The following is a 59561-nucleotide window of genomic DNA, read 5'->3' as shown; positions in this document are numbered from 1 at the left end:
CATAATCTAGATCCAGAAAACTGTTTTTACAGGACTTTAAAGCTGGTATATTGAAAGCCCGGTGCATGTCAAGATTAGCGGGCAAGCAGTGGATTAGAAATTGATGTTAAAATGTTCTGTTTCAACACTTTTGATTAAAAACAATGGTGAACTCTAACTCAAACTGTCCAGTGCATTTGATATGTAAAATAGTATCCCAAACAGTGTCAGTTTTGTTTTCTTATCAAAGAAATTCCTTATTGTGTGGATCAGGTGTTGTGCAGAATTTAGATGTTGATATACTGTATTTAGCAATAAATTCAAAATTTTATTAACATTTAAATCTGTGCAATATTTTCAGGTAAAAAAGCTATTTGGGTAAACAATTTTATAAGTGATTCAGTGGTACACAGCTGGAGACATTATGCTCATTTGACCTGTGTCTAAGGAATTTTAGAATCTGTCAATTCCTTGGTCATCTACAGTAACAACATCATAGAATAAACTTGGATGGAGCCGAGCCAGGTCCTGTCATCTCTGCTGTTTCTAAATGCCGCAGTGACCATTTCACTGATAGCTCTGTGTCTATTTATCTATTTTGCCTTAAGATGGAAAAAAGGCATGCTAGCATTCAAGAACAATGTCGAGAACATCTCAACATATAGATCTCACAATTAACACCGTACGGTATTAAGAGCATACAGTCGCTATAATTATATACTTAAATATACTGCTGTGGTTTCGGCTAGAGACTTGTAAACTTGTCTTTAAAATCTATAAGAAGTGTTGCAGACCAATGTAGCAGGCCCTGCTATTTAATCTCTGAAGATCCTCTCCCTTGTTACCAACCAAGGTGAGTTTGAAAGAAAAAAACTATTTTTTCTACATACATGCAATCTATACTTACTTTACCAATAACCAACCCCCCAGAATGCATCTATACACTTTTTCAGTGTGTTTTTTTTTAATATCCAGGCTAAGTAGGATAAATGGTTTGACAGTGTTGTATTCAAATAAAAAGGAAGACCAGATCCCCTCCAGACCACAAGAGGGCACTATAGAATCAGACTGGCGCTTGTCAGGCTACTGTTCTTCAAACTACAAACTTAATCCTGAGCCTGAATGTGCTGTTGGTCTGTAGAATATATGACTGAGAGCGTTACTGTAAACTTAAAAAACAAACAGATGGCTATTAGCCATTAAAAAATGTATTTCCATGTCTCTTAGGTTATGGAGGCTATTTCACAAACTAAATTAGGATTTTCTCAAGTCATCTGTATACATGTAACCCGATAACTAAATTCAGGTTAATTCTGTTTAAAAAAGGCTAACTCAGATTCAAGTTATCTGGTTAAAGTAATTCTTCATCCGTCCTATCAAAACCACGGCGGAAGAACGTGCGTCTTAACCCAGTGATCGTGAATTATGACTCTTAAAGGAAAACTACGAGGATACAATTTGTTGTAATAGCCAGAAGACGTACTGTAGCTGCTGCAAAAGCCAGAGCAGATGCCTGGCAAAGATTCACGATAAATTGAATGTAGAAGTTAATTACGAAATCCAATTAAATATCTGAAGATAAAACAAACTACAAAAACTGTAAGAGCACATGTGTTGGCATTAATCTACTATACATTATCAGGATTTTGAGGTGGAGCTCCTCTTTAAGCTATTGTTAAATTGTATAATAGTGATTTTATGTAGCAGTAATGTATGCATTTACAGTAGCTGGACCACATGGGAGTACCTGGCCACAGGTCAAGACACAATCCAGGATTATCACCCACAGTGGTCCTGTGCAATACAGTATAGTGCAATCTCTGATTGAAAATGTTCCCGGATTTTAGCCAAGAAGAAGTGTGAGCAGAGTAAGACTAGAGGAGGTGGTATCATCATTAACACAATAAAGAATGTATTCCTTTATTCGGATATTGTATTTTTCCCAGTGTTTTTGTGGTGTGAATCATGCAATATAAGTGAGGTGCTTCCCACCTCAGGTTGCAGAAAGTCTTGAGTTTGGTACAAAGTCAATGTTTTTTAGGCAAGTGTTTTATATTTTAAATTTAAGTAGATGCTGTATATTGGTTTTCTGGTTAAAAAATCAGCCTTGTTTTGCCCTGTGTGAGCTTTAATGTCTGTCCTGTCCAGAGAATATATTATATTAGAAAATGTTGCAAGAAATGTTTAGGTCACAGGATAGCTACAGGGAACAGAAGACACAATTACAGTGGATAGAATGAAATATGAGAATATTACTATTTATTTCATGAAATTCCTTCTTCACTTCTGTATGGCCTAAAAACATTTTGAATGCAAACAAAATCTGTTTTAGTGCAAACATCACTTTTCTTATTGCACAATACACTCTGAGTACCAACACAATGAAAAAAAAAACCTGCACCAGTCACAGGGAATCTTAGCCCTGTGAACAGAGTTTGGGTTTCTTTTAAAGCTTAGCTTTGACGAGTAGTATTAACGTTGTACAGTATGGGCTTTAGAGATCGTAAATGTAAAGTACAGTGTGTCTACTGAAACAGTATCTTTCAAATAAAAAGTATCAGCAAATTGTAAAGTGCAATTTCTAAACTTTCGATCTCTCTGCAAAGTTCTAAAGTCAACTGAATCCCTAAAAGAAGGTGACAACCTTTCTTTGACAACGTTTTTTGACATTTTTGATTGGTCTGTGAATCGAGCTCTTAACCTCAAAATCAGGTTGGATGTAATTTAACCTGCCCTGGATCAATATCCATACTGATGATATATTTCTGGATTTATTTCGGTTCATTGATCATGCATGGCATATGATTACATGTCCACTCACAATAGATACAAATCCAGGTGGCCAAGCAGATTTACTAAAGCTCATTATCCAAATGGACCAAGATCCATTCAGGTGGACCTGGACAGGTCCTGGACTTTCTACCTTCTTCTGACATAACCTTGCTGTACCTATGGGGATCAAACTTTTCCCAGGCCCACAGGACCGAAACAGCATTCTCTGGATTTTTTCAAACTTTTTCTTTCAAGGACAATATGATTCGAAACCTTGTCAATCAAATCTTGAACTATCACTTTACAACAGATTTCCGAACACAAAATCCTGTTGAGCGGTTACGATCGGGGGCACCAGGGTAGTAGACTGTGAAATTGGCAGCCAGTGGCATGGCACAGCTTCACTGCCAAGGACAGAGATGGCCTGTGGACCACCTTGCAGCCCTGTTCTGGACTTTACTCCCAATACATTCTGCCTATGGCTAAAGATAGTGAAAGAATCACATTACTTGTTTGTCTCTGGAAAGAAAAAATAACTTTAGACTGTAGAAAATAGCTCATACTGCAGGACATCACTTTAGATCTACAGATAGAAAATTATTTTCTTTTACAGCATTAGTGACATTCTAGCACACAGTGTGCCTATAGCCTTTTTTGGTAAGCCTTAAGCCAATCACAACTATTGAATGCTGGAAAATAAAAACAGTGCACTGCAAGATTGTTTGCTTTCATTCGGCTAATGTTGAATAAACCATATAAGTGCATGGATATTGCTGAATTTGCAAGTATTTTCTGCTTTAAATTGATTTAAAACTAATACTATACAAGGTGGAAGATAACATCATTGAGGGCAGATATATACTGTACATACTAGTGTCCAGCACAGGCATCTTGAATGCTTTCATTTCCACTGTTGTACTGCTCCCATCTTTAGGTGCCCACTAGTTAAAAAAAAAGACAATCAGCATTTATCTCTTGGTAAAAAGATTTAAAACACTAAATGAAAACCACAGTTTTCATCTCAGGCTGGTAGTCCTCTCACCACATTTCTTGAAATTATTAAAAGGTACTTACTCAGGCTTTACAGGAGTCTTTAAATCATCAGCTCTTTACAGCTGTGGAGAAATTTAATTCTTAGTGTTAAGGAAATTATTTGCTCAATTACTTAAATAAGTGGTAGAATTGAACAAAAAGCTGGGAGATATTGTGGAGCTTGAAGGTACGAGGATTTCCACAGACGTACAGTCCTAGTTTCAAGATATACATGCATAGTCTGACAGCAGTATAGCACTGAAATGTCTACTCATGAGAGCTTTATTAGTACGTGTAGGTAACAGAATGTTTGCACTTCATATTTGTTGTGTGGAATTTTCCAGCTTCAGCAAGAATGCATGCTCTTTTATTGACTTGAGTAAATTCACAGGGCTGTTCTCGGGAAAATGAGTCTTCTTCATAGCAAGTGCACTGTTTTAATGAACAATCAAGACATAGGTAAACTCATTATGCCCATTAACATTTTTGTATTGGTTCTCTGGTAAAAAATCAGCCTTGTTTGGCCCCATGTGAGCTTTGATTATGCCGATTAACATTTGACATCAACAAGAGTGATCAATGGTGGCTGTACTGTGAAAGTCAAAGGCTAATAGTGTGTGTGTCCACTGCTGGAAGCAATGCAAACTAAGACTCATGCTTTGCACCAGGAGGCAGTGGATGTCTTGTGGGATTCTGTCCCTTCCATCTCATGGAGCCTGGACAGGCCTGTGCTTAATCACTGCCCTTTGAGCCACAGATGTCACATGTCACCCTACAGGTGCTCAATGGAATTTCAGGGCTTCCCTGGTGTCATCTCATTCTTCTTGTAATAAAGTCACAGTACAGACAAAATGCAGATGTGTGTTGTCCTGCTGGAACCTTAGTACATGAAGAGAGCCAGCAGGCAGGGCAGCAAGTGGAGCAAGTGGGACCGAAGCTCCATGTGGTCAGGTTGCCATCAATCTCAAGTGGAGTTCTTCAGTGACTAGACACTCAAATCATCATACTTGGAAATCCCTATTGAATTGTGTGTTCTGCACTGCAATTAACATTTCATTATCAATGGTCTTGTACACATGCTGAGATCCACAGGGCCCTTTACACAAATTCTAGGTTTATTGCTGAAGAGGACTCGGCTCCAAAGTATTGTTTAATTAGAATTTTCACAAGGCTTGAAATTCGACTGGTTACATCAGGTACACCTATGCCTAAACAATGGTTTCATAAATCACAGTCATGAATGATCAGTAACTGAAAACAATGCCTGTTTGTACTGTTTTACTAATTTATTTTTGATCCAAAACAACTTTCTAGTGGTCCCATTTATACAACCAGGCATTTTACTGGAGCAGTTTGGATGAAGTACCTTTCTCAACTATAATTTGAACCCACAACCTTCCAGTTACAAGTCCAGAACCCTGAAAATCTGTCCAAATACAGTACTAAATTCTATTAACTTTTTCTAACATACATGCAAAGAAATATCCTTGTTTTGATGCTCAGTATAGAAATGTATTGGAAAAAAATAAAAGAATGCCTTTCCCCTAGTTTTTGACATTCCATTTATAAAGTACAGAACCAAGGCAAGAAATCAAACTGTCTTTGATCTGCGGTTAACCATCATGATAGGTAGCCATGGAAACCAACATCCGTATCTTTTTTTTATCATCTTCCCTATGTTAGTTCATGAAAGCATCCCCTGGCGAAGACCTGTCAGGATTAATAAACCTGCCAGATGTTAAGCTGCGTGGACACAAGACCCAGTAAGTTGAGAGTGTTTTACTAACAGTTTATAGGGCCTTAGCCCAGAATAAAAGTAGTAGAGTTGACAACTGTAAGACCCAATAAAAATCAAACCAAATATGACCTCAGGACGCGTTATTAAACACAGTTGAAATATAATATTCAAACAGATGAGACATGTTTGATAGAATTTAGAATTGAAGCTTTGTCAATAAACAGTCCATTAGCTGAATTTCTAATAAGGGTAATAATGGGGTCAGTGAATACTTATTTGTGGATCCCCTTCGAAGACTTAAATTTCTACCCACATTTACAGTTCAGATTCTTTAGGATGTCTGAAAAGTTGACAACACAGGTATTTTGCAATTCAGCAGGAAATCCCATTCTCACAGTTTTCAAGTAAAAATAATGAGATGATTATGCCAACCAAAACAACCACTAATGCTATTTAGTCTTTATTTAGTCAGAGGAAAGGGACATCTTTAGTTCCTGGAGTAGTTCAAATGGTATCTCCCACCATGTATTTTAAACTAGGATGAATGCACTGGCAGTTTGCAGCTAAATGCACGTTGGGTTGCCTCAGTGTAATTGCTACCTCATATTAAGATGATTATATGAAAATGATGCCCAGACCTGAGCCCTCTGATAAAGGTTGTAATTACAGTATAAATGGGGTAATCTGAAAGAAGCATAATCTGATGAGGAAGGGACTGCTGGCATGCTAATGACTTTGACTTTTATCATTAAGCACCAACAAACAAGTCTGAAAAATGTGTCTTGTTTTAGTGATGTCAATGCAGACACTATTATTAATTCTACCTATATCAGTGTGTATTAGAACCCTAGAATTTGCCAGACATAAATTCTGACTGTAATCAAAACTAAGAGAAGGTGATACCTAGATTATTGTTAGCTGTTATATATGCAAATCAAAGTATTAATGAACAACACACTACAATTACTCTTCATGTGATCAGTTTAAAAAACACTGAACTATGATTTCAATCTCAGCTAGGCCTCCCTTACTCATTTCTTAGGCATGAAACTGACCTGAAGAAGAAGACTATTATTTTCATTACTGTTTTCTTGTATTGGAGGTCTATTTTTTTCTGGTTTTCTTTCGATCACCAAAGAATAAAAACTCTGAACCCTTAAAGAATAGAAAATATGATTATGGTTATATTGTCCAGTGGCATAAAATCCCTAAAGCCTTCAATTTAGGAGAGCAATATTTTACACATATGATAAAAATGGAGGATAAATAGAAATTGAACTGGCTTTCAACTGGAGCCAGAGGAATGTTATTCCTCCCAGTGCCTTTGCTGGCTTGTGCTGTAACATTCCATCCATCCTGCATGAGGAGCACGTCTGTGTCATGACAAGTGTCAAATGTGACCACTTAATGCCAGTCAGTAGAAAACCATAACAATGCCAACAGATGGCAGTTTAGAGGAGGCTGGAATCGATTCCCCAGACAGTTAAAATGCATGCTACGTTTCTGAAAAGACACAGTTTGAAATCCTAATTAGTTCAAGAAACTGGGACAAGAGGCTTGTTTGTTAAAAAGTTAAAGAGACACAAACATTTGCTTCTGACATTTTCCCTTTTGAAATTCATGTTCTGCTTTTCATGAACTTGTGGCTTTGTTAATTATGAATGAGGACTTTTGTTATACTGGAAGAAAAAAAAAACAGTTTAATGGAAATTTCAAGAAAGCATTACAGACCAGCAGCAGCAAGACTCTGACAATAAGATACTGTGTTACAGAAAAAGAAAAGAACATACCTTAAAAAAAGTCATTTCAACTGAGAACTTGGTCACCACATACCTCTGTAGTGAGTGCTTGTGACAGTATGTAGAACAGTAAGAGCGACTGATAAAAAGATATCTTTGGGCAAATTAAATAAGAAAGCTGTTTCATCGAAAACTAATGTCTCATATTTATTCTTACCTGAGGTATTCATTCTGGCTCTGATTGTCATTACCAGTATTTCAGATAAAAACTTTTAGTTCCACACTAGGCCATATGTAACCATAGATGGGAAAATAGGAGCACTGTGATTCTTAGATGTCACAGTGTTAGGACATAGTCCTGGGTTTCACAAAAGTTGACTAATAAGGAAAATTAAGATTTTTTTCTCATTAAGAAGGCAAGCTATTAATAAAGGCACATCCTTAAAACACGAAAAGCAAAACAAAACTTACAAATGGCAATGAATAACAAGGTGCACATTCTGCAATTTAATTTTATTTCAAATTGTGAAATGTTTTTTTTTCCATAGTGTCCTTCATTTTTGCATTACAGTCAAGAAATTTGTATTTGTGAAAGCTCATTGAAAGTTTGAATTGCTTGAATAATGCAATACAAGATATGTCTGAAGCAAACTGAATTAAAGTTCTATGCATTTTAAAGTAAATCACACAATGTAAGGGTTTAGAGAGATGCTCTTCCATCAAAAGTTCACTGTTCATTTGTTACATTCACACAATATGGCACTATAAATAAGTGTCGGGTGGAGTGGTGGCACTGTTGCTAAGGATCTGTGCCTGTGGCTGGAAGGTTGCTGGTTCAAATCCTGTGGCCAGCAGAGAAATCCTACTCTGTTGGGCCCCTGAGCAAGGCCCTTAACCCCAACTGCTCCAGCGGTGCTGTACAATGGCTGACCCTGCGCTCTGACCCCAAGCTTCTCTCCCTGTCTGTGTCTCATTGAGAGCAGGCTGGGGTATGTGAAAAGATGAATTCCTAATGTAAGAAATTGTATATGGTTAATAAAGTGATCTTATCCTATTCTCATTTGTAATCTTTATACAAAAAAACTGAAGGTCAGCCTTTTTTTTTACACTTATATTTACTTCGAATTCATGGTAAGAGGTTTGGAGGTCAGTTTTGTTTTCTTGCATTTTGAAGTGCATGTTTGAATTAATAAAATTGGATCCTATTTATGTTTATTATGTACCATAAATACACATATTATAAATAATGCAGATTTTGATATACAGTATCATCTTAGTTTGGATTCAAATTGGAATGCACGCACAGAATTCCAGTAATTTTACCTTACTTTAATATTACTTTAAAATTCACGCTTCATTTACAGTCCCAACACAGAGCTGTACTTTGCAATACTTAAGTTTTTTATCTGAAATTGTACACTTATGTTTCCAGAGTATTTTTATTTTACTGATGTAATAGTAATTTTTATTTGTTTTACATTTATTTCTGTGGTCTTTTGCTTGCAGAAAAAAAAATGTCTTCTCAAATCTGCAGGGATTAAAAGGCATGAAAAATGGAATCACTGTACTGGCAGAATTATCTTACATACTTCAGTGACTTGTGGCTTTACTACATGAGCAGTGTAGAGATATAGACAATGTCTTGATCTCTAAAACTTTGTGCCCCAGTTGGGTAAAACTTTAAATCCTCATGCATATTTATCCTTTGTCAGAAGAGCCACTTGGTTACAGACCACTAAAGTTTGGACAGTGATTTTGTTTTTACCATATGATTAATATTTTTTCAAGAAGTGGATGCCTTGATTAATTTAAATTACAGTACATAAGAGAAAGAAGCCTAGAATGAACCATATCCTGCTCATTCACAGCCTCAGAGAGGTGTTAAAAGAGAGGGACAAAAGCAATCCTAACTTTATTGGTACCAACACCCTGACACTGCCTCCTGTTAAAACCCTCTCTTACAGAAAAGCAAGTTACAGGAGCCACTTTCTACAGGAGTAACCCATCACTGAACAACACAGCTGACCAATTCATCCCTGACATCCACAGTGCTGTCTATAACTTAACATCTGAGTGCTTGCTAAAGAACACACTTGGGTGAGCTCTGTTATACACAGTCTGCAAGAAGGTTAAGAACTTCACAAACACAAAATTATAGTTTGTACTAGAGATGTTGATCTAAAGATCCTTCACATGTCTTGCTTACAGAATGGCGACTTCCTGGTTCCTAACTGAACAGTTTTCTCAGGAATCAATATTACCCAAAATCAGAATCAGTCATTAAGACAGTTTTGAGTTGCATAACCAGATTAACATTTTACAAGGAACACATTTCAGGGTTATGGAGTGCCTTAAGAGCGTGTTGTCACTATGCATTATGTGAACTAATATTAGCTCACTGTTTCCCAACGTTCAGCTGTCAAAATACACTTTTCAATTTCCATTTTGCCTCATCTTTCAAATACTATTTATTCTTACCAGATCTGTGAGCCTCCAAATATCTCAATATGTGTTTATTCATTGCACTGTGTGACAAGAACAAAACAAGCATTCTTCCTCTCATAACCTTTCCACATGCTCACTGGGTGAAGTTCTATATGAATTCTAAGTGTTCTTCTTTAAGTAAGTAAGTTTATCATTACTTTTAACACCCATTAGTTCACTATTGATTTTACCTTCCAATCTGCATGATGTATTAAACTGGTGTCCATTTCTAACAGGTTCGTTTTTACGGGCTTCATCTCCTGCTCTGCATCTGGTCCTCCTTGCCTTATGTAATGCTAAATCAGTGTTCCTTCAGGGTGTTTACCTTGCTCACTGAGAGCTGTGTGGGTACTGTAGATGCACTTTTCCTAAGCAGGTACACCCCTCCTTGCCTTTGCATAGTTATCCTGAAAAGAGTATCTGATAAAGGAATGTTATCTAACTCTTAGAAATAATGCATGTGAGTTAGGCTTAATGAAATGTCAATATAATCAGTCTTGTGGAAGGTGTTACATTTATTTCATTCAAAGAATTGTATTTTATCAGTATGCACGGTACTTGTACCTTGTAAAACTGAACAACATTTCCTAGTAGTTTTGTGGTCAGATTTTATAATAATAATAATAATAATAATAATAATAATAATAATAATAATAATAATAATAATAATAATAATAATAATAATAATAATTGCTTACACTTATATAGCACTTTTCTGGACACTCCACTCAAAGTGCTTTACAGGTAATGGGTACTCCCCTCCACCACCACCAATGTGCAGCATCCACCTCAATGATGGGACGGCAGCCATAGTGCGCCAGAACGCTCACCACACATCAGCTATCAGTTGGTAGGAGAGCAAAGTAATGAAGCCAATTCATGGATGGGGATTATTAGGAGGCCATGATTGGTACTGTAAGGGCCAATGGGGAATTTGGCCGGGACGCCGGGGTTACACCCCTACTCTTTTCGAGAAACACCATGGGATTTTTAATGACCACAGAGAGTCAGGACCTCAGTTTTACGTCTCATCCGAAGGACGGCGCCTGTTTACGGTATAGTGTCCCCATCACATTACTGGGGCATTAGGACCCACATGGACCGCAGGGTGAGATTTAACTAAGCTGTATGACACTTGTGGATGCTTTTAAAATACAAGGCACTTGAAGGCAACCTGACTGGTATTTTTTCCAATTGCTCCATGGTAGATTTTAATTGAAACATCCAATGTCTGGGAAATTTTAACAAAACATACTATGTGAAAGTGCACAAAATGGCATAAAGATAAAGTGACGCTTTATGTGTGCTTTATAATCTTACTCAAAGTTGTATTAAAAGTAGGTCCAGCCGATAATCATCCAGTCTGTGAAATGACATATTATGATTTAGGAATCTTTTTTTAAATGTAATTGTTATCGATCGGAAATTATTATTTGCCCCCCGTTTTTACACACAACATATTTCCATAAGAGTAGCTGATTTGTCAGTGTTACAAGACACTGAGCCCAAGGCCTTGTCAGGCTGACAGCTTTGATTTTTATGTTTTGCCCAGTCATCCACAAAAACAGTACAACTGTGGTGTCAAGTAGAAGGCAGGCATGGCTACCTCTGACATTGCCCAGTCACTCAGACCTCTGAACAGGAATCCCAGCAGGGCAACCCAGACCTCCAGCAGCCCACTGCCTGCTGAGCTTCAGAGCACTGCAAGCAGAGACTTTTACACTGGATCCCCTCAATATCCTGTGATGCTGAACACTTCAGAATCCAACAGGCAGTAAGAGTAAAAAAAAATTCTTGTCAAGTTCTTAACACGCCCAGGTAAACAAGAAAGATGTAAGCACAAGGGAAAAAAGAAAGTTTGATTAGCTGCTCTTTATTTCCTAAAGACCAATAAAAACCAAAGTCAACATTTAGGTTCTCACAGACGGCTCATACCACCTGCAAAATGAGTCTGTGTTCTCACCGGTTAAAGCAAGACCTCAATTGTGTAAATAACTGGAATGAAAAAAAAACAGTCAAAGATCTCCAGTGATATTTCAGGACTAGCAGATAAAAGATGCGTTGCTTTTTTGGACAGTGCTGGTTTGTAAATAACACATACTGTATATATGTAACGTGTATACAGTATATCAATCTTATAGCTTCCACCCATAAATAAACAAAGGCACCTGAAAATGTTGATGTAAAAAAATGAAAAAAAGGTTCCCCAATCATTTCAATAATGCCTAAACATACAGGTGGATTAAACATGATTATATTATTATATTTGATTATATAATTGTATTATTAAATAAATATAAACACAATATATTAACAGACAAAAACTCTTTTTCATTCTTGCAATTTCAGTTTTTCTGATGAGGGTACTGCTTTATTTAAGCACAAATGTTGTTTCTTTGTAGACAAACTACATAAAGTAGGGAATCTAAAAAAAAACATACAGTACATATATGTTATACTGAAAAATAACAAGACTGCCATTATTCAGTCCAAGAGTTGTAGAACTACTGTTAGATTCACTGTAATTTTTTCCATTTCTAAAGCACTTTTCACACCAAAGCATTCTCCATACAGGAGGGGACACACTCCACTCAGCACTCAAGTGTAGCTTCCACCTGGGTGACACACAGCAGCCCCTCTGCGCGACAGGTCAGGTAGAGGCAAGAGAAACTGAGTCATTAAACAGAACAAGCTATCAAGCACAGCAAACACCAGAATTCCTCTTCAATTAAACAGAAGGGCCAAAAGGGACAATCCAAGCAAAGCAATGAAAATGTTAGGTTTTATGTGGATTCAGACAGTAGAAACCTGGAAGACTCATCAATCACTCGCCACTGATCAAGTTTTAATGGTACTTACTGTAGGTGGCAGTTTCTGCTTACCCATTTATAGGGGAATGAATAAATAATTAAAAAAAAATAAACCATGAGGAACAAGGAGCTTTTGAAATAAGTCAGGGAAAAAGTGGTAAAGAGGCACAAATCAGCTTTAAGTTACTTACCTCCTTTAAGCATTGTCAAGACGATCATTAAGAAGAACTTGATTTATACCATTTAGACACTACCTACATCAGACTGCCCATTCACATTGTGCAACCAGGAAAGAGCAGGAATCTGGTTTGTTACTACTGTGAAGCCAACAGCCTCTTTGAAAGATTTGCAAAGTTCTTGTCTCAGGAGTTACTGTACACACATCAATGATATCCCTACAGAAACCATGCCTGTATGGTTGAGTGGAAAGCTTTAGTGAAAAAGACTCATCTCAAATCTGTCAAGCACAGCAGTGGCAGTATCGTGACACAGGGCGGCTTCTCATCAGCAGGGACTGAGTGATGCTGGAGAAACCTACAGGCAAATCACAAAAACCCAAGAATCTAAGAGTAAAAATGTTTAGAAATGACATTTCAGCAGGGGCAACGATCCAAAGCACAAGGCCAAAACCACACTGAGTAGTCTGACAGGAAGAGAGTGGAGGTCCTCAAGTAGCGCAGTTAAATGTCTTTGGGTTCCCTGTTGTGTCTTAATTGAAATGTTATTAAGTAATGTATATGCAGTAAGAAAAAGTGGGAAGAGAAAAAAAGTCTGAAATACTGCATTTATGTTTATTGAGATTATACCAAATACGATTTCTATTAAAATAATATAAATGTATCTTTTAATGCTAGACAAAAAAAGTAAAAAAAAAAAATCAGCAGTCATTAAAAATATGCCTGTTCCACCAAAACAAGTCTAGAAAAAACAAGCTTAACGAAACTGTGCAATTTTACAGTGTTACACACATCAATTTAAAGCAAGAACTGTACATAAATTCTGGAAACCACCGTACCAAGATAATAAATAATTCTATCTTCATATTAAGGAAATCCATAACAAAAACAAAACTGGCTGGTCATTTGTATCCTCTGTTGTAACTGAACTTGTACACAAATCCATATAGGAAACGCAGTGATTCACGAAATACCTTGTGGAGACACTGCACTGCCTCAGCTTGCCTTCTACCAGATTTAAGAGTAACAAACATAATGGCTCAGTTCAGGTCTCAACCTAGATATCTATAATTGGCTTCATTATTTTGGTGTCTGCATCAGATTAAGCATCTTTAATATCAGCTTATTAGCAAACAGAGCAGCTGTTAACGCTGAGTCTAAATGTAGACAGCATGGCATCCTTGATTGAAAAAACAACCCTCTTACAATCGACTACTGCCCGTGTACAGGAGATGCAGGATGAAGCACGTTGCGGCCATTAAGAGGGATACTAGACCTATCAACATTTTCTGAAGCCACAGGCAGTGATCGATCTGCTCTTCAAGCCTTTTACTGCTGGCCATGACTCTGATGAGCTGCAGGGATGAAGAGAAAACAGAAGAGAGCGATTCAGTTGAAAGGGTATCATGACAAATATGGGTCATGCCAATTTCATTCATTATCGAAAAGCCACAATTGTCGCAGTGAGTCAAACTTTTTTTCTTCTTCTAATTCGATTACCTTATCATCGTTTGCAAAATTTGCTAAATTTACAAAAGTCTATTGTTACTTTGTATCTCAAGGATGAGAACAAGAGGCTTCTCTGTGTATAGTCCAATTTCTTTTACTCTACAAGAGAGGAACTGCTTTGTTCATCATCACCAACTTCACACAAATGCTGCATAAGTAACTTTAAGAATTCCATGTTATCCTAGCTGTTATTTCCTTAATTCTTTCATCCTAAACAAACACTGTATACGTGTACCCCTCGATGAAAGTATACAGTTACACAAATTCTATTCTGGTGACTAAAAAATGAGCGATTTCTTGTATTCTTGCAAATAATAATCATGCCAATGAAATGTCTAATTGCCTCAGATTTTTACATATTCTGGAACTTGGTTTGGAATGACTTGAAAATAAGCAAATGTGTCTGCTTCTTCAGACTAGTTCTCTATTTACTGCAGGCATCCCATGAGTGGGATGTGAGGCTTCAAAGCCAGTCCGTGCGTCAGTGGTCTAATGCAAAGTGTGCACCTGAAAATAGGCACATCTGCATGTTTACAAAGCACTCCAATCGGCCAGAAGAATGTCAAACATTGCATGAGTTTCATGAGATAATAAATACATGCGGAAAAAAGAAAAAGTAATGACATTTCTGTCCAGCTTTTACTTTAATTATTTAATGTCTGAGAAACAACACCTACTTTAGAATGCAGATCTTCAGGGCTGGTTTTCCCATTGCTGAGTGGGATGTCTTTGGATAAACTGGTGGGGATACTTCTTTCAATAATGTGACACCTTAATCTATTGGTATACGGTAAGAAAAATAAGAAATAAGAGCACTTAGGAGAGGAGTCCACAGTGGAGTACAATACTCTCACTTCATGATCTCCAGCTGCCATGCTGCGTTTTCTGTTTTACAATTATGAAAAGAGATTGTGAAAACATCACTGCTTTTCTGCACTGTTTAATGCTGGATCACACTGCCATCTCACTGAGTCTCCCGACCTCTGCCCCTTCCCAACACCCTCTCCAAAGAAAACCAGAAGATCCTGTTGGCTCACTTAAATATAACACAGGTGCTTCATTTAAAAGCTGTGCTACAATGTATGATTTGTATTGCCTTTCCTCACGTCTGCCTGCTGAAGTTTCTGTCTAAACGTTTGAATGCCTAATTGACTTACATTACTAACATAATCGACTGATGCCTTGAAGCACCGGGATCCAGTGTACATTGTAATGTACAATATTTTCACAAACCTAAGCTGCCTTTCCAAGGTATTGGAACAAATGTGCAAACTACTAATACTTTAATGTCTATGGAGCTGTACTGTAGTGTCATAAAAAAGTGGACTGATAAACCAAGGAATAGTATTCCTGAACATGGCCAGTCCTTAGCTGCTTCATCCATTAACGTCTGACAATTAAATGTTGCCTGGCATGGTGACACACAGGCAACCACCCTGTCATCACAGCCATTGATTTCCTGACTCCTGATCCCTGCTGACATTTGCTTTATTTTCTAGTTGTCAGTCTCCATGATCAGTTTCCTGAACTGACAGAATCTTAAGCAGGATATCCTAGAGGCACAGTGACTTCAGTCTGAATGCAGGTGAAGTCTATTGATGAAGCGTTTTAGATCATCTGTAAAATTAACAGGCAGGATGAAATGCCAGACTACTGGTCAAGATTTTAATGCTGAAAGGCTGATATCTGTCACTGAGCCTAAATACCAACATTGTGCCTCTGATCTTGAGGCATGAAGCCTGGCCACAAAGACTTAAGCCATAATATAATCTTTAGAGACATTCTGTGTGGTAAACAACAGAACACACACTTTATTAAATCAGAAGATCTGAAAGTACTGATCTTTATTAAATCTATCAATTTAAGGCCCCAAGTGGAATATTGTCTTTATGTTTGCTCAAAGTCAGCTTAAATTACCAAGATCTTTGTTAAAAGCTTTAACCTTTAACAGACAGGAGACTAAGCTGTCCCACTCTGACTATTTACCTGTGTTCCATTATTTTGCTTTTTGGCACTTCTTTCCAGAACTGGGCAAGCTCTTGAGAACCTGTTCCAGGACCCTGGTCCATTTCAGCTGCCATTATCAAGAATCGATCCTGGGGAGAGGCCTGGAACCCTGAAAACAAATTCCCCCCCCCGCCCCACGATCAGTTATAGATCAGATCGAAGACACTATTGCAGACACGACTTTGAAACATTATCTCGTTCTGTTTCCTGTTTCACATGTAAAAGATCTAGCAGTCTCAGCAGCATCACATGTGACTCTGATTAAGATTACCAAGGCTTAATAAATAAGTGGAAGAGAAACAATTAGAAATGGAAAAATGCTGTATATAAAATATAGAAAATGCTGCAGCCCATTGCAATGTGAAGAGTACAATGCAGTGTATTGCAGACAGCGTGAGGTGTACAATGCAGTGTATTGCAGACAGCTTGAGGAGTACAACAAGCAATACCTCCATGAAGAGACACGATGATGTCTACAGAAACACCAGGCTCACAGCTGGTGTTACTTGGCTTAACTCTGTATTTTTCAGGTGCAGTTGTTCGAACCTAAATAGCAAGAGCAAAATAACTATATTATTAGTTATGGTTATAACTATGACCATATATTATATTGAATAACTATAACTCCATCTAGTTAAAAAAATATAACAAATATTAATTGCCGTAATGCATTATCAACACCTTAGCAGTTTTAACACGTTCATGTGGACATATAAATAATTATACATTTAATACTTAAAGTGCCCTTCACTGAATACTAAACCCAAGATAACAAGGCAAAAGAGATGGACGCACCTTAAAGGCTACGTGATTTTTGGTCACATTGTTCAAGATAATCAGACATTTCCTTTCACAGTCTTTTGATCCAAAGCAAATTTCCTCTGCCGGGCTAAAAACACAAAGCAATAATTATTTGAAGTAGTTTTTTCTCATTAGGATTTTTAATTTAAATTATTTTCCTAATAATTCTGATCTGTTTTTCTCTTGAATTTTGTTGGTTGCAAGGTCACATTAAAGATGGAAAAATGTCTGACATGATTTATCTTATTTCTGGATTAACATCACAAAAAATTGCAATTTCAATAAGGGCGTGTAGACTTTGTATATCCACTGTACATATAAAATAATTATAACAAATAATTTACAAATGTTACAATGAATTGCTATAATTAAGTTCTTAAAAAAAACATGTTTGATGAGAAAGTAATCCAAAAATGTCTCTAGGCATATTTCTAAGACTCAAGTTATGTCCTACATTCTTCTTGGCATCAAAAACATTTTCTTCTTATGTTTTAGGAATCCAGGTTTTAGGCTAAATAGCAACACTACCTTATCTGGGACCTTTTCTAGATTTGAACCTGTATCTTCAGTACTTCATTATGTTAACCATGCTGCACTAAACTGATAATATACACCTGGGGCTGAGATATTACCCTGGCCTGAGGCCTATGACCAAGTTGTTGGTAAATGTAATAACTCATTGGAGACTCAGTGGCAATTCTGAAACAACGTGAAAATCACGTAGGTTATGTCACAGGTACAGCACACTCTAAGCAGTCCCAGACTAAGCACTGACTGTGCAGTCTGAACAATTTTTACAATAAATTCTAACATTAAATAATAGTCCCATAATAAACCACAACTGTATCAATAACGTTTGATAGAAAAACGTTGTATAGAAAAAAAGAAATGTGTGACAGTTAGATCTGCAGATTTCAAAAGTGAAAAAAAACACAACATGTGATACCTTTCTTATAATATTGCAGAAAAAAAGCTAATCAATACCAAAAACTACTAGCTGTAGTTTTGATCCTAAAGTGTATTAAAACAATTTTATTTTATTTTTTTCATTTTAATTCCAAATAATCTCATAATATGAACAGTTCAAATTCATATTTGCTTCCAGTTTATTGTAATTACAGGCCAATTATGTTCAATTGTTTTTGAGCCTTTTGTAAAATTACATCTTTAAACGATACAATAAGCAATACTACGTTTATATTTGCAAATCATTCCAAATAATCATCTCATTACTTTGTTATAAGCTACGGAATAAAAATTCAATAAAATTGATTTCTGAGAGAAAAGTAATTTCCCAGATGTTTTTAAAATAGTTTATGCTGTTCGGAAACTAGAATGGTATTTTTACAGATACTTCTGAACAGACACATATAAAAGTACAACATTTAATCTGCATAAAGGAAGAATATACAGTATGTAAAAAACATTGAATACCTTATGTGAAGCAATGCCCCTTTGAATGTCGACATGGGTTTTCTGGCTGTTTTGGTCTTACTTACTGCATCCCCTTTGTCATATTCGTCTTGTCTTAAACTTTCTTCCAGAAAAGTCACCTATAAACAACAGTAAAGTCCTGTTAAATCAATTTTGTTCTTGTATGACCATTTGCACCAAGTAAAATCAATTCAATGTAATTGATGGCATTCATCAATTTTGCCACTTTGTCTTCTAGATATCATTAACCATTAAATAGTGACACAGTCTCAGAGCATAATGATCTTAAGTTCCTCATACTAATTGACCCCAAAATACTGTATAAACAACTTGCAGCAGTTGTTTTAGTGTCACTGCTTGTGTCATAAGTATAAATAACATGCATCTAATCTTTTTAGCTTTGATTAATGATAAAGACACAGTAGACTTGTACTGTAACATATTTCATCCCCCCCAACCATGTTGTTAAATTGGTGAATCTATCCCTTAAATTCTGAGAAGCTTAACATGGTTTTCAAAATCTAAAAAGCTCAGTGAGCACTTACGAAAAATGCTTATTGAAACATACAGTAAATATCATGAATAACCTTCACTTTAAAAGTTGCATTAGAATAAAAGGACAAACATCTTATTTGGGAGAAAAGTCTAAGTGTTTTTGGCAAAGTCACTTCATGGAACTGATTTGGAACACATCATGAAGAGTCCCCTCTGACCCTTTTCAAACAGAACTGAACGACGGTGATTGCTAAGGAAAACAGAGGGGAGGAATACAAGAGTGCTTTCAGAATAAATAGTACTTGGGAAAATGCTTATGAAACTGACATTGACAGGATCAAAACTTTTTACTAAGTAACTTCAGGCCAATACTCTTTGTTCTAAATAGTCTTCAGTTCCCTTTTAGCAGTATTAGTGAAATAAATAGCCATCACATGACTTTGTCTGGTGTTTTCCTGATAGAAACATGCTGCATTCAGCTCTTTAACAACATTGTACGGCTCACAAATGCAACAGAATAAAATAACTAACAAGTTATTTAGTATTTGAACTACTGTTTAAGATATTTTGAAGAAGTGCATTAACGACAGCAATGACAGGTCCTACACAATGCTGCTGCAAAGGCGTACAAAATTAAATGTGGCAAAGCAAAGGCGAAGATCATTTTAAGATGAAAATTAAGGCAAAGCGATAAACTGAAATTCATGATGAACAGTGCTTTTATGCCATTTTAAATGCCAGATTCTGACTGAATTAAAAAGGATGATCTCGCCTTCTGCTACTCTGTTAAACGTGTGTGAATTAGAAGTCATGTTCAATAAGGGGCTAGAGGCTGTGGATAAAAATATTATTCTACCAGACTCTATAATCCACAAGGGGAACAGAACTGGTGATGAGCCTGTTTTCAAAAGCACCTTTGCACACTCAGAATAATAACACACCACCGTTTATTCAAGTGGCATTAAGGGTTGAAAATAGTACAATTTCGTGGTAGAAGCTTTGGAATAAAGGCTCTTCCAGATCATGAAATACTGGGCTATAAAAATCCAAGAAAGCATATCATACCTAAGAAAGTCATGACTTGAACCCACCCAAAACAAGAGAAAGTTGACCTGGATAAAAAAAGCTTCTTCAAGCCTCTGCCTTGAATGTTCAATGACACAAACTCTGGCTGAAGAAAATGAAACTTTGTGTCATCTTCAAAAAGCATAATCTGCCTGACTAATACTAATTATTAGTCTAGACTAGTTATAATTTTCAAGAGAAAAACGATTCCTTTTTATTGGAAAAAAAGGTACTTTCTTAACTTAAAATAAATGTGTTTGATACTATACAACTGTTTATTTGGAAAATATGCCATTTAAGAACAGTTGTATTCATGAAAATGATCTTTTGTATAATGGATTTAGGGGGAACTGAAGGAACAAGTTTAATAACATAGATTTCTACTTCTTGAATACTTACTGGGCTTGTTTTCAGCAAATTGTTCGGACCAATAGAGAACAAATTCAGTGAAGCTATTCAAGATTAATTCACCATATACTGGGATGGCCTTTAAGGACCTCACCAATCAGACTAGAAGAACGGACAATACTCAAAACTGTTGAGGTAACAATCATATTTACTACAAAGAAAGAAAAACTTCTGACAACCAGATTAGCTTTTTCTTGAGCAACAACATTTGATAAAACATTTAACAAAATAAACAGAATTCGAGAGCGAGTTTCATTTTGAAAATTTTATTTTTTTTCATTCTTTGAAATTCTCGTGTCAGAATAAATGATTTTTTGCATTGATTGTGCGTTAAGTGGTAGTTAAGTTACAGTACTTCTGAAACAATCTTTATAAGACCATTCTGAAATCTGACATCCAGCAGCTTTGATAAAATATTAGTACAATTGTAAAGAAATCATCAAAATATGAATATATTAATGAAATGTACTGGTTATAGAGTTAAAACATTCAATAATCAAGAAATATTAGGGACCTCTGTTAACATCAAAGTTTTACATAAACACCTAGATCTGGATTCTTTGCACACTTGGACTCTTGTCCAACTATTAATCAATATTATTGCTATAGATCATTTTGATAACATGACACACTGTAATCAGTCTTACTCATACAAAAATAGAACAATCAAATATGTTAGTTAACAACAAGCAAAAATTCAAAAAAGCATTCCAGTATAATCACAATTTAATAAAACACGTCTTTGCCTTGCACTGCCACGGCAATAGAGCAGATTTTTTCCATTTTCAATTTGAGCTCATCTTAAAAACCCTTTCTGGTCTGGGAGGTTATTGATTGAAATGTATCATTTTACATTTTTCTGTTTTTCCCCAAATCGAAAATTGGACATTGGCACAAAGCTCTTTGTTTTTAAAAAGTAAAAAAAAAAAATACACTTCACAAGTCTGATTTTTCTTTTACGTTTCTTCCACCATTGAATTATAAAGAATTATAAAGAATCAATACATATGGTAATCAAATTAATCAAAAGACTGCAATGAAATGTGTGCAAAGTCTGAAAATAAGAGGCATTACACAACAGGGACCTCCATAACACCTGAAATTCAAGATTTCATCTGCGTCACAAATTAACCAGGCAAAATAAAGGGGAGATATGCTTACTGTTGATTGTTTCATTAACTTAGTGTTCCGGCTACACTTGGCCCTTAGCTGTAATTAATATTCATGTACGTGATGTTGAAATTTTAGAAGACTGTGAAAAATGATAAATGGCGCTCTTTCTTTTTTCATATCATCAAAAGCCAGTATTGTTTATTTTGCAGATAACATTCCAGAACATAAACTGAGCAGCAAAATAAAGGCAGTTTGAGCAATCGGAGCTCACGGGTTCAACCAAGAGCAGTATGCCACATGAAAGATAATTTTTCACCAAAACATTCAGCTAAAACATTGCTTTTCTCAAATAATCACATATGCAAATGTTTAGCTATCACTTTTGTACAGGAAGGCCATTTTTCAGGTCTCCATTAGATCAGTTACTGTATTTTCTTGGAAAAGACAAAGTCAGAATCATGGGGATCCAAACTACAAACTGACATCAGTACTCCTTGTAAATAAAACACTATATTATTATTATTTTAAGTTTTGAACTTGCATCATAATCTTGGTGATAATTATTACTAATTATCAAGACATTGGTGTTTCTACATTAATGTGGCCAAATCATATGGCTGGGACCGATTACGTAATTAGAAATTAATTAATTGTGGCAATAGAAATCCTAAATACACATAACACAAATAAAACATCTTGAAATAATGGACAAAGTGCACAAGATTTATAAAGATACTTCTTATAACGGTCTGGCTGAAGTGCTGTGTTCACAAACTCTTCCAACAAATTCCTCTGAGGCATAAAGTTTGTTTCAATTACAACATTCAGAAGCAGTTTTTAAAGTGGAGTGTACTGAAATGTATGAAGTGATCGTAAAAACTTTCAGCACAGCACTGCGCATAAAGTGTGCCTTTCAACTTCAGTCCTATACTATCTTTTGTTACAAACAGCATGTGTTAGTTTGCCTCATTGTCCTTTTCCCTTCTGTATAAGGCAGATATTATGATTTGAATTTTCTTATCAGTCTCATGTTTTCTATGAAAGCATTTTCAGGGCATTCATGTTAAGCAATGGAATGAGAACTACATCATAGGAAGGATGAAAAGCAGCAAGAAGTCTATCTTATAACAAGCTGCACCAGAATTTAAAATTATAAGGTGATTAAGAGGTGATGATGGGTTTGAAAAAAACTAAAACTAAAGGAAAATGTGTATAATTATAAAACCAACCAGACTTTACAATCAAACCAGAGCTGTATCATATTCCTCCTCGGTAAAAATTTAGTATTGTTCTATTTTAAAAATTAGGATCAACATATACAGGGGGTCCCTTCTTAACGTCTCCCTGAATTAATGTCATTGACTTTTTGAGACCGAAGACGTATTATTTCCCCGACTTCATGTCCAAAGGATGTACACTACACCCTAAAAATTGAATCCACAGCATATAAAATGGTAGATTTCTAGTAAAATCAATGCAAAATAACTTTGCATTATATAAAATTAGATATATATTATTGCTATATTATTTTATAACTGTGTTTGAGATGTTTAGCATTTTAATGTGTTTTCTGTGCCCAGACTTAAGTCCTCTGAATGCAAAGTGCTGTAACAAAGTTCAGAGAAACCTCATGAAATGCAAACAGGACATGTTATTAGGCAAGTTAAATACTAATAATTGTACTCTATAAAGAATAAGATCAACATATCTATCATATAGATGTATACGGTATTTAATGTAACTGTAGCATTACAGTGCACATTAAAGTTGAATTTATAAGTATTTTGCTGTGGTGTTTTTATCTGAATGTGCATGTGTACTTACGTACGTGATGCATAACACTTAAAATTCATCACTCACACATTCATTGATCATTTTCAAAGGCTAAGTGTTCTAAACACATTTTAAAAAGTAAAATCATATTTAAGTGCTCAACTTTTACGGTAATCATTCTGTTTACACACAGAAAAGTGAATGTTCTGTTTATACACAGATAATGTGAGTGTACATGCTGTAGACTTCTGTCATGTCCTGGTCCTTATTACTGTTGAAATACATTGATTCTTATGGACAAATATGTTGCACTTAACGCGCTCGGGGCAATATTTACGTCCTTTCAGTCTCCATTAACCCATTTCCATTATTTCTTATGAGAAATAATACCCTGTTTCATGTCCTAGTGTTAACAGTCCACATTAAGGATGTTAAACGGGGACCCCCTGTATTTACATATTTTGATTGCGTTAGAAACATACAGTAAGAGTAATCTTCCATGGATTCCACTTGCAAAGTACACATGTACACATACTGTACATCTTTTCGAATTACATCTGCAGCTTCAGTTAACGTTTGATGAAATCACATATAAATGTCAATGGGACAAATCAATTACATTTTCAGGTTAATACAAATTGATGTTAATTGACTTCAGTGTAGCTCAAGTCACGTACTGTAGTTTAATGTCTAAAGTGACTGTCCAGAAGTAATAAACATGGCAGTTTTTGTATTTTACCTTTAATGCATCTGAATAATTCTGGAATTCCTTACAGTATTCTTCAGAATAGCTGCTGCAATAGGTTTGGCAGGTAAAGCCATTTTGGTTTTCTCAATATATTGTGAAAACCATTTTCACTTGACTTGCCAGATAGCTGTGACATAAGGTTTGGTAACATACCAAAATGGAATGCACAGTACTCTCCACTGTGCCTGACTTTCAGCACATCTGACTATACTAAAGGAACATGTACACTATGTGAATTTCAATTTTATATGTTGTTGGAGACAGAGAAGGAGGTTTACTCACAAAATACAAAGAATTATATAGAAAGAGCCCATTTCGACCGCAGAAACACTTCAGTTTTCAGAACTTCTTAATGGAGGCAACTCATCTTTAAATTTCTTACCAGACCTTATTTCAAACAAATAAAAACAGAATTAGTTTTTCCTTCTTACAGGTATCAACATTCTGCATTAAATTACACAAGCAAAAAGCGTGTCTCTTTGAAATCAGCATAATTTGCACGATTGTGAAGAACTGCAATTGATTTGACTGACATCATAGGAACAATAATGGCTTTTATATATTTATGCTGCTTCGAGGGCAAAAGCTTGTCTCTTTAGGCCTTTTTATTAGGGATTAATTGCAAATCTTTATAACAGGGTGCAGGACATATGAAAACAGTCTCAAATGTACTTAAAGTTTCTCTTAATTAAAGTTTTATGAGCAAAATAATTTGTCATAATGGGAGACTTCATTCTTCTCCGCAAAGTCTGGGAAATATCTACAGGAATGACAGCAGTAGAAACCGAAGTGACGACTTTCTCACTCAGCTTTGTCAGAGCATCTACAAGACGTATTCAAAAGCTTTTATGAAATATTTGTATCAACATTATCTTTTCAAACAATCAAGAAAGAATGATGTAATCAGAGGAAGCATTTTTTAAAATGAGCTTAAGAGTAAGTAGAAAAGAGTAGGATAGCTAATTAGCTAATTTTCTCAGAGGAGAAAAGAAGGGCAAAAATCTGAAGTGATACCATTTGTAGAAAAAAAAACACTAATACAGAGAGTGAGCATAGCAAAAACTAAAAACAAAAGAATATTCCCAAATGATTCAGCAAATAAAGTAGGAAAAATATATTACACCTAAATGAGATTCCTGAATCAATAAGCTACTGTATTAACAACCAAAAGAGCCAGATGGGTCAAATGGCCTCCCATCCTTTGTAACAATTCTTATTGTCTTGTCTGTAATGATCACTTTGAAGTGCCCATACTGTACATACTGTACATACTCATACTTCAATGGATTTTTGTTCTTTAGGCACTCCGACAAAGAGAAGACAGGCTGTCGTTCAGCAGAGTGTGAATCTTGTAAACACACTAATATTTGTAGTCCATTGATACACACACTTACAAAAAATGTATTAGTAATGTAAAGACTCGCTTATTAAACTAAAATTGTTTCTGATTTAAACAGGATACAGATACAGCTGCGCCGCTGTGCCAGCTGTGTACATACGATAAGAAATTCTCTGACATGAAAAGTTAAAAAGTTTGATGCAGGTTAATAAATTGAGGGTGAAACAATGATGTTTCTGGTATGTATTGATCTGAAACATATGGTTTGCATAGTAATTTACATAATTTAGCAAAGCCTGCAGATTCTTATATGAGTCTTTGGTGATGTACAACTGACCTTCTATCTTTTTGTACCATGGTCCTGTATCCCTCATACACTGATACAAATGCCACACCTCCATACATACTACTATCAGAGCTCGCTTCCTTGACCTGATAGTATCAAAGATGCATCATTTTGATGAATATCTCTAAATTGAAACAAATTCACCATACACACAATATATAAAACAAAGATAAATATACTGTAACTTATAAGGGTACTCTGAAATAGCCACAAGAAAATGAACCAGGCAAGAAAGAAGACAGCATTAAAGAATGGAAGCTGTTTCTCTATGAAATTAAATAGCTCTTGAGAGAGAATTGACCGTGGTGTTCAGAATTCTTCAAAGCCATCAACAAACCTCAAATTAAAAAACACAGCATGCAAACTAGGAGGAGACGACACAAAAGCAAATGATAATGAATAAATTCAGGACAGGGTGCTGTGAAAGGGAAGACTTTACAGAAGGAGCTGCAGATATGAACCTACATCCATGCTGTAGGATCCAGCTCCCTGAGAGATCTGGCTATGGTGTTCTGACCCTGAGGCTTATGAGGATATTTCTGGTAGATCTTGCTAACCACTGATAAGAAAGACAGGTTGGGCAATCTTCTTTCCATTTTTCAAACATTCTTTTGTGAACATTCCCCTCTTACATACAAAAACAAGCTCGGAATAATTACTCTTAAAGTGATCACACATCCCTTGAAATTTGCCTTTGATCATAACATAAGACATGACTGGCCAAAAACCTGTTCTACCCATAGATCTTGTTTTGGGTGACAGAATGTAATTGCAAATGTGCTGGTGGCCAATAAAACCTATATTTTTCAACTAAGACAAGAGGGATGCAAGAAAAAGTGAACACAGGATAATTACAAACAAGAGGGGAACATTCAATTTATCTTGGAAACTTGATAACTCAAATTAAGAACATTTTAGCAGTTTGGAAGACAATTGGAAGGAAACAAGAAGAAAATACCCCAAATGAATGAGAAAATAAGAATTGTATATAATATATTAATTGATAGTATAATAGATTCCTAAAATTTAACCACAACAAAAAAGGCATATGACCTTAAGTATCCACAGTAAGTGAACTCTGGGCTCTTTCTGTTTCACAGTGTTACCACAGGACACTGGCATTTCTTATAATCTTAGAAGACAAGAGGTGATCCTGCACTAACTGTAAATGTAAGAAGCAATGACTAATCACCAAACTTCAGTTAAGGACAAAGAAAATCCATCAGATTTTCTGAGGAAGCACGAAAAGGGCAAAGAAAATCTTAATGGCGCAATCACCTTAAGCAGCCATTTTCCTATAAGAACACAATAAAAGTCTGCCAAAGACATTTTACTTAAGCAAGTATAGAACCGTTCTCACTCTGGGAAAGATAGATAGGTGACAGATATGACCATGACCTGCAGAGAGACACTTTGAAAGAAACACCAGGACAAAAATAACCAGGTCATCAAAGCATCCACTACATAGACGCCAATCCCAAAGGGTTTCTGCTTCCATCTCAGCCAAGGCAGTTTCTCCAGCGTACTTCAAAGACAACACGGATAACACTGACATCAACAGCTAGGAGATAATGGCTCTTGACCAAATAAGGAGGAATATCTGGGACGAAGTACACCAGTTGCAGACCTGTCAGAAGGAGGAAATGAACTGAGAGTGAAAAAAGAGGGCTCTGGCCGTGATTGGGTGTGCACAACCCAGATGCCCAGGGACTACGCCTGCTCACCCTGCCAGAGAGTAAGCACATCCTGTATTGCTTAGTGGCCTTTGAGATCCCAGAGCACAATCAACCTCCAGCTTCAGCAAGGGAACGATTATCTGTACAATTACTACCTCTGACCTATGAAAGCTGGTGTCAGTATCTGATTGTGTGGCTTTAATTTGACCTTTATTAATAAAACAAATGTATTTGCACCACTTAATTATCAAAACTGATGCATGAGCTAAACTAATTCTACACTCACAAGTCCTCCAATAAGCACTTGCCGCTACAGCCTTTAACATTTACTTTGATACACATTTTAACTAAAAAAATAATAATTACTGCCAGTCCTGAAAATTCTTTTTTTCTAAAAAAGATATTCAATAGATTTCTGTAGCTGAACTTATAGCTCGTGAAGGTGGATGTGTACCAGACAGGAAGAAAGATTTTAAAACAGAAATACTGCTTCATACCCTTAATGAATCTGTATAATTCAGAAACTGAGCAGGATTTGAAGGAAAGGTAAATTGGGATTTGTTCTGCATCATGAAAGAATCAATGTTCTGTAATTATTTTAAAAAAGCAATAATTACTAATCCACAGATGAGAAGTCAGAAACACTGGCCGGCAGATATGTACTGAGTACACAAATGCTTTAAAAGTACGTTTGAGGAGACTTAAGTGGGAGTGGTGGAGAACATAAAAAGTCACTGTTACAATACTTGGTTACAAAAAGGCAAAACTGTTAAAGCAGGTTAAGATGCAAAGGAGAAAGTCCTACAGAACAGTCTAAATTTTAAAACATGCAAAGCACTGGTGATTAAGATTAAAACGTGGGGATACTCGTGTGGATGGGTCTTCTTTATGATGTACTATGTCTGAATTGTGGCAGATGTAAGCACATACACACAGAGCACAATCAGAAAGGCACAAAAGCAGATTAAAATGCAGGAGGCTGTTAATTTCATTAAAACTCATTAAAATGTTACCAAGCTGGAACTTGTGCAGTATGAGAACATGCTTCATGGCTTACCTTTTTGACCTTTAGGGCTTGCTCAGCATTGGGACCAGACTCCAGGGTGTCTCTGCCCTCTGCTTCACCGTCTTTGCTTTCAGCTTCATCTTCACTAGTAATTGGTCCATTTTCAGATATGGGGGATTGGAAATCATCGTCTGGCAGGGGAGGATAGCTGTATTTAAAGGAATCCTAGAAGAAAGTAAGAATTGTACATAATAATAATAAAATAATAATAATAATAATATATCAGAAGAAAATAATATATTATTTTGGGATTACAGAATGAGAACAGAATCCTAGTCATTGGTACTCTGAATCTGAACAAGAGTGAATAGCAACCAAGAAGTGCATTTTGCCTGGTACAGGTAAAAAAAAACCAAAACATTTAGATTATCTATTTTTTTTTACTAACTCCTGGGAATCTGCTAAACAAAACAAATATGCTTACAGTTCCTCCCATATGTGGTGGAAGGTATTCGGCACCAATGTACTCCTGTACGTCACTTTTTGTGACAAATTTCAGTTTGTTTATTGCCTCCGGGCCAAGCCAACTCTTCACAATCTTCCAGGCGGCTGAAGCAAAAAGAGCAAAAAAAAATAAAGTTCCCATTTACAAAAGTTAAGACTTTGAAATAACAAGTCTACATGTCTTCCGTGAGAACTTCACTTTAAACTCTTGTTGACCTGGAACTCAGGGTTTCATCACATCTCTGATCTCCGACCTTGTTTCCAATCGAGCTAATTATTTGGATAAGAAGTTGAGTAACCCGTTGAAGCACTTCAAAAAAACCTACAGGACTCCGATCCTGTATCAAAACATTCAGCAGTAACATAAAATGATTTAAAAACATGATATAATGAAAGAATACAATAAGTCCTGCCCATAAAGCCACAGGTAACTACAGCTGCAGTAATAAGAGAAAATTACTCTTTAAATCTGGTAAAAGGAGTAAGATTCTCCAAGTACAGCCAACAATTATTCATAATCAAACTCAGGAACATTTGTACTGTATCTATTACAATGTATAATACATTTTACCAGTAAATATAGGATACTTAAATTAAAGTATATATTATAAGGTAGATATGAATTACTCACCATTCATAATCCATGGCATTTCATACATCACCATTTTAGCTAAAACAAAAAAAAAGATTTTTTGAGTTCTATAAGGGCAAGGCTCAGATTGTAAGCACTGATGGCAAAATAGGGAATAATAACTATATAGTACAGATTTAGAATTATCTGCATTGAAAGCTGAAAAAAGAAAATGACTAAACTATAGGAAGCAAGTACTGTATGTTACAAGACCTCTGGTACAAAGCACTTTTTTGTACAAATCCCTTCATAAATCCATCATAAATAATAAATGTATTAAAAAAACTAACATATCAGAATAAGAACACATCCTCAAAACCATGCCGAGCAATCCAGCCCTGTGCAAAATCAGAACACTCTGTTCTTTGTTGTCTATGGATCTTGAGACAAAAGCAAACCCCACAGTGCACAGTGTACCTCCTCAGGTTTGCTTTCAAAGAAACACACAGGACGTCAAAAAGAGACAAGAAAGCTGACCAAAAGCAAGGAGATCTGAAAACAGCGTCAGACGTATTAGTATTCATGAACTCTCATGCTCCTTGTTTTCAGCTTTGAGTTCAATAGCCACATGTAAGCAAACTCTAATCCTGTTCTTGTGCTTTGAAAAAAAGATAATAAATTAAGAGAAAGCAAAGCAATACTAGATCCTACAACTGATTCCAGCTTATGCCTACTACAGTGCAAGCTCTTGTTTCCTCTGCAGTAAATAAAAAAACACAAAGCTAGAAACAAATTTGGTAGGAATTGTTATCAAAGTATATGAATAAACATAATCCAGGCACATTGCTCTTGCAGTATTACAATGCTGTGTACAGTACTACAGTTGTACAACATCAAAGGTGTCCTGAAGCAGTTTGGAGATACAGATGCTGTAGTTTTCTTATTGTAGGTAGCTAAAAACAGTTTGACATTTTTCCTGCTTCTCTCTGGTTTATTTGTGGTAAACATATTTTGGACATTCACTCCTGGTCCTGCAGGGCCACTGTCTTCCCTGGTTTTCGGCCCACACTTTGATCAATGTTGGACTCTTGAATGATTGGTACCCAAAGTTTCCAGGTCATCACTCATTGAGGATTTAAAGTGACCTTTAAAACCTGGCAGGCTGTAGCCCTGCTGGAACAGGGGTGAATATCACCACTATAGATGATGGTGTACAAGTGGCTGAAGGGGTGCCTGAAAAAGAACAGGCTTTTTGTGTTAAGCACGTCCATGCATATGCTTCAGTGACATCATGACTAAAAAAAACTCCACACAAGGATCATGTCTAGAAATGATTTCTTCCATTTATTTATTTATTTTGGACATCAGGCCTGCAAACATGAAACAATCAAATACAACACTTTTCTGATTTTCTGCCAATGATAAGTGAATAATAAAGTTACAAATGATTAGTAAACATAATTTTCAGGGTAGTTAAATACTTTGAGGTGAAAAGCAAACAAAAATGTTTATAAGAGTTCCAGTAAGTAAATATTTAACCTCCACATCACTGTTCTTCCTTTTCTCCTGTTAATCAAATACAGTTTCATTTATCCCAGCAAATGGCCTATTCTGACATGTCATGTGTTTCTAAGGGTGTTATGGCAAATTCCAAAACAGAAATTAGTTATTCCAACATGTAAAATTAAAGTAGGTTATTATTGTAGGCCTTTATTCATACTAATTTGGAATAAAACCATAAAGAAAATATGAAACCTTCTAGCTCATGTATTTTCCTTATTGTTAGATACTGTGTAAAAGCAGGAAAAAAATCAAATTCTAACACCTTTGAATAATATTTTTTAGTATTTTTTTAAAGTCTAGCCTTTTTTAAAGGAAAGAGATTTAAATACAAATATGTTGATACTTACAAAGGAATTTAGGATAGTACACCTTGAAGCAATTTATGATGTACTTCACAAAGTCCATATCCTGAAACAGAAAAATAATTAAAATGTTCTTCTAACACAGGAGTATTAAAAATTGATTTATCAATATGCAATAATATTTTGGGCAATTTCAATTAATTCTAGTGTGCCTCTAACTCACATATTGTAGGTGAGTGTACGATTAAATAAGTCAAGCATTAAATTGAGAGCCTGAAATGCAACGTGACGAGGCACTGCTCTCATCAACAAGTTTTCCAAATTAATTAAGAGTACTGATGATGGAGTATTTACAGCACATCACCTTTAGCCTCTGGCTAGCTAGAATTGACTTCACATACTGTACATGAGATGATTATTTTAACATCACCAGTAAAAACTATCAGGCTTTTTTCTCAGATGCCTGATCCACAAAGAACACTAAATGTATAGAAATTGAATAGTTGGAACCTTTGGAAATTGAAAGCAAATGTTTTTAAGAGCCATGTAACTTAAAGAAAAAAATTATCAAAGTGTTAATTAGAATTTGTGGTGTGCAGAATTTATCTCCAAGTGACACATCTGTCTTAGAGATTATATTATATTCATACAAGCCTGGTAAAGTGATTGAAAGGCAATTCATTTTCCTCCATTTCTACAAGAGACACTGGGTGGCCGGTACAGCATTATTATTACAGCAGCCCTGCATGCCAAATAAAACGTACATGCTTACAGACCTACATGCCTAGCACAAATATTGTTTGCTAAGTAACAAATAATGTTCGCTAAACAACAGTTTCCTAAACTTTATAAACTTGACACTGATGTCTCATCTAAGGCACAGCACCTGAATACTTCTGCAACTGCAAGTTGAAATCCAAGGTGTTACAGAAAGATGGAAGTAGGAATCTTGGCACATTTGTCAATGCCCTTTTTAAGAGGGATTTACGTTGTTTAAATTTTATTATATTATCAACACTGATATGATGTACAGGTACTTCTTTTTTTATTTTTCACCTACTGTATTATGCTGACTAAAACGAAGTATTGTTATTGTTTTCGAAAATACATTTCAGATGGTTGGCATACAAAATATTTTTTTCAAAAGCACAGCGCATGCATTTCCACCTCAACAGAGGTCCCCAAGGAAAATCCATTTTCAAGCTTGAAATGGAAAGCAAAGTTTATCAAATCAAGCAATGACCTTTGGATGTTTTTATTGTTTTCCCAGAAGCTGATGTGGAGTTTATGAATCACTGGATAGTGCCCAAAAAGCCAGAGGTTTTAAATCATTGTTGTTTTTGTCTTTATAGTCATCAATTGCACAAAAACTAAAAAAATATTTCAAAATTTACATTTTCTGGTAGTAGGGTTCATATCTTTATATCAACATTTCTTCAGTGACAGCTAACAACCCTGTTGAATAGATAACCTATGTTCAATGTTTAAAGTGTTCAAACATATTGTGGGAAGTAATTTTAAAAAAATGAAACAGTAAAAATGATACAGTAAATTAAACACAACCTTTTATCCCACTTTATCATTGTAGCATCACATATAGTATATCTTTGCAATATAGTAATATACTTTGAATTATACTGATTTACTTGACTGATGTTTTCAAATTTAGAAAACATACATGTATGAGACATGCACGTCTCCTAAGAAGTCAATATCACAACACTAAAACGGTAGATAAAGGTGACATAAAATGGTTTTAAATATTAATATGATACAAAATAAGTTTTTTTAAAACGTTTTTATGGGTAAAGATTACAATAATGTTTAAAAAGATAACAATGACCAATACTAAAGGATGTCTTTTAGTCGAGCCTTGGTCTAGTCAACAGCCGACTGTGCTGGGATTCCTCAAGTGGAGGAGAACCACAGGCAGCACACCACCTGCTGGACTTCTGGGGAACTGCAGGCACTGGCAGGCCTGCAGTGATGTCAGTGAGAGATGTGCCGCTCCTCCAATCGGCACAAACTCCCCCTGTCAGTCACTGCAGAGGTTATCGGGTGTCTGACGAACAGATAGATGTCTCTGGGCTATCAAACAAGCATATCTGCAAGTCCTCCTTTTCTCCCTGCAGTACCAGAGACTTTAACAATTGTCAGGGTGAGGTACATTACCAAAAATAATGCGCAATTCCCAGTTTTTTCAAAAGAGACTAGTCATGACATTTTGACATGCTAGATATAATAGTGGCGTTTAACTCGAATACATACTTATTGATTACACTACTTTCTGCTTTTAGAATTTGCTTTTGAATTAAAAAAAATCAGTATGTGACAGTAGTTTGGGACTATGAAATGTATTCAGCAAAAAAAAAAAGCAAAAACAGCATATGTAAATGTAGCATAGAGCACTGCTCTTAATTAAAAAAATCGAATCCAGCAATGTTTCCATAAACAGAAAGGTGTGAAAAAGAACAGTTCTCTACTATGATAGTTACCTTAGCATGTTCCCTTCATGCTGCTTAGCCGAGAAATAAACAGAGTATTATTTTCAGCAGTGCCTTTTATCTTAGGATAGCTGACAATGCTGGAGTCAGTGCAGGAAGAAAAGGTTGCTACTGAACTCTGCACACAGCAATACAGTTTAAATCACAAAATCATCGCTTAATACATAATAAGGAAACTTTTGCTCAACTTTTATAAAAATAAGTGTCCTTCAGGCATGTCCTTTAATAAATTATAAATCTTCTTCTTCAGAAACCATGATAAAAAAATAATTACTCATTTTATCTTTTGAGAACTGAAGCCTCAGAGAATTACACATGCAAATCCAACCATATCTCATGAACAACCTTTTATAATAAAACCACCTTCAGCGAAAGAAGGATTTAGCTCTTTTTAATTTAACGCTGCGGTGTTCATCATAATGCAGAAGACACCAGTGACTTTTTTAAAGGTCTTCCTTAACCCTGTTTGAAGATCTTTCCCTCCTGTGTATTCGCCAGTTTTTTTTCTTTTCTTTTAAGAGGCCCAACAGGGGATGGTATTAATTCAATGTTTTCTTTTTATTCCTTTATCTAAAATTGAAGAGCTCAGGCTACAGCACCTGAATAACTAATCTACAAGTATTATGCAAGAAAACTGTTGTTGGGAGGATTATTCCAGAAAGGATCTTATCTTTATCTACTGAGGAGTTCAATGTAGTACATCCTTTTGACAGTTCAACACCGCCTCTACAGAAAAAGGTTTATAGTACAAAAAAATCCACATCTTTGAAACACACTTTTCACTTTTTTTAAAAAAAAGGACTATACCTTTATCTCTAACATGTCTATCATATAAACATACGGGAATGGATTTAATTGACTGCTTATTCCTGAAACAAACAGAAACTACAAAAAGCAGGATGTCCTGTATGCCTATTCTGTTGTGCTTTTGTAACTCGTCATGACACACCCAGAGCTTGCAAGTCTGTTACTGTCCAGATGCTGCCCGCTGGTCTATTGTCATACAGTTCAACACAGGACACAGCTTCCTGGGGTTTGCTTAGCACATCAACAGTTCTTTGTTTGCACTAGGTGAGATACAGCTAGCAAACTGTACTTGTCCTTCTATATGTTTCATTCAGAATTTCTTTCTTTTTTTTATTCCAATAATTCTACTGTATTTCATACACACATTGCACTATCGTAAAATACTTTGACTGCCACTTGAAAATTAATGCAGATGCAACAACAGCAAAAACACTATAAGAAATGTTTAAAAGTTCTCCTGCATGTACAGTATGTGTGAATAAAATAAATGTAAAATATCCTTAAAGTGACTGCATCCTTGTTGGACTACACTGGAGCTAAATTAGTGCAAGGATTAAAAAATATGCCTAGACAGATTACCCTTGCAGGATTTAGAGGTTAATGGCTGATCAGTTCCAATCCTTTGCTGCATTGCGTATTACATTCAATGTTAGAATGTATTGTAAACAAAGTCACCTAATTAAGAGACATGATGTCTACTAAGTCACTCCATTTAAGTAATCAAGAAAATAATTAAAAAACAACAGATTAACTCCTTGTTACTAAGATAATGCAACCTAACAACGAGGAGCAAAGTATGGCTTTTTTACAATTCATGGATTTAAGGTTAAGGTTTTTAATGAATGAACGGTGAAGTTAGAGAAAATAAAGAAGTCAGAAATATAGCAATTTGTCATTTGATAAAGGTTAAAACTTATTATATGGAAAAATACATAAATTAAAATTATTAAATTAAAATAAATTAAATCATTGTTCTTCCTGTTTTTCAACAATTCTATGGTAATGTACTGAAATATTAACTATTTTGTTGCTAACAGTGGATGCCCGCATTCTGGTTTTTTTTGTACTACAGAATATATGTATTTAACAGTAACAGCATAGATGTGTAGAGAGCAACATATTATGTTTATGATGAGTCAATAAGATTTGATGGGTAAATGTGATGTGTGTGCTACCATAATGCTTCAGAATGGTTTCTCATATGTGGTTTACCGAAAGCTATTGTGATCAACTTCTGATCAAGTGAGAATTAAAGATACTTTATTGCAATCATGTAATGGAAGATGGATTAGACACAATCAAAAGTTGCTAAAATAGTAAACATCACTACTGGCTCAAAATATTGTATTAGATTTTATCTAAGACTAAGACAGCAAAGAGCCTTGCACAGCAGTGTAATTTACTCAAAACTACAATTTTTCCACAGATTGCTCAGCCCTAGTTTGTTTATGCTACTGGATACAGTGACAGTATAACTTGACGAATTCAGCTTTGATAGAGTCATGCACAGATTGCACTGCACGCCAGCAAGCCACGTGACTTTCTAGAAACTCCTTTAAAACATTGCGTCTTCTGGGATGAATGTTGTTCAGCGTCTTCATGGACTGAAACATTTTTATCAGAGAAACAAGCTTAAAATACTCACGATATTGCTGAGCCCAGACTCTGACATATCGAACACCACGGTCAGGGGCATTCCAGGCTCTCTTTTCGCGTAGCGCTCCAACCAGAACGCCACGTATTTCTTCTTGTCCACCACCATCTTGGCATCCTTTACATGCAGCTTCACCTTGAACCAGACTAACATGACACACGGAAATACAGCACGATGAGGTTCATTTCAGGGCGGTCTGTATTTCAGGTAAAGACAAATGGGTCACAGGACACTTCATAAAGGAAGTGTAGTGTTTGCTATCAAAGTTTTCCGGAGGGGGCATTAGCCATCTATCTAAAGGAGGCAGGTTGTAATGGGAGATTTAAAAGGGTGCTCCAGTTCCATGGAGAAGTTAAGGTTACTTGACCAATAATATGACAGTCTTCTGTGTATTTAGCTCACTAATTGAATTTATACATTCCAAAATATAAATACAGTGTAATGTTAAAAACACGGTAAACAACAGCATTTCACCTTAAATCATTCGCATAGCTAGGCACACGAAAACTGAATACTCAGCTTTTTAAAAAAAATATAAACCATCAGCCCTTTCATATTTACAAATGCTGCTTTGAAAAAAGTAGGACAGCAGAAACCACAATACGATTATCCTTTGCCTGCCCAAATTGTGTTATGTTGTGTGATAGGTCTAGGGTTTGTGCTGCCTGTGGTGAAGACAACTAGATCAAGTTAGGTTGGAGGATGAAATAGCGATTTAGCACTGATTTGATACTGTTTAAAACTCTAATATCCTGTAAGTATATCGAAGGATGTTTCTAAATGAACACGGGTGCACCTCTGACTCAGGGGTGCAGGCCTGTGTTGAAGTGCTGGATTAATTCACTGGAGAAACAGTGTTGCAAACACAGTGCTCAGGCGATGCCTCTGGAGAGCCACAGCCCTGCAGGTCTTATAGGTCGCCCTTAAATCAGCAGTTTCTAAAGACCTGGGACACACTGGAGTTTTGATCATTTTATTCAGTTAACTGGTTCAACTTACTTCATGTGGTCACTTAGTGACCAACTGGGATTCCTGGGGAACAAAGAGTGCTGGGATTTGCATTTCAAAAGATTGCAAAACTGCCTAATCATCCCTTGAAGTGGGTGAAAAGACACTGTTCTAAGCATTTGGAAACTGAACACGTAAGGGTGATGACCTATAAAGATCTGCAGAACTAGTGTTGCCAAACTCTGCTTTAGAATTCTCAGCTCCACCAACAGCGATGTTGAAACGTGTTCTTTTTTTTGCAGACAATGTCCTAAAATTAACTAGCTCAAAAAAGAAACAGCTCAGGCTCTTCTTCAGACTAATTAGGATGTCTGATTTGATTGCAAGGGGCAAGAAAAGCTTTTAAATAATCTAAATGCATGAGTGGCAGCAAAAGATAAAAGTACCAATTACCAAGTAGAAAATAGAGCAACTGATAAGGTCAAAGGAAAAAAAAAAGAGTCTTTAAATAAAACTATTGTCATTACAATAGAATATAAAGTAAAATGATATTTAAAATTCCTTGAAGCACACAAGTATTATCACAAGTATTAAAACAGCAAACTATTTGTATTTGTCATACCCAAGAATTGAAATCCTCTCCTCTAGGACAAATTATTTTCAATCCCTTAAGAACTGCCATGTTTTTACAATATAAAAATAAAAACCACACTGGTAAATACATAAAAACAACTTACATAACTTGTTGCCCTCTTTATCGTAACCATGGAGATAAACCGCACCAGTTTCAAACATCCACCGGGGGATACTGCTCTCAGTGAGATCTGCAGCACAACACAGATTGACACTCATACCAGCAAGGCGATCCTTTGGAAAAAAAAAGCCCAACTCGTCTGAAGCAAAAGCAAAGAGAAATGCCCGAAGCACCCTCAGGCTGACAGCCGGGCCTCATCTGCCAGAGCCAGTTCTACAGCTAAAGAAAGCAAGAAGGGGCTCCTGAAGCAAACCTTAGAGACAGCCTCATATCGTGAATACGGCGCGTAAATGTTATTTTTTTAAACTGGTGCTCTATGAAAATCCACATTTTGTACATCTCCTTTTTCTAAACCAATTATGGGCTTTGACGGGCATTCTGGTAGGAAAATTCCCTCATGTAAAACAAAAAGTACTTCTGTTTTACCACTATCTAGCTAACAGTGGTAAGAGGCCTGAGCATGTGAGAATTAGATTGTTTTGAGACAGATTAACATATTTGAATAATTTAAGCATTGATGCTGACCATAAAATGTTTGATGCTATTAGCTAGTTTTATATGTCGTTACTAAGAAAATGTCTGTGTTTCATGGGGGGGGGGGTCCTCTATTTTACAACAACAAAAAAAGAGAAAAAAAAAGCAGAAATGACTCTGCGTATGAAGGGGAGAGGACAGGATTTTGCCGTCATTTCTGTTATACTGTAACTCCTAATACTGCTGTTTCAATGCACTTGCATCTGTGATGCTGCTACAAAGCACAGCCCAGAGAATGTAGCCCACATGGTCAAAAACCAAACAATCCAGCTATTGTTAAATAAAACGTCTCTGTTCAGAACGTGGTTAAGAGAAAAACATCACATTTAATACAGTGATTAATTCTAAACAATATATTTTGCACCTACAAAGATCCGCTACGTGAAGATAAATTCATTTGCAGCAAGGTTCTTTAGGTTGAAGGAGAAATATTCTGCTCTTGCTTAAGAGTGCAATGCACTGTGGTTTATGTGGATATAAGAACACTGATTTTCAGTCTTTCACTTCAGCAAATGCTCTGTTAGACAGGAAGAGAAACAGGACACACCAATACAAACTGCCTATCAAAAGACTGTTACTTGTGATGAGTGAAAATTAAGAATAACAGAGTGGTGGTTAGCACTGTTGCCCTACAGCTCTTGGGCTTTGGGTAAAAATGACGGCCTGGGAAGCCTTCTGCGTGGAGTTTCCACGTTCTCCCCATACAGGTGTATGTTTCTCAAGGTGCTCTGGTTCCCTCCCACTGACAAAAACTTGCTGGTCAGGTTAACTGCTGTATCTAAATTGTCCCTGTATGTGTGCATTTTTGCATACATGTTCGTGTACATGTATTGTGACACCCTGTTGTGCACGTGTGTGGATGTGCACTGCTACAGGTTGGTGACCTCTCAACAGTGTAGCCTGGCCTTGGACTAACATCAGATTGTAAGCACTGGAAAGCCAGGATTACATGCCATTCTGAAAATGCAGTGGAATTATGTGATATTTAAATGTCTGCGTTTGACAGTACAGTCATAAAGCATGATTATACTTGCAAATCACTACATGCATTGCCATAATGAGATTTTCCTTTAAATCTTCCTGTTGTCCACTTTACGCTATCTTTTAAAATGAGATTAATATACTTTACTGTATAAATATATAAACTCATGCAATTGGAAGTTTACATAAACACAAACTTGTGTTAATATGATAGATAAGGATGTAATAAGGATGAAAAGTTAAACTTACTTTTACTTGGCCTTTCATTTACTACTAGTATTTGCTCACTGGCAGGGCTGCAACACTGGGTTCACATAAGGTAAACACAGTCAGTTTACATGGCAGTTTGAAATAGTTTAAGTGTGACAAAGTGATTGATCGTGCCTTTTAATTCCCTCTGTCTTAACACTGTGCTTCTCTTTAAGAAAGAGGATGTCACATGCTGTTTCACAAAGTCTACTTTACTTAATAGTTTCAAAGTGCATAAAATTCCTGTGATTGGATACTACTGACCAGAAATTAGTTCCTTTTCTGCCCTTAATTTGTGTATTAACATAAAGAGGATTTGGATTCCAATCCATAACTGCCAAATGGCAAGCACAATTACTTCTGTGTAATCCTGTGAAATACAGTAATAACCTTTGATTACCAAGTGCTTTTAGATGCATGGTAAAATATCCTACCAGTGATTGGATTTCATGGATTGCAAATTTGAGGTTTAAATAAGTGCAGATATGCAAACACACATCTCACAGAATAGAGCACATCATACAAATCAATTATACTAGAAATGTCAAATCTGTGCACAGTACTGTCTGGAATAAGTCACAGTTTTGTACGCCTACTTAAATGACTAATTCTAAAGAGCACAATAGTTTGTTGGCGCCAAAATAAAGAATCACTTACTGAACCTCTGTCACCAACAGTAAGTCAAAAAAGTATATTTTTTATTTAAATTATAACAGTAAGCACCATCAGCATCATCTTGGAAATTCCTGTCCATAGCCTTGAATCTCAGAGCTGACATTTGACATACAGTGGTATTTATTATAATTTGATTGTGAATTATATAATAATAATAATAATAATAATAATAATAATAATAATAATAATAATAATAATAATAATAATAATAATTCCTTACACTTATATAGCGCTTTTCTGGACATTCCACTCAAAGCACTTTGCAGGTAATGGGGACTCCCTTCCACCACCACCAATGTCTAGCCCCACCTGGATGATGCGACAGCAGCCATAGTGCGCCAGAATACTGCCCACACATCAACTATCAGTGGGGATGAGAACAGAGTAATGAAGCCAATTCATAGATGGGCATTATTAGGAAGCCATGATTGGTAAGGGCCAATGGGAACTGCCAGGATGCCGGGGTCACACCCCTACTCTTTTCGAGAATTGACCTTGGATTTTTAATGAACTCAGAGACAGGACCTCAGTTTTACGTCTCATCCGAAGGATGGCACCTTTTTACAGTAGTGTCCCCGTCACTATACTGGGGCATAAGTGTTCCACATAGACGGCAGGGTGAGCGCCCCCTGCTGGCCCCACTAACACCTCTTCCAGCAGCAACCTTAGTTTTTCCCAGGAGGTCTCCATCCAGGTACTGACCAGGCTCACACCTGCTGAGCTTCAGTGGCTGCCAGTTTTGTGTTGCAGGGTGATATGGCTGTTGACTATATAATACTAACAAGCCCCTCAAAAGCAGTGGGCACGGTTAAATCCAAAATTGAAGAACAGAAAAAATAAAATAAAAATAAATAAAGTTTACTATTGCACTACTTCTACTGTGTGCTGTACTAGGGGTGAAGAGAGAACTGCCTCCATTTATAGTAAAAGAAACTGCCTGATTTAGCATAAAGCTTCTCACAAATATACTATATTAATCATAGTATATAGTATATATATCATCCAGGTGGATGCTGCACATTGGTGGTGGTGGAGGGGAGTCCCCTTTACCTGTAAAGCGCTTTGAGTGGAGTGTCCAGAAAAGTGCTATATAAGTGTAAGCAATTATTACTATTATTATTCTACTTTCTTTCATTTAGGGCTGCTCCAATGGACACCACATACTAAAAATGAAATATTTCAGATTTATTCACAATTACACCTCAAACTTTTACAGTTAAGCTTTAATGAGAATGTGCTGTTACAGGAACCACAGACCAAGTAACAGGATCTTCCTGTTTTTTGCTTCTTCTTACACGCATGTCTGTAAACACTGTATCTATGTGGTCTTTGGTCGCAATCTAGCCTTTTCAAGGTCACACAAGCTAACGAGGAATTCCCTCAGTAAAACAATACTAATTCCCTGTTTATTCCATTTCCCCAGGATACACACATTGCTTTATTCACAAAAAGAGCAGGTTTGTGGTAGGCTCCCCTTACCATTAACTTTGTATTCCTTTCTCCACTGGAAGCTCTCGTCTATCATTTTCAGGGCATCGTCTACAACGAAGTGACGCCACGTGAGGTAGCTTTCGACCAGCAGGTCGTCTTTCCTCAGCCTGTCCACATCCCTCTCGTCGTACTTGTCTGTTGGGTCTGTGTGAAATGCAGGACATTGTCGTTGTTTTCCATTTCCAAAAACGCTTTAGCTATGGACGGTGTTTCTAAGGCAGCCCTGTCTTGCAATCACTTTAATCTTTCTCAATATCCTCACAATCTGGCTCAAACACCCCTCTCTAATCCATTCCTCTGCATTAAGCAGGGACCACTATACAGCTGGAATTTAGCACAGGGCTTGCTGGTTTAGTCAAATGAAAACAACGTGTGTGTTTGTATGAAGCAGAACTGACAGACAACAAAACTAGTGTTGGGGTGGCACAGTGGATGGCATAGCTGCCACTCAGTGCTGGGGCCCTGGGGTCAATTCCTGGGGTGCTCTCCATGTGGAGTTTGTGTGCTCTCCTCATGTTCGTATGGTTTAACTCCGAGTGCTCTGGTTTCCTCCTGCTGTCCAATGCGGTAGGATAAGCGGCCCTTATCTAACGTGTGAACATGTGCATGTTTGTGTCTGTGTGCCCAGTCCAGGGCGTATCCTGCCTTGTGCCAGTGCTTCCCAGGATAGGCTACAGGTCACAGTGATCCTGAATTGGATAAGAGACTATTGAAAATACTGTAACATGATTAAATCTATTGCTAATCTCTTCCCTTCTCAACTTTTCTTTAAACCTTATTATATTTCTCAAAAACAGGAACATAACTGCAAAAAGCAGGCTGTATTATTCATTTTTGTCAAAATACTGTTTGACAACCAGAATAACCCTTACATTGATCAGAGCAATGTGATATTTGACTAGCACCGCTACACGTAGGAACATAGGGAGCTTAACAAACATTCCAGGTTACAACATACAGTACAATACTGCAGACTCTTGGCCTAATGAGACTTTGGAAAAAAAAAATCATTGACTCTGCAGGGAATTCTTTAGTTCATAATCAAGTATGATAAAAATAAGTGTAACCTTAGAGAGATGAGTTACAGTTACAACAAGGCCAGGAAATGTGAATGTTTTAATTGGTACTGTATAGTCACGGGATAAAAACATAAACCTAAAATGCGGGTGGCAAAACATACAGTTCATAGTTTATTCTGTACTCGGACCAGATCATTAACAATGCAAATATGAAACCAAAACTGACTGAAGCTTTGTTAATCCATGTACAGTTAAGAAATAATGTACAGCAAATCACAAAATAGGAAGTGATACCCTCTGTGGATGTTTCTTACAAAACAAACATCTTGGATCTGCAGATCCACCAGTACAGGAACAATCAAAACGTTTTTTTTTTATGGCAAAACACTTTCTGTTAAATGATATCAGGTATTACCAGGTATCAGGTCTTCTTCCAATAAGTGTATAACTGGAAAAATTGTGGTCACTTTCTTCTTCTCTCATAACAAAATTGTAGGTACAGATCAATCTACAGTTTATTATAGTAATATATTTAAATGAAACCCTGCTAAGCCACAGAACTGATATTTATTTGTAATGGTCTTTAACTGGTTTTCTTTTAACCTGATATGGCAGAAAAACATACTTCTACTGTGCTGTCAGTTATAAATTGTATAAACAGCAGACATCAGACTTGATTTCCCAAATGGCAAATTAGACATTGTGGCATAATAATCTAAAATTATATAAATAATCGAGGTAAATAAATAAATGTTTAGTATAAGCCAGATCTGTCCCGGTAATGCTTTGCTGTTTTACTGTTAAACAAACTTCCCTACAGGTGCAGGACCGCTAGATGTACTGTACTAACTCGTTTGACCGCATGGTTTCCAATCAAAGACACTGAAAAGCCGATAGTTTTCAAGACCATAACACAACTGGTTACACAACACTGACTGATCCAAGTTTCACATAAAACACACTACATTACGGCCAATAACATTACCTGTGATACAAATCGTTAGGATTTTATTAATATGTAGCTGGTTACGGTGTGGGTGGGATAAATCCAATAACTATAAAGACTTAAAGAAAAAACATAAAAAGTATGCCATCACTCCCAACTTACTTCAACAACAATTGAGTAGCATTTATAAGTCACTACAACCAATATCGTGTCAATCAGAAAGAACACGTTTTAATTTTTAACTCACCTTGGATGTACTCGGTCTTGAATCGCTGTCTGATCTCTTCGATTTTCTTCTCGACTTCCTGTCGACGAAGTTAACAAGTACATATCATTACTCCTTCGGCATGTACAATGCAAATTTATAACAAACACATACAACAGTTGTCGCTTTAAATTTCTTGTACCTGTTCTGATTCAGTTATCCCAACATCCGCCATGTTAACAATGATAATACATGGACAGAGCCAAAGTTCATACGGTAGGAACTCCTATGAAACTGGAGACGTAATCATCTCCATTTTGGCTCCACGTGTACATGATGTCAGCCTGTGGCCCTTTTCCTTGCCGAAGCAAGTATGACGCTAGTTGCATTACTTCCTGGATTCCGCAATCTGGGCTGAGCAAGGTCAAAATCACGTGATGTAGCTGTATGATCAGTAATAAATTATTGTCAGAAAAAAAATGTCTGAAAAATGATACACACACATATATATATATGTTTGTTTCGTTAATGGTCAACACATAATATAACTTGCATTTTCTTTAATGATGACGTTTGTACATACAGTATCGCGTATAATGAAATACCCATGATGCAGCTTCTTTTTCCGCGGGTAGTTTGTGGTTGAAGTTGCAAACCTGGGGATCGTAGGTTTCTGTGCCTGGTTATGCAAACTAGACACAGCTGCTACACTATGACGAATGTTAAAAGGTAACTGACCCTGAAAGTAAGATTAATCCCAACTTAATTACTATTAGAAATATTATAAAGAAACACGCTTTCTGCTTTCGCTGTTTTGGGAGTAATGTGAATTATGCACTGTGTCAAATGCATGTGGGAATCAGACGTTAAAACTTTCTATGATGTCCTGCAGATACAGTGGAGCCGGTGCCGTTATGGTAGTACAGTAATATCTGTTTCTTATTTTCAAGTTACTTTATATGATGTGTATATATAGTTGTATTCAACTTTACAACCGTATACCAAGTGTGGGTTACTTTTCTTTTGCGATAGCCTACAGCTGATACACGCAATGATTACAGGCTGCGTGGAAGCATGCAATTTGATGTAAAGCTGCTCTTTTTATGTCAGGTGGTACGTGGAGTGAAATGGAAGCGACACTGATGCTCCAAGGCTGCCGTTAACATTTCAAGCGTCATGGACTCCACGAAACTCCTTGCCTTCAATGGCGAGGTTCTGACCTTCCAGGTCTCGGGATCGGAACTGCGGTTCCGAAGGACGGCGTTCCGGCAAAGCACGGGGCGTTTCTCCGTGACGTCCGAAGGGTCGGCACTCGTCAGCAATGACGGCAAAAACGTTGACATTCTCTGCTGCAGCTCTGCTTTAGATGTAAAAAGTGGCCTGGTGGTGCCTTGTGTTTTGCTCAAACAGAACAAAAGAAAAAAGGCATGTTTCCAGTATACCCTGTTCACATTAAACACTGCCAGTTCTTTGGAGCCCCAGATGAAGTTTAAATTGCAGTATGAAATGAGAGAAAATGTAGCACTGTTGCAGGGTCCTACTGTCTTGTGGAGTCACGAGGAGACAGTTTATTGGACATCTTTACAGGCTGGCAAAGTAACGCCGGTCCCTGTTCTGTTTTCATCAGTGTGCTTTATTGGAGAAGTGGCCGTGGGAATCCAAGACATCATTATACTAGGTACCCAAACACCGGCTGCAGAACAGCCGGTGATGTTCCTTGGTTATCTCCTCGGAGCTGGAAGAAGTTTCGATGGAGCTTGGCTGCTACCTCATGAGTACAGTTCTGTAGTCACATGTTTGCTTATCGTCACTGCTGAAGAAGTAAATGGGGAAATGAAGACATGTGTGGTCGCAGCAACGAGTAAAAATCAGCTGGTATGGTTTGAGGATGGAGTTCCCAGAGAGGTCTGCCAGCTGCCGTTTGAACAAGCCCAGAACATTCAGACAGTCACAACGGGCAGAGACAGCTGCCTGCTTGTTGTAACTTTCCGCTTTGGAAATGTATGTGCTGTATGGAAAGAAGGTTTTCAGGTACTCTCTTTGGGATTTTTTTTTTAAATGTCAGTCCATTTGATTAAAGTTATAACCAAGTAACTTAGTGTCTAGTGGTCCAAATTAGGAGGTACATTGACAGTGATGAAGCTGTAGAGAATGAATTTCCTTTTATTAAACAAAACCTGCTGCCATTTCCTTCCTGTGTAACATTTCAGTCACTTTCCACAAGCTGCGTTTCATTTAGGACTGAATATTTTTTGCTATTTTATTCAAAATTCAAAAGGGAATATTTTTTCTGTGTGTACTTCATATGCACACCTAGTGTATAAATCAAATTTGCAGTTGATAGCAAAACTGTTTAAATTAGGAGCATTAAATTAGGTAGAATTTTGTAGGGGATGTTTAATGATACAGTGGATGGTTTTACGGATAACTACCCCACCTATTAAGGTAGTTCAGTTTAAAAGGACTGTGTAACCGCAGTATCGCGATATAGAGTAACAGTTAAAAATGCATTTCTTCTGCAAGTCATGAGAGAAAGTAGGTCATATAATGTGTGGATGGTTTTATATAGTTTAATGCTGTATCTATGCAGAAGACAAACATCTTTGAACCTTAAGAGATGTATCATTGCAGTGCACTGTAAAGAGTAGAAAGTAATATGCCGTAAATTAATCATGTACACCCAGAGGTCTATGATGTTAAATTTTTATGAAAATAGGCTACTTAGAAATAACATTTTCTTATTTTTCTGGTATTGTAAAATAGTTGTGTGACTCAAGTAATTGGATATTAAGAAAAGATAAAGCATGACAGGAAAACTTACTGAATTTAGTTTATCTTAAAGTCTTTGAAAACCTTTAATCAATGTAGAATATTAAGTTTGGCAGGCATGGTATTCAATGACTAATTATAAATATTCTGTAACATTATAATGCCTCTAAATTATTTTTTTTTAAATACTGTGTGTTATTCATTGCTGTACAGTAGCTGTACTTATTGTATAATAGGGTTGGTTTTAGTTCTGCACAGTTTTTTTTTAATTAAGGCTTTAGAGAGATTGATTATAGAACTTCCTTTTACAAAGCCTACATGTATTATATACTGTCTGTGCAGTGTGTGAGTTTGCCTAGCAATCTGTTTATTGGTATTTTTCTTTGCTTCAGGTTGCTTCTAGGTGGGAGGGAGTCAGTGCTCTCCATGTTGATGACTTTGTTGGTTGTGGGAATGACCAGATCTTATTGGTTTTTGAGAACCACACCACAGCTGATGATGTTCTGAGGGACTTCAGACTCACAGATCTTGCTGCAATTGCCTACACGGTAAGGACATTTTTTGAACGGATCAAACAGTAACTTTTTTTATGGCAGCGCCCTGCCTATGCGTTACTCATCTCCAATTTCTTCCTCCACCGACTCTCCCTCTTTCTCCTCCTTAATACCCCACTTAGACTCTGACCTTTTCTTTCCAGAGCCATAAACCTGCCACTTGCACTTAGGACCCCCTCCTTCCTGCTGTGCGTTCAATATCCTTCCCTGGTTGTCTTCCATGCTGTTTGGCTGTTTTCCATCTGCTTTTTTAACAGGTGTAAAAAATAAATCATTTAATCATTCTGCTTTTATTTAACTCACCCCCCCCCCCCCTTAAATTATTAAACCTACTTAATATAGTCCAACTACACCACCCTCCATAAAGGCCAGGGACCTTTTTAGTTTAATAAGGTCCTTTTACAGTAGGTTGCCAGGTCAATCTTAATTCATAGGCAAGACAATGACATTGGTTAATATAACATTTGTTGTATTTGATTGGAAAAAAGGCAACTAAGACAGCTCCAGCCACGTTAGGTGGATAGCCATACAATTACTTTCCAAGAACGGTAAAATCACACGTGATAGAAATACCCTTATAAATAAGGTATGGTGAAACAACCACTCTCCCACTTCTCCCACCCACTTCTAAGTGACTTCTAAGTCACCCCTGATAAGTTTCTTTTAAGGCCAGCCACACCAAATACAACCTGAGCAATAAATAATTCAAGACTGTGTCCACAAAAGTTAAACGTAATTTTATTATCATACAAAAGTCCCAGCAATGGCAGTCAAAAGAGCAGAAAAACTCAGCAGACAAAAACACGACTTCAGTATTCCCCATACACAGCACCAGTAAAAACAGTACAATGAGAAGAACAATTAAAAAAAAAAGCAGACATATGGAGAAGCTGAGCCAGAAGAGACATATTTATTCCGACCAAGCTGAAGAAAAATAAAGTTCAATAATATCTCTCAACACCCATCCACTACACCTTACTGACTCAAGTTCTCAAGTATAAAAGAGATGCCATTCAGGAACAGTTCCAAAAACACAGGTTCTCTGTGGCACTATGTCAGCTCTGGCATTAAAATCCCCATCGCCGCATAAACAACATCAGAAAGTAATCAGAGCAACCCAATCATGGGGCCACTCATAACAGGCCACAGCAAAGAGAATCAAACAATTACAACTCCTTCCCCCTTTCACAGGAGTACATTAAAGCTTTCTTTAAAAAGGCAGGCCTGAACCGAGTCCTTTCAAAAAGACTATCCTGGCTCTTTCTTCGCTTCCCATAGAAAACCCTTGACTGCTGGACTACCAGCTCTCTGCTCTCCTGCTGCAGTGCTTGCTGCTTGACCTTCTCCAGTCTGCCTTGCACTCACTGTACCTGATTTACACTTCTGTTACCTCTGTTCTCTGTTACCGACACCCCTCTCTGGGCGGGAGTTTGTGTTGTGCACCCCAATACAGGCAGGTCTTAGTCAAGCTCAACATGATTATACAATTTCAAGTCTCATCTGTGACTATGATTTAATTTTGTTTGGCATTTTTTTTTTAGTTTTGTCCTCTTTAGGTTTAATGTGATCATGGCACGTTCCTAACGTCCAAGCCTGTTCAGGCCACTGGTCGAATGGCCATTCTGTGGGACAGCGGTTCTTAAGGATCAGGTGTTAGGAAATGTTGGGGCGAAAATGATTGTTTTAAAAAGTAATTATTTTCTGTCTTCAGAGTAGTGTCGACACTTGTGAAGATCTGAATGCAGACGGGGCTGTTCAGGAAAATTATCATATTTTTGTGCAAGCACTGGAAACCAGACTACAGGTATGAAGTGTTTACACTGTAGAAAAGGAAAGTATGCATACATTTATAAATTCTTGGTCAGGGTATGGAATTGAATTTGTACGTACGTATTTGTAAGAGCCCTGATGTACTAAATAAGCACAGTCCAAATTTAGCATAGTCATGTTATTTCGCAGAAATTTCACGCCCAGGGTGTAACTACAGTGTATCATTATTCTCAGTGAGTTTTTGCATCAGACCTTGTCACATGTAAGTTTGTATCTGCTACATCAGAATATAAGGATGTTTTAAACAAGAGGATCTGTCCCTCTTTCTTTTTTTTGTTCTTGAGTAGATAATTTACTCGTTTCTTGAAAAAAGCCAGGGTATGAGTTTCGGCAGCATGACTGGGTAGCTTATCCCAAACTCCTGCAGCGCTGTGTGAAAAACATACCTCGTGTTCTCAGTTTTAAACGCGCGTTCTCTTAGTTCCTATTTGCAGCCTCTGGTTCTGAAGGAGTATATTGAGCTGTCTTTGAAAAATGCCTTTGAGGATTTGGAGTTCCTGAATCAGGTTCCTTCTTGGTCTACCCTGTTTGAAATTCAAGCAGTTCTGATATCTTGTCAGATCTGAGCTCACAAAAGTTTTTGGTTATTCTTCTCAGGGCTGGTTCAATTTTTTGCATTACAACATCTTGGCATTTTTTTTTATTGTGGTGACTAAAAGTGAAAACGCACAGGATATGTCCTTATGGATCTCTTAAAATGTTTTGATGCATTTTAAATTGTAGACTTTTCTAGATGTAATTATTAAACTAACAAGGTTAAAGGGTCTGTTTATTGCGCATGGCTTTTATGATTCACATTATTAATATACTTTTTTTTCTGTTCTGTGTGTGATATTTAAATTCAAATACTTGGATGTCAACTAGAATTGGGGCATAAATAAAATAAATCCACTCTAGGACAGATCAAAAATGATAATGGCAAGAACCCCTCTGTGCTTCTAATACATCACTATTTAATAGCTTTCACTGATTTTCACTATCACCTAGCAAAGAATGTTTAAGGAAATGGCAGGTTCTGGCCTTAAATTCTTAGCATGAAAACTAAATTGGAAAATAAAATTCCAATGTTTATCTTTGGAAGTATCTGTAAAAAGCATGTGATTTAAAACATCATTGTAAATGATGCAACCTAATACACCATCTCTAACATAAACATTGTTTTCTTCACTTCACTGTCAGTGTGGTTTGTCCTCAGTCCAGAATATTCAGCTTGATTTGGATCTGAAGGACCGAGTTCTGTTGCAGTCTGTCCAAGCATTTACAGGCCTCATCAAAGGAGAGGAGAACATCCTGTCAAAGGGAGAAGAGGTACATTTAACATATTGTTAAATATAACATTCCCGTAATGCGTAAAGAACAAAGTACCGTTTCAAAATTGCCAGATTGTCAAGATTTTGGTTACATTATGCATTTGTCATATCTGTAACTCTGCCTATTGCATATTTCATGAATTTATAATGCCTTGTGAAGTGATTTGGCTGATATGCAATCTGCAGCTGGAACTTCTTCACAGCTCTAGGATCCATGGTCTCAGTTTGGCTCTCTCTGTGTGGAACTTGGAGGTTCTTTCCAAGTTCTTTTGTTTTTTCTCTGGGTGCTTCAGTTTCCTCCCACAGTCCCAAAATACGTTATTTGGTGTCTGTAAATTGCATCCTGTATTGCATGTGTGTGAGTGTGTGTGAGTGTGTACTTTATAATGGACTGGTGGCGTGTTCTGATTGTATGTTACAATGTCTAAGTAGATATTAAGACTGCCGCATAGAGCAGCTCCTTTGTACAAAATATCAGAAACATTAAATCTTTCTTCTGGGAGCTTCCCTTTAGTCTACATTGTTTTTTTTATCTTATTACGGTTTCCTTGCACAAGCCTGAAAGAGATTGAATTACCTTCGTCTTCTTCTGTCCTACAGAAAAATGGTCAGTTTGACTATTAATGCTGAACAGTATTAACAAAATCGATTGCTCTACCGTGGAATACTTTAGCTATTAGAAATTTTACTCAAATCTAATCAGTGCTGTTTTGGGGATAACTTCACGTAGAATTCACTTTAGCCTGGTTTAACTGATACAGAAAAACTTTTAAAATATGTAGTGGCATTGTATCATTCATGTCTAAATTGTTGCTTCTTAACTTTTATACATGAATTACATATAATTGTTAAATATTTTTATGACTGGTGTGATGTTGCTCTTCATCTAAATTGCTGTGAAAATATACAGTGGATCATAGTCAGTATAATTATTCTACAAGTAAAAAGAACCTATCTCTGATATTATGTGATCTTTTCTGTATACAGTATGATGTATAAATGATACTTTGAATGTGAACACTTGCATAATGTCAGTGTCCCATCTCCTATACTATGCCCTCTACTGGTGTGTGAATGTATCTCCATAAGAGTAAACACAAGAAGGTCGTTGTTTAAGGAACGAGGAGGCCAGCTCGACAGAGAAAAGGCAAGAGCATGGCAGATAATAAGACAAAGGCATCTTTAAAAGCTAAAATATCTGAAACAACAGTTTTGAACCAGAAGCAATGTTGACCGTTGCTTTAAAGATGCAAATAGCAAGAGTGTTTGTGTTGTGAATGTTTTTTTTTTCCCTGCTGTGCTTAAAGATCCTCTTTCTATTGCCTTTAGGTTTTATGTGAGCATGTTTTATTTGAGACAGTTTTTGCTGTTCATCTTGTTTTTTTCTCTAGTAACAGAGGCTTCTCATGCTTATAGTCTGACTAGATGTTAATGTTCAGGATTTGTGTAGTTTATAGGTAACAATGTTTTTGGTTACAATGTGGGATTATATAGGTTGATGCTAGACAGATACATTCCCTGCTTAAAACCAATATTGGTATCAACATAAAAAAGCAAAAGTGAATGTGTGAAGAATTGCTTAGTTGAATTGCAATAAGAAGGCTGACTTACAGGTACAAGGAGTATCAGATTAGTCAACGAAACCTGAAATAGACAATAAGTGTCAAAGTATTTGTTGTTCTCATTAGTGGTTTTATTTTCACATAGTGTTTCCATCTGGAGAACAAAAAAGAGAGAAATTTTAGATTACTTTTACATCACATGACACTAGCCAACACAAGCACGCACACACATATATCATGACCAACTTTCCCAGAAGCCCATTAACCTACCGGTATGTCTTTGGACTGTGTGAGGAAACCAGTGCACCAGGAGGAAACCCACCCAAACTTGGAGAAAACATACAAGCTCCACACAGATAGCACCCAAACAATTAAACCCTGGGCCCCATCACCGTGAGGGAGTGCTGTACAGGTAAATATTACATCTAAAATGTGTGGTATGCGTTTAGGGAATAAGCGATCCTTGTCACCAGCGGTTGGTTATATACCTTGACTGAAATTGCTGCTTGTGATGAAATGGCCTACAAGTTCTGGCCCCGCACAGAGGAGGCTGGGCTCATGAACCCTTTCACAGCTAAAAGGCCAGTTCTATTTCAGGAGGGCCTAGTGTCCCTGTGGGAAGAAGACACCGCTGTGGACAGCCCAGGTGAGGAGGCTCCAGTGGCGCATGTGGGCCTCCGCGGTCTGGCAGAGAAGGTCTGGCAGCGTGTTGTTGGCGACAGCTGGGTCGTGGGCGTGAGGCTGGCAGAGGAGGCCTCTCTGTGAGTATCTGCTTTCCAGACTGGCGTATGGTGGTGGAGAGGAACGCTAGGGTTAAAACTGGCAACATAGACTGGCCTGTTTTTTTAGATAAATAACCGATGCGTGTATCTGAGGGTGTACATTTATATTTGCCATTGGTTTGAGATGGTTTTTTGCTAAATTTACCACTCTGTCCATTGCCATTGTTATCAGCAGGGCATTGTGTGTGGCCTGGTTTGCTTTGGCTGGCAGCTGATGGCTCAAGAGACTTAATCTCTTTATCAGCCCCTCACACTGATCTGCAGGTGCCAGGCCATGCACTGCTAGTTCAGGATAGGTCACAGGACACAGGAGTTGGTGCACACTGATCCTGTTTGCTCCAGGCAGAGCAGGTTTTCCTGTTTAGTACAGGAACGATTCCCTTGCAAAGCGTCGTACTAGTCTGTGCTATTATTCAGGTGCAACAAATCTCAAATACTTATGTTTGTTTTTTTTAGTAAAAATAGTGTAACACTAGATCTTAAATTTCTTTAAACCAAACATTAGATATAACTCCACTTACAAAAACTTATCACTGTGTTACGTCATAGCACATCAAGAATGCAAACCTTTTTCACCAGTTGTGACAGGAATTTTTGGAGACAAAATTATGAAAACATGTTGCTGAATTGCAATGTGAGATGAAAGGAATATCAAAATAATGATTAGATAACGCACGTCAGCAGTTTAAAAGCAGGTCACATATCACATCCTTTGTATCATCTGTGTACTGAGCTCTTTTCCACACATGGTGTGCATTTAGATTTTCCTCCAGTCTTGATATGCATGCAGATCTGAACTATCATGGATGTGAGTTCTTCCCAAATAGCACTTGACCATTTGTACATTAGTCTGCCATGTCCATTTTTGTATATTTGTTTCTTTTTCGCTTGATACTTTTCCTGGTAGCAAAAGGTTACTGGCTTTTATTTTCTCTACGCAGACTTTTGCATTGGGTTCCATTATCCATCTGACACTTTTGTCACATCAGTGTATTCAGATTGATTTATTTTTTCATATGTTTGGAATTGCCAGCCATTGTGCCCTTTTAGATCCCCCAATTTGGTGTGTGCTGTCTCAGGGAGGGATGTGAACTACACCTTCTCCTCTCCAGAACTGTGCAATGTCAGAGCTCCCCATGGCCTGCTAGAAATAGCCTTGCTTGGCGAGAGCATAGGCACTGAGGTTACAGTTGCATGGCAGCAGCCAAGGCTCTTTGCAGCCAATCCAACCCCTGGTTATAGCCCAGATGCAAAATGTTGACCTTAGAGCTTTTTTCCATATGAGCACAGTTACAGAACGAGTCAGTTTGGAGTCCCTGTTTTAATCTACTTTAAATTAAGCAAACAAACACGGGTGAAACGAAGGACGCAGTCATTTTTTTTTTTCACTTTATTTTTAATCCTGAGTAGCTGTCATGACCTGACTCTAAAGAGTTCTATTTCTGCTCTTCAGCTGCAGTGAAACATCTGTGTTGGTGAACTAAGTAGTTGAGGCACTGAAAGAAATTCAGCTGTAATTTTTATGGGTCCCAGCAACTTGCACACAATGTCTGCCTCGATCACTATGGCAACAGATACATTTTAATAGCTCTCTGAGTCTTTTTTCAAGCATATATAACAAGTCTTGCCGGTGATAAAACAAACACCTTGGTGTCATTCTGTCCTTGGTTAACCGTTGAGGTAACATCAGGCATAGCAGGAGCATTCTGATGAGGCCAGACCTGCAAGTACTACAAAAAGGCTTGGGCTATTCAAGTTATAATTTAGGGAACCTCAAATAAGGTTAATTTGTTCAGAAAATCAATTGTCAATTTTTTTACTAGACTTTTAGCAGATGTTCCTGTTACCATGAAATTCGAACAGTACGGTACTGTGTGCAGTTTTAACATTTGTTTTCTTTTAGAAACGTGAAGTAATCCTAGTGAAACAAAACACTTGTGTTTTTTTTTTTAACGGCAAGCGGTGCCTTTGTCTTCCAGATCAGTGGGCGAAGTGAGTTTATCGGTGCTGATGGAGCAGGGCTTCGGAAAGGCCCCTACAGTAATCCAGACACGCAGCAGTGTGCTGCAGCTCGGCAAACTCCCCTTCCCCTGCCCGTCCTCCCAGTGTCGGGCCGAGCCCGCAGCAAAAAAGACTAGGCTGGGGCCCAGGCTGCAGAGTGTGGGGCAGTTTGGCACGGTGGCGGGGGGGCGTGCGGAAATTGCCCAAAATCGGGCACGCACCGTGATCGCCGCCACTGAGCTGGCGCCGCTTGTGGCCTTTGTACACCTAGACTGCTATTTAATGCTTCATGCCACAGCTGCACAGAATCCAGGCGTCTGGGGGGAAGGGCAGCCAGTGATTGTGCAGTGTGGTAGAGTTTCTCTGGACATCAAGGACATTTCTGCTGGAAAACTCTTCCCGAAATCGTTGAACAGCAAATATGCTACAGGTAAAATGGGCTCCTTCTTCCCCTGTTTTCAAGTTAAAGTGAGAGGCAGGGGAAAGTTGGAAATCCAGTGGCCTTGCAATATTCTATACATTCTACACACCACGCCTCTATTTTGTGCGGTAATAAATATCCAGGTCTACAGATTTAGAAACTACAAAAAATCATTTGTCTTCCAGAACTCAAAACATGTGGTGTTCTACTGGAATTTTAATGATTTGTAGCCAATTAAACATCTTGTACAAACTGGGACTGTTTCCTGCATTCAAAAAAATGTTTATGGTATTGTTTTTTATTGCTTTTTTAATCAAAACCCCTTTCTAAGGTCTCTTCAGGCTTATCAGGCATATGCCTTCTTTCACACAGTATTTCCGTTGGCTCTTATGTTGTTATTGAAGATAAAGTGATAGTTGTAGATGTCTAGTTGATACTAGTCCATAACTCCATAACAGTCCATAAAAAATGAACCAGTGACTATGAAATCTTATTCAGACTTTCATCAGCTGTAGAGTCATCTTTACATATGCTAGTAGCACTGGGTTTTTATAATATTAAGCTTTTTCCCATAGAAATACCTGTTAACTCTTTTTTGTGAATTTTCTTTTCTAGAGGAAGCTGTGGAAGATTTTCTCAGCCTTACAATGGTATTAAAAAAGTGGTTATTCCAGATAAGATCTCCAAGCTATACTCTTTGTGATATTTCAAAATGGCTCTTGGGACCAATGCAGTGCCAAAGACTTTATGTTAACCCAGACTATCTACTACTGAATAATGTGGACACTTCCAGTATGATGTTAATCAGTTGGCAAGAGAAAACCGCCTTTGAGGGAATTTTGCTAATCCATTGCAGGTAAATTCATCATAAATTGTGCATCCATGCTCATAATGGAATGAAGCACTTCCACACAAAGAAACAGACCCATTTAAAATGCATGTGACTGTTGCATATGGAAAGCTTAGTCCTGTGATGTTAATGTTGGCAGGTTCTGACCACCTTCTAGAAACATTGTTGCTTCTTTAATCTTTATACTCTCAGTTGGATGCACATGATAACGAACTGAAAGTCATACAGCAGAATGTTCTGCCAACATCTGGAATAATGCCTGTCATATTTATAGTTGTACAGATGAAACATGTTTGTTGTTTAATGACATTGAACCTAAGGATTTCATGTTGTGTTTTGTGTTTCCAGTTGCCAGACCAGCTTACTGAGGTTTTTAAATTCACTGTGTACCTTTCTGCCATCATCCTGTGAGGTAAAGCAGCTGAAAGCGGGACACGCAGAAGACCTGGCTGAAAGCTTAGCATCATCCTTAGAGGAAGAGGTGTGGACCGTTAGGAACTGGATTTCCTCGCTGATCACTAACCCCACGAGTGAAAAGCAACTTGCATCAGCTCTGCCCCTTTGCCAACCCTCCCCAGGCTTGGCCGGACAGCTTCAGCAGTACAGAGAGGAGTTTGAAAGAGACAGGAAGCTGAGCCACTTCAGTTTAAACTCGGAGGTAGAAGTACACCTCTATCGACAGCTCACGGAGGCCCTGGCTGATGTTCAGCTAGCAGGAGACAAGGTGGCATGGGCACTCTGTAAATCCTAGTGGCCTTCCCCCACTGTGCATGGTAGCACTGGGGGATTGGCTTAAAAGCATTTGGATGGGATACAGTGATCTTATTACAAAAAAGACTAGGTATTCCCGTCTAGTTTTTTTTTTTACACTTTGGTGATCTGAAATTAATATAATATCAAATTATAATATTCTAGATATATAACATATTCTGGTAAGATGTGTAAAGAATGGAACTGTTTTCATATAGCTTCAGTTTTAATTCATCCTTGTGTGGTAGTCATTACATGTTAATGTTTCTTAAGGTTAAAGTTGATAACGTTTGCATTTACTGTATCATTTGTCCTTGTGTCCGTGACATGTCCTTTCACTACAGGCAGAAACCCTGAAAGCATAGCAGCTCTTGGTATAACTTTTGTAATGAGTTCGGTATTAAACCTTGTGAATCTACGATTTCACATTACACATCTGTCTAGAAAATAAGTTTTTTTTTCTGCTCCGGGTTTTCCTTGCCTGAGTGGCATCTACAAAAAAATTGGCCTGTGCTGCGGAGACTGTTAATTGGAAAAAGTAACAGAATGTGTTAATCAAGTTGGATGTCTCCTCATGTGTGAGATTGAAAAAGATATTCACCAGAAAAGAAAATATAAAAGCTTGATGATGCAACCAATGGGTTAGGTTGAAGCTAGGTTGTCACTTGTTTTTAAGTCAAAAAACAGTGTAAAAGTAAGCTGATCACAATACCTATTAGTGTTGTTTAAAGATTTTCATAGTTAAGAATTGAAATAGGCATCCTACTGTATGATATATTTTCCTCATTGCCAGCACAGTACATCTCCTGTTGTACTGTACCATATATATACTGTACCTGTAAATACAACTTCTTAATTTTCTTCATTGCTGCCAAAGTGTGTGTGAGGCTTCACTTTCTGTGGCATTAGTATTAGTAAACTTCCACATTTTATAAATAAATAGAGCTCAAGAGTGTGCTGAAACAACAGTCTGGTAAGGCAGAAGTTTATGTGCCTTTAATAGTTTATTTATTATTCCTTCAACATTTTGTTGTATATAAATGTATTCAGCTTTTTGCAGAAAAATAATATGAGTATTTTTTTAAGAATTATGCTACAGCTATCTATTATAGGAACACTGCTTAATGACCCCCCACCAGCTGCACAGTAGACATATAAAGAAAGGTCAGATTGAAACGATTGTTTACTGTAATTTATCATTAAAGTCAGAGTGTTATGTAATAGATTTATCAAAATAACAAAATATCTTGCAAGTACTGCACCTACATTTTTGCTGGTTTCTTTTTGTAGTCAGTGCTTTTAATCACAGATCACTGTGAACAACATTTAAAAATAGTTTTACACTAAGGTAAGTAACACATGCTAAATCATTTCCTCAGATGTGTCACTCCTAAAAGTTTTTTTGATGTGTTTGATAGGTATGCGGTTGAATCTATACTTTAAGATAACAAAGAGTACGGTAAAGCTAACTGAAGAGTGTGGATTACCCAGCAGGAGATGTTTGAGCAGCAATATCTTGACAATTTTGGATCAAGTAATGCAGATGCACTTGCTTCTGAAACAGAAGTCAGAACCTTTTTCTGTCCCTTTTGTTCCTGTGGCACTAAGCCAGTAAACTGCAGCATCTCCCATCTGTTTCTGGTGCCTTGTCTGATTAAAGGTAAACCGAGCTGTATTTTCATTTCCTTTATACTTCTGCTTGTTCTCCTGTATCACCCGATTAAAATAATTGTTTCAAATTGACAATTATATCCATATGGTGTGGTATTTTTCACCTGTCATTGCTAATTAAAGAAAAGGAACTGTATTCAAAGCTACATTGATTTAATTTAGCTTTGAATCCTATTACATTCATGTTCCATAAAATATTTAAGTTGCAATGATCTGTTTATGCGTCCTTCGGAAGAGAAGTTAACCAGAGGTTTCGACTTCTGTATCATTAAAGATCCCTTTTGAAAAAGAAGGAGTGTTAACCCAAGTGGACTGTCTGCTGACACACTTTCCCCAGGTGGGGCAGCCTTTCAGTGGCCATTGAAGGAGGTCCCTTTCTGTACAGGTGGGGCACTCTGGGAAGGATTCTTTGAGATGTCATTCTTTATTGCATTCTAGATATGATCAGTGTGGTGTGCCTGACCATTCAATTATTATCCAGGATTTGGCTGTTTAATTTTTAATAGTATTATTGAACAGTGACTATTATGTTTTAGTTCCAGGCACTTGAACCTACTTTATTTTTCAGAACTGCCAGTCACATGTCATGGACCCTCCTGAATTTGAAATCATTCATTGAGTCTTTACATCCAGGGTCACGTCGCTTTCTGTAGACCCACACAGTGAGATTGAACCAAATTCATCCAGGCTCCCCTGACCTGCCTGCCCACATCATTCATTAATTATTGTGACAAATCCGTTTATTGTGGGCAGAGGCGGAACTGTTGTAACTGCTCAGAGTAAGAGTTTAGAATTTAGAATGTTTAAAAAATACAATTATTGACATTGTTGCAGTATACTCCGCAATAATAAAAGAGTGACTCTATGCACTGATATGCTGTAAAATCTTGTACAAAGAAAGTTG

General features: G+C 37.0%; 2 protein-coding genes across 5 annotated transcripts; one reads left to right on the top strand and one right to left on the bottom strand.

Moving 5' to 3' along the window:
* Positions 1–13326: 13326 nt before the first annotated feature.
* On the bottom strand, positions 13327–44525 carry mospd2 (motile sperm domain containing 2). The gene is made up of 15 exons (XM_006638009.3): positions 44360–44525; positions 44200–44257; positions 41976–42131; positions 38041–38127; positions 36347–36501; positions 31436–31496; positions 29586–29624; positions 28935–29059; positions 28502–28675; positions 18482–18600; positions 17042–17135; positions 16696–16792; positions 16226–16355; positions 14917–15016; positions 13327–14085 (listed from the first exon to the last, which is right to left on the bottom strand). Exons 1-15 carry the CDS (start codon positions 44390–44392, stop codon positions 13933–13935), a joined length of 1581 nt encoding a protein of 526 aa, XP_006638072.1. The 5' UTR covers positions 44393–44525; the 3' UTR covers positions 13327–13932.
* Positions 44526–44788: 263 nt separating this feature from the next.
* fancb (FA complementation group B) lies at positions 44789–58732 on the top strand. 4 transcript variants are annotated; one of them, XM_006638008.3, is made up of 9 exons: positions 44789–44886; positions 45268–46188; positions 47319–47474; positions 49192–49284; positions 50490–50618; positions 52780–52943; positions 54944–55395; positions 56002–56242; positions 56585–58732. In XM_006638008.3, exons 2-9 carry the CDS (start codon positions 45334–45336, stop codon positions 56985–56987), a joined length of 2493 nt encoding a protein of 830 aa, XP_006638071.2. In that variant the 5' UTR covers positions 44789–44886; positions 45268–45333; the 3' UTR covers positions 56988–58732. The 4 variants fall into 4 exon arrangements, with proteins under 4 accessions (XP_006638071.2, XP_015216945.2, XP_015216946.2 ...); XM_015361459.2 differs by having other exon boundaries at positions 44789–44902; XM_069197555.1 differs by lacking the exon at positions 44789–44886 and adding an exon at positions 44987–45074.
* The last annotated feature ends 829 nt before the right edge of the window (positions 58733–59561 follow it).

Source organism: Lepisosteus oculatus, chromosome 13 (assembly GCF_040954835.1).
Source record: "Lepisosteus oculatus isolate fLepOcu1 chromosome 13, fLepOcu1.hap2, whole genome shotgun sequence".
Taxonomy (NCBI): Eukaryota; Metazoa; Chordata; class Actinopteri; order Semionotiformes; family Lepisosteidae; genus Lepisosteus; species Lepisosteus oculatus.
Note: the sequence above shows the minus strand (reverse complement) of the source record. Positions and strands in the feature narration are given on the sequence as shown.

Coding starts and splice junctions, on each gene's coding strand:
- mospd2 (XM_006638009.3), bottom strand. CDS start 44,392: ATGGCGGATGTTGGGATAACTGAATCAGAACAG. Junction 38,128..41,975: donor AAAGGAATACAAAGTTAATG/GTAAGGGGAGCC, acceptor GTTGTGCTGCAG/ATCTCACTGAGAGCAGTATC. Junction 28,676..28,934: donor CACCACATATGGGAGGAACT/GTAAGCATATTT, acceptor ACTTTCTTCTAG/GATTCCTTTAAATACAGCTA.
- fancb (XM_006638008.3), top strand. CDS start 45,334: ATGGACTCCACGAAACTCCTTGCCTTCAATGGCGAGGTTCTGACCTTC. Junction 49,285..50,489: donor CACTGGAAACCAGACTACAG/GTATGAAGTGTT, acceptor CTTCACTGTCAG/TGTGGTTTGTCCTCAGTCCA. Junction 55,396..56,001: donor GAACAGCAAATATGCTACAG/GTAAAATGGGCT, acceptor TTTCTTTTCTAG/AGGAAGCTGTGGAAGATTTT.